Source organism: Ascaphus truei, chromosome 2, assembly GCF_040206685.1.
Source record: "Ascaphus truei isolate aAscTru1 chromosome 2, aAscTru1.hap1, whole genome shotgun sequence".
NCBI lineage: Eukaryota > Metazoa > Chordata > Amphibia > Anura > Ascaphidae > Ascaphus > Ascaphus truei.
The window spans coordinates 400,051,783-400,112,730 of NC_134484.1; the positions used below are offsets into that span (position 1 = coordinate 400,051,783).

The 60,948-nt window shown below is 42.3% G+C and overlaps 1 protein-coding gene across 1 annotated transcript; it reads right to left on the minus strand.

Annotated features, from left to right (window-relative positions):
• Nucleotides 1-19,633: 19,633 nt before the first annotated feature.
• On the minus strand, nt 19,634-58,142 carry ASB4 (ankyrin repeat and SOCS box containing 4). Its single transcript, XM_075589134.1, has 5 exons — nt 57,855-58,142; nt 53,725-54,024; nt 51,990-52,480; nt 33,846-33,959; nt 19,634-20,464 (listed from the first exon to the last, which is right to left on the minus strand). The coding sequence occupies exons 1-5, from the start codon at nt 58,042-58,044 to the stop codon at nt 20,276-20,278; spliced, it is 1,284 nt and encodes a 427-aa protein (XP_075445249.1). The 5' UTR covers nt 58,045-58,142; the 3' UTR covers nt 19,634-20,275.
• Nucleotides 58,143-60,948: the final 2,806 nt, after the last annotated feature.

Genomic DNA, 60,948 nt, shown 5'->3' on the forward strand with positions numbered 1-60,948 from the left:
CCCACTCAAACAGTCACTGTCACCCACTCACTGTCTCCCACCCACTTATTGTCTCCTACCCACCCAGTCACTGTCTCCCACCAACCCAGTCACTGCCACCCAGTCACTGTCTCCCACCCACCCAGTCACTAACCCAAACCCAGTCACTAACCCACCCACTCAGTCACTAACCCATCCACTCAGTCACTAACCCTCCCAGTCACTAAAAAAGTCACTAAAAATCACTAACCCACCCAGTCAGTCACTAAAAGTCAGTCACTCACTCACCCACCCACCGACCCACCCAGTCAGTCACCCACCCACCGACCCAGTCAGTCACTCACCCACCCAATCGGTCACTAACCTACCCAAACACAGTCAGTCACTAACCCAAGTCACTCACCCACCCAGTCACCCACCCAGTCACTAAACCCCACCCACCCAGCCACCCAGTCACTAAAAGTCACTAAAAATCACTAACCCACCCAGTCAGTCACTAAAAGTCAGTCACTCACCCACCCACCCACCGACCTACCCAGTCAGTTACCCACCCACCGACCCAGTCAGTCACTAACCCACCCAATCGGTTACTAACCTACCCAAACACAGTCAGTCACTAACCCAAGTCACTCACCCACCCAGTCACCCACCCAGTCACTAAACCCTACCCACCCAGTTAGTCACTCACCCACCCACCCAGTCAGTCACTAAAACCCAGTCAGTCACTAACCCACCCACTCAGTCACCCAGCAACCCAGTCACTGTCATTCACCCACCCAGTCACTGTCATTCACCAACCCACTCACCCACCCAGGCAGGCAGGCACCTGTCTTTTGTTGAAAATATAAAAATAAAAAGGTTGCATTGTAATGTTTTTTTCTGTATCACAATAAGAAAACAGTTAAGTAAAAATTGCGCGCTAAAAAATATTTTTTCATGTTAGGTGTGCTATAGGTTCGGGGGGGGGGGCCTGCTCCTTTCATTTGTCCTGGGCTCCATGATTTCTGTTGACGGCCCTGTCTACAGTATGTGAGCCAGTGTCAAATGCCTTACTAAGATCTAGGTAGTCTACAGTACATCTACTGATCCACCATGATCTATTACCTTTGTCACCCAGTCAAAAAAAATAAATCGATTTGTTTGACATGATCTTCCCCCAGTAAATTCATGTTGCCGGGGATCTTGTAGGTTATTGAACTTTAGATAATAATTCATTCTATCAGATATATTTCCATTAATGTACCCTTTACTGATGTCAGGCTCACAGCCTATACTGTAGTTATCTGCCCCTTCCCCACTTTCACTTTGTGAAGTGGGACTACGCTGGCTCATCTGGAAATGCAAAGTTTAGGGGAGCAGTGGATGATGTCCAATATGTGGAAGAAAAGAAAACAGGAAAAACCAATGGCGCAATATCGTCACACTACTATAGGATATTGTTCAGTGGAAACCTTAAACGGGCAATCCTGCCCATGACAAAAGTGAACTAACATTTACTTTAAGAGTGATTGAATCTTTCTGAGGAAGCCGATTACATTTAAAAAGAAAAGTTAAATTTTGACCTGCTGAGTTTAGTATGTTGACATGTACATTGTCATCATCACCTTGAAGCAGACAAATGGTTCCAGGGCCGCCAACAGAAATCATGGGGCCAGGACAAATGAAAGGAGCAGCCCCCCACCCCCAACCAATAGCGCACCTACCACGGGAATTTTTTTTAGCGTGCAACTTTTACTTAACTGTTTTCCTGTTATGGTAATACGGAAAAAACATTACAGGCAGTCCTCGGTTATCCGACACAATGCGTTACTCAAAATGGCGTTGTAAAGCGAAACGTTGTAAAGCGAAACACGTTTTCCCATAGGAACACTGTTTAAATGAAAGGTTCTGTTCCTGAAGGCATTTTTAACACTAAAATACACCAAATATTTTATGCAGGCAATAAGATATGCAGCACACACATAAATGATATATTGTATATACTGTATTATATATATATATATAATAGAACATAATAAATAATATATTATATAGTACAATATAATATTATGTAACCATGATGTAAAATGGCTGCAGTCATCTCTCCTGCTGACAGTAAGGCCTGGTAAGTTATGGGCATGCCAGCAGTAATTATGGAGGTTTGCCCTCACACCCTGGTGAGGTGCCCTATGTATGGATGGGAGTGGTCACAGGCTCTGACTCCATGGTTAGTGATGTCAGAGGTGTGCCAGCCCCCAGAGGATACATAAGGCACAGCACTGATCAAAAGTTAGGGACAAAAGTGTGTGGTTGCAGGATTAGTAGGAGTTGCTGGTTATGAGACTGTGACCAGGGACCTGGCACAGAATAGATATCCCTGCGGCGAGAGGGAATCCCTAATTAAGGAGGATAGTACCTTTCAAAATGAGGTGCGGTGAACAATGGAGGGCTAAATACACCCCATTGTGGAGGGCAGCTGGCCCACCGTACAATAAAGATGCATCTGATAAAAGATACCCTCGTGTGTGAGTCTGGGATTACTCTGCCGAGGAAGGCACCACAGAGGAGTTCCTCACCAGGACCATCCCCATGCGGATGCAGGGATCCTGATGAGGTGGAGGCGCTGCACTGGATATAGGTAGGACTCAGCACACTACCTCAGCTGCCTGTCTGGGTTGGCAAATCCCCACACACCATCATGCGGGAGACTCAGGAGTCCTGTTGCCAACAGGTGCACCACCAGACATCACACTGTAATGGGGACTGGTTAGACCACAGGGGCCAATATGAGATTGGGTGGGTCAGGTTAAGCCAGAAAACCCGTTACATTATATAGTATAATATTATATATATACGCTCTTACGACGTTTTGCAACGTTGTTTATGTGAATGTGTGTGTATATATATATACACACATTCACAACGTTGCAAAGCATCGTAAGAGTGTTGGATAAGCCATTTTGGCATTGTAAAACGGAATATAGGTATGCATTGCATAGCGTTGGATAAGCCATTCGTTGTAAAGCGAAGCGTTGTAAAACGAGGACTGCCTGTACAATGCAATCTGTTTATTTTTATATTTTCAACAAAAGACAAAGATACCCAATGCTACATCCAATGTGACAAAAGGCCTGGGGGGACTAAATATGGGCTTGGAAGGGGGGGTGTGGGGGGGGGGAGTTGGATGAACAACTTTGTTAGGGCCCGGGCGGGAGGATTTGGAGGGGGAGGGAAGGCACGTGGGGACTTGCAGCTTGCTGTACCGGGCGGCTGCAGAGGAGGAATCTGGCAGGTAGGGCCGGGGACTGATATTGCACATGGGGGCGGGGCCACGCAGCCTGTACCCGTGTTCGCCGGTATCAGGACCCAGAGGGGGGTGAGTTGGATGATCTACTTCGTTAGGCACATGGGGGGCCTGAAGCCTGCTATACCGGGCGGCAGTAGTGTGTATTGGTCAAGAACTGTACGACGGTTTAGGGTGCGATAGTCACACATAGCCGCACAGAACCATTCGTCTTCTGCACCATCACAATGGGTGAGGCGTAGGGGCTGCAGTTCTCAGTTACGATGTCAGAAGTCTCCATCTCTTTCAGGATATCCCTAACATCATCCACATCTCTTGGAGCTATACATCTGGATCTTTGTCTGAACCGGGTGGAAACACTCAGTCTGATGGTGAGCTGCGTGTTTTTGCTGCAACCTACATCCATTTCACTGGTGGAGAATATTTCCTAGCGTTCAGTCAACTTGTCCTCAAGCCGCTTCTTCCATTCTGGGGGCAAGGGTGATTCTCCAAAGTCCAGGGTAATTCAGATGAGGCTTCTCGCACGGATGCAGCATTTACGTCAACCAAAGGGTCCATATGAGTGACCAGGTATTTTTGGCCCAGTATTTGACCGGTATCCAATTGCAGATGATGAGGTGACATATTTTGGATGGATACCACGAAGCACCGTGGAAGCATAGATTTCCACGCCTTCACTTCGGGTACCAACCTCCATCCTCTTATCTGGTTATCTGCGGCCGTAGTTCCCAGGGAGAATTACCAGTCACTCTCATCATAAGCAGGGTAGTTGAGCTTAGCTCTCACATGCTTTACTCCCCCTGGTGGAATCTTTGTCACTCCCGTCTTGAGGTTGTAAATCTGTCCAAACCGTTCTGCGCAGAGATTCGGTAACACTCTTCCTTGAGGGTGGGATGGATTCTCAGGGATGACAATGGTAGTTCTCCGGCTTATTTAAGGAATGCCCTGATCAAGGATCGCACCACATCAGCATTGGTTCCTAATATGATGGGGGAATTCGGATGATCCCTTTGTTCAGGACACACCAGCGCTTCTACTTCCATGGGGTGGGTCGTATTTGTATTGAGGTGTGGTATGTCCATACTCACTCAGATCACTTCGTCTATGGGATAGTCTTGACTGCTGAGGCCCGACAACACCATCTTCTCCGCCGACTGCAGAACCAGATGTTGGAGGTGAGGATAATAGAAGGACCGGTAGACTATCGTTACTTGTGAACCAGTGTCTTGCAGGGCAGAGACATAGATTCCCTCAATCAGTACCTGTACTATAGACATAGGGCCCACTCTACTACAGGCCTCTGGAGGGTGCACCCATTCAGGACTCGCTGTAGGGATTTTTTCTGTAGAGATGGCAGGCTGTTCTTCCAAGAGTGTGATGAATGAATGGGCCATAGGGGTGGGATTTTCCCACTGCTTGCATCCCTTGCTATGTGGCCTTCCTTATCGCAGGTATAGCAGCTCATACCTCTGGCCACGCTCGAGCTAGATGTAGGGACTGGTTTCTGTGGCTATTGGGGGTGGAGAGAGGGTCTCCTGAAGAAGGCTATCTTCGGAACCCTCTGTCTTGTTAGACTTCTGTGACGGGGTCCCTTTAGGTTCACCTTTACGAGACTCCCTAGGCTTCTTGGGGGTGTGCAGCCGTGCATAAGCCTCGTGCACTTTCACCTGGTTCAATAGCCCCTCAAATGTAGGAGGATCCCCTTGCATGAGAGCACACCGGATCATGGTGACTATATGATGGGTAGGGTGCTGTTTGCAGTGAAATTCATCCACACAAGAAGCTGAAATAAATTTGTGGGAACGTAGAGGCCATAGTGCTAACTGAATATGGTGAATGAATGCTGACAGCTCTTCACATTCTTTCTGTAGAAGGCTGTAGAAGTTAGACCAGAGTTCACTTTCGTCTTCCTCCAGGCCATAGGCCTTAGTTAAGAAATCGACTAACATCTGCGCGATGATGTCCGCTGCCTGCTCTCTGTGCATTCTTACCATCGTTGAGGCTGGGAGTTTTAGGCATTTCACTATCTGCTGCTTCTTAACAGCTTCGGAGCAGGCAGCAAGGGTTATTCAAAAATAGAACATCCGGAGCACAGCTAGAAAGAAGGTGTACCTTCGGAGCAGGACCATTCTTCTAGCACTTGTAAGGTATGATCCTTCCATCCTTCGAACGCTTCTTCCCCGGTGGCCATCAGCAATACCCCTGAAAAGGCTTTCAACTTACCATAGTGATGGGCCAGGGATGACTGGCTTAGGTTCCCAGCCAACTGCTGTATTGCTTCCGCAAATCCCTGATCTCCAGCCGAGCTGCGGAAACTGCGGCTGCTCCAAGCGGACTGTCGGCTGCCGCCGGACGCGGCACTGACCTCACTCTGGCTGGGACTTCCTGGGGGAGATAAAGACACAACCACCATGCTGTTCCATGCTTTTCCTCCATACTAGAACCAACACTAGAGTTCTCTGTTTTTATGGTCAGTTCAGGGTATATGAGGGGATAATCGCTGGGCGGAGCTCCAGGGAGTTGTAGAACCTGTGGGCCATCTTCCTCCTGCAAGTCACGTTGCAGGTAATAAGAGCCATACTCCATAGGAGGGTGGACTCCCAGTCTAGATCTAAAAGGCGGGTGTCAGCCAACCCTGGGAACTGACACAAGGTTGAGCAAACATCATATAAGGAAATGGACATTGGGATCTGCCCGATGGCGACAACATGGCGGGGAGGTGCCCGGCATTCCAGAGCCCACTCACGGACCCTCTGTTTGGACAGTAGGAACATGATCTCTTACTTAATTGGGTTTTCTTTATTTTAGATTGGGCATCCCAGCAAATGTAACAGGTATTCCCCTACCCTAAGGGAATCAGCCGCTACTACAGTACTCGTGCTACCTTCTGGATATACAGAAGGCCTGAGCCTACGCTCAGAGGGAGCCTGGAGTGACTTTGTGTTCTGTATATCTCTATATGGTGCAGCTCCTCCACCTATGAGGATCCTGGGGTAATAGGGTATACTCAAATAACAATCAATAAAATATAACTCCTTTACTGTAATCCCACAGAATGCATAATATGACACAATACAACCAAGGCACAGTATTATAATAGAAACAACAATAGTCCAGGGTAGCTAGCCCCACAAAGAATAAGGGTGCTCGGCACCTGTGACCCAGTGTTCTATGAGCAATCCCTCCCAATGTGTGTGAGGGCAGCGCTACTCTCCCCCTTTCATTGGTGCACTTTAACTTCCTTGCTTACAGTACCGCCAGACCACATTTCCCATAGCAGCAAGTGCCGCAACTGTGTCCCACGTTGCGGGGTCTCCAACACAAGCTCGTCATACCTTAGGGTCCAGGGTAATGTCTGTCATGTAGACCACAGTGGGAAGTGTCCCTCTGTGCAATGGTCTGCTCTGAGGGTTCCGCTGCGCTCTCTCTCTAACAGGAGCTCCTTATCTTAAGGCCAGCCCTACACATATATTTGCGGTGAGGGGGATTTATCTGGGGCCTAGGGGTAGGTTCGGGCCTAGTCCGGGAGCTGGGCAGGCTCCCAGGACACTACCTTCCTCTTCCCTCGTTCCGGGTAAATTGGTCCGTCACCCCCTGAACCACGGAGGACATCTGGTGCCAAATAATAGCTGCTCCATCTCCAAAATGGCCACCCCCGCACTACACACATCGCCCATACATAACATGCGGTGCCAACTGCAAGATCGCTGCCGCACCTTTTCGATCCTCCCTACATTACTATAGGTGCCCTCCTGATTGGCTGTAATGGCCCATGTGATACTATCTCTGCCACAGGGCTTCTGGGAGTTGTAGTCCTGCTATTTTACATAGCCAGGACATCTCCTACGGGGTTAAGAGGGACACCCTACTACATAATATTAGCAGAAACAGATGTTCTGACTCTGTAAGCAGTGCATGCTGTGTGACATAGAAACAGGCAGCCTCCACCCCCTCATGCATGATGGAGGTGTAGAGGCTGCCCACATCCAACATGACCAGCAGTGCGTCTTTCGAGACAACCTGTAACTCACCTAATTTGAGTAGAAACTGAGTAGTGTCCGTAATAAATGAACGTCCCTCCTCTACCAATGATCTAAGAACTTTATCCAGGAAGATGGCTACAGGCTCAATTATAGACCCTGTGCCGACCATGATCGGTCTACCAGGGGGATTTTCTAGTCTTTTATGGATCTTGGGGAGGGTATAGAACACAGAGATCAAAGGATCATCTACAGTAAGATATGAACGTAGCTGCTTAAAAATTAGCCCCCGTGTTTCCGCTCCCCCCAAGATATCCTGAATCCTGTTGTGTATTCTAGATGTAGGGTTAAGTGCCAACAATTTATAGTTCTCAGGGTCTGCCAGCTGGCACATGATCTCTATTCTGTAGGCCATTTTATCAAGGACCACTATCGCTCACCCTTATCTGCCGATTTAATCACTATGTCCCTATTGTTCTTCAGAATGTCGAGGGCCATCCTCTCCTTGCATGTGAAGTTGGGGCAATCACATGACCCCTTATTTACTGGTCCCTTAGTATGTAATTTTCCTAGTTCCTGCGTAGTTAGTTGAATATTGGACTCAATCAGATGATTAGAACAGGGGGGGAATACGTGTGCTTTTTTCTTCAAGCCAGTTGTGAGTTAAATGAGTGACCCCACAGACCTAGTTCCGTCATCTGACACCCCAACATCGGTCGCCCCCTGGGCACCTACCACATTTAATGGTGCAACTGTATCTGCATTGGCAAAAAAAGCCATCAAACAAAGGTTTCTAAAAAAAACAAGCTATGTCCAGATCAAGTTCAAACGTATCAACTCTATTCGTAGGAGCAAACGAAAGACCATGTTGTGAAACATCACTTTCTCCTTCAGTTAATTCATACTTAGAGATATTTACCACTAATGAGGACTCTGCTGGTCTGATCTCGTGCCTATCTTGGTCTTTTGTTGCTGACCTTGGCCTCTGCCCCACACGAGCGTGCTTCCCTCCCGTCTGATCCGTCCCGCTCGCTTCTGGGTGGAGGCTGTGGATGGGTGCCTCGGTCTAAAAAAGAAGCAGAATCACTTGAGTGGTCTGAATCAGAGGATTCTTGGTACTCTGGTCTTGTCTGGTAAGGTCTGCGAAACAGACATTGCCTCCGCTGGGTTGCAAACCGCTGGTAAGTCCAACGATAGACTTTGTTGGTTTCATAATCTTTAATGTCTCGTAAAAACTTGCATCTTTTTCTTGCTTCAATTTCCTTTCAGAGTCAGCCATCACTTTATCCAGTTTTTCTTTCAGAACCTCAACTTCCTCTGCGGTCAGTTTATCTTTAATTTTCTTTTCAACATCTGTAACTTCATCTTGAATGATGGTTAGTTCTTTTTGAATGTGCTCTATAGTTAAGATCATGACATCAAAAGACCATTTATTCAATATTTTTTCAAATGTAGCCGTATACTCCTTGTTTCATTAAAAATAGTGTGACGTAAATTAACTCTAAGCTCCTCTTTTGACCCTATAATATTCAGCCAATGTTACCCCATGTACAGTAACTCAAGATTGATACGCTGTTCCAAATCTGTCTCCAGGTCTCTCTGTAAATTATCACTCCCCGATGTGACTAGAAAGTCTCTGCCCCCTAATAAGGGTGGCTATGTGAGCGGCTTCTTCATCGCTATACGAAAACATGTCCTGATTATCAACTGGTGACTGTGGAAAGGTCATGTTTACAGCAATGACCAAAGATATATGTAAATAGCCTACCTATGAATGGCCAGAGAACACCTAATAACAATGATTTATAGCATTAAAGTAATCAATCACAACACTAGTTTGTATGTGAACACATCACTTACAGTAGTCTAGGTGCACCTACAAAGCAAACAACAAATAATACAAACAAAAGAAAGTCCAGGGCACTCAGTGTGAAAACCATATGCAGAGAAAATCAAAAACATACTTAACTTAAGCCGACAGGGACCTTGCAAAGGGACCAGGTCCATTATCCAGCTCCAAAATAGATACAAACAAAAGCAAGACTGCAGCACTCACTGAAGAAATAGTAGAGGTTTTATTGCATCAAAAAACAGGAACACGTAACAAGTAGAGCAACTTTCATACCTCCTGGTCTTTTATCAAGCTCTAATAGCAGTGTATAAGACTCTGCTACTTTTTATAGAGATGCCAAGAAGCCATATTTGGCACCTGAACAGCTTCAAAAACATCTGACTATGGTGGCTTCAATTGTTCACAAAGGGTCAAAACTAAGTAAGAGCATCATGATAGGTTCTTGTTATTTCAGTCCATGTGCTAGCTCTGCGCAATGTGAGCACGTCATAAGATCAGAACTGCGCCTGCGCATCATGGTGGATTCTTGTGGTTTCAGTCCATGTGCCAGTACCATGCCTCTCGATTGTGTCATAGAATCAGATCTGCGCAGTAGCTGTAATCCTCTACAGTTAACCCATGCTGTACCAGTCATGGTACTCTAGCCCCGACAACCAGGATTGTCACAACCCTAAACCCCACACTGATCATCACTCCTGCTTAATGCTCTGCTCAGTCCAAAATGCACCCCTGTGCCAACGGCGTCCATAGCAACCAATATGGTTGTCACCGATGACGTCATGCTGAATTAGCTGCTGTACAAAAGCTGGAACCGTGTGTAGTTAGACACAAAGGCACCTAATCCCTCAATAAAGGTCCCACCATCAACAAACCTTGCTTGAAGGGACCTTTATTGAGGGATTAGGTGCCTTTGTGTCTAACTACACACGGTTCCAGCTTTTGTACAACAGCTAATTCAACATGACGTCATCGGTGACAACCATATCGGTTGCTATGGACGCCATTGGCACGGAGGCGCATTTTGCACTGAGCAGAGCATTAAGCATGATTGATGATCAGTGTGCGGTTTAGGGTTGTGACCATCCTGGTTGTCGAGGGCTAGTGTACCACGACTGGTACAGCGTGGGTAAACTGTAGAGGATTCAAGCTACTGCGCAGTTCTGATTCTATGATGCAATCGGGAGGCATAGTACTGGCACATGGACTAAAACCACAAGAATCCACCATGATGCGCAGGCGCAGTTCTGATCTTATGACGTACTCACATTGCGCAGTGCTAGCACATGGACTGAAATAACAAGAACCTATCATGATGCTCTTGCTTAGTTTTGACCCTTTTTGAACAATTGAAGCCACCATAGTCAGCTGTTTTTGAAGCTGTTCAGGTGCCAAATATGGCTTCTTGGCATCTCTATAAAAAGTAGCAGAGTCTTATACACTGCTATTAGAGCTTGATAAAGGACCAGGAGGTCCGAAAGTTGCTCTACTTGTTATGTGTTCCTGTTTTTTGATGCAATAAAACCTCTACTATTTCTTCAGTGAGTGCTGCAGTCCTGTTTTTGTTTGTATCTATTTTGGAGCTGGATAGTGGACCTGGTCCCTTTGCAAGGTCCCTGTCTGCTTAAGTTAAGTATGTTTTTGATTTTCTCTGCATATGGTTTTCACACTGAGTGCCCTGGACTTTCTTTTGTTTGTATTATTTGTTGTTTACTAGTCTAGATGCACCTACACAGTAATGTGTTCACATACACACTAGTATTGTGATTGATGACTTTAATGCTATAAATCATTGTTATTAGATTTCTCTGGCCATTCATAGTTAGGCTAGAGTCTATTCACATATATCTTTGGTCATTGCTGTAAGCATGACCTTTCCACAGTCACAAGCATCAGTTGATAATCAGGACATGTTTTCCTATAGTGATGTAGAAGCTACTTGCATAGCCACCGTTATTAGGGGGCAAAGAGACTTTCTAGTCACACTGGTGACTGATAATTTACAGAGAGACCTGGAGACAGATTTGAAACAGCATATCAATCTTGAGTTACTGTACATGGGTTAACATTGGCTGAATATTATATGATCAAAAGAATTCCACGGGCGCTTAGAGTTAATTTACGTCCCACTATTTTTAGTGAAAACAAGTATACGGCTAAATTTGAAAAAATATTGAATAAATGGTCTTTTGATGTCATGATCTTAACTATAGAGCACATTCAAAAAGAACTAACCATCATTCAAGATGAAGTTACAGATGTTGAAAAGAAAATTAAAGATAAACTGACCGCAGAGGAAGTTGAGGCCCTGAAAGCAAAACAGGATAAAGTGACGGATGACTTCTGGAAGGATATTGAAGCAAGAAAAAGACGCAAGTTTTTGCGAGACATTCAAGATTATGAACCCAACAAAGTCTATCGTTGGACTTAACAGCGGTTTGCCACCAAGCGGAGGCAATGTCTTTTTCGCAGACCTTACCAGACAAGACCAGAGTATCAACAATCCTCTGTCTCGACCACTGCTTCTTTTTTAGACGAGGCACCCATCCACAGCCTCCACACAGACGTGAGCGGGACTGATCAGATGGGAGGGAAGCGCGCTCGTGTGGGGCAGAGGCCAAGGTCAGCAACAGAAGACCAAGATGAGCACCAGATCAGACCAGCAGAGACCCCATTAGTGGTAAATATCTCTAGCTATGAATTAACTGAAGGAGAAAGTGATGTTTTACAACATGGTCTTTCGTTTGCTCCTACGAATAGAGTTGATACGTTTGAACTTGATCTGGATATACAGTAGCATGTTTTTTTTTTTTAGAAACCTTCGTTGGTAGGCTTTTTTTGCCCATACAGATGCAGTTGCACCATTAAATGTGGTAGGTGCTCAGGGGGCGACCAATGTTGGGGTGCCAGATGATGGAACTAGGTCTGGGGAGACACTCATTTAACTCACAACTGGTTTGAAGAAAAAGAGCACACGTAGTCCCCCCTGTTCTAATCATCTGATTGAGTCCTTTATCCAATTAACTACGCAGGAACTAGGAAAATTACATACGAAGAGCCCAGTAAATAAGGGGTCACTTGATTGCCCCAACTTCATACACAAGGAGCGGATGGCCCTCGAGAGTCTGAAGAACAATAGGGACATAGTGATTAAATCAGCAGATAAGGGGGAGCGATAGTGGTCTTTGATAAAATGGCCTACTGGACATAGATCATGGGCCAGCTGGCAGACCCTGAGAACTATAAATTGTTGGCACTTGACCCTACACCTAGGATACACAACAGGATTCAGGATATCTTGGGGGGAAGCGGAGATACGGGGGCTAAACAGCTACGTTCATATCTTACTGTAGACGATCCTTTGATCTTTGTTTTCTATACCCTCCCTAAGATCCATAAAAGACTAGAGAATCCCCCTGGTAGACTGAACATGGTCAGCATAGGGTCTATATTTGAGCCTATAGCCATCTTCCTGGATAAAGTTCTTAGACCATTGGTAGAGGAGGGAGGTTCATTTATTAGGGACAGTACTCAGTTCCTACTCAAATTAGGCAAGTTACAGGTTGCTTCGAAAGACGCACTGCTGGTCACGTTGGATGTGGGCAGCCTCTACACCCCAATCATGCATGAGGGGGTGGAGACTGCCTGTTTCTATGTGACACAGTAGGCACTGCTTACAGAGGCAGAACATCTGTTTCTGCTAACATTATGTAGCGGGGTGTCCCTCTTACCCCCATAGGAGACGTCCTGGCTATGTAAAATAGCGGGACTACAACTCCCAGAAGCCTTGCGGCGGAGATAGTATCACATGGGCTATTAAAGCCAATCAGGGGGGCACCCGTAGTAATGTAGGGAGGATCGAAAAGGTGCGGTGGTGATCTTGCAGTTGGCATCGCATGTTAGGTATGGGCAATGTGTGTAGCACGGGGCGGCCATTTTGGAGATGGAGCGGCTATTATGTGGGACCAGATGTCCTCCGTGGTTCAGGGGGTGACAGATCAATTGATGAGGGAAGAGGAAGGCAGTGTCCGAGGAGCGACCGAACTAGGCCCGCACCTACCTCTAGGCCCCAGATAGATCCCACTCCTTGCAGATACGTGTGTAGGGCTGGCCTTAGATAGGGAGCTCCTGTTAGAGAGAGCGCAGCGGAACCCTCGGAGCAGACCAGAGCACAGAGTGATGCTTCTCACTGTGGCCTGCCTGACAGACATCACCCTGGACCCTAAGGTGTGAGGGGCTTGTGTTGGAGACCCAGCAACGTGGGACACCATTGCGGCCCTTGCTCTTATGGGAAGTGTGGCCTGGCAGTATCCTAAGCCAGGAAGGTAAAGTGCACCAATGAAAGAGGGAGAGTAGCGCTGCCCTCAGACACATTGGGAGGGATTGCTGACAGAACACTGGGCCACAGGTGCCTGAGCACACTTGGTTCTATTTGGGGCTAGCTACCCCTGGACTATTGTTGTTTCTATTATAATACTGTGCCTTGGTTGTATTGTGTCATATAATGCATTCTGTGGGATTACAGTAAAGGAGTTATATTTTATTGATTGTGAGTCTGTTATTTGAGTATACCCAATTACCCCAGGATCCTCATACTGTAGGTGGAGGCGCTGCACGATATAGAGATATACAGAACACACAGTCACTCCAGGCTCCCTCTGAGCAAAGGCTCAGGCCTTCTGTACATCCAACAGGTAGCACCAGTACTGTAGTAGCGGCTGATTTCCTTAGGGTAGGGGTATACCTGTTACATTTGGAGGTGCTGCTGTGGTTCAGAACTGGGGTGCCCGATCTAAAATTAAGAAAACCCAATTAAGTAAGGATCATGTTCCTACCGTTCAAAAGGAGGGTCTGTGAGTGGGCTCTGGAATGCCGGGCACTCCCCACTACGTGGCCATCATCGGACAAATCTCGATGTTCATCTCCTTATATGATGTGTGCTCAACCTTGAGTCAGTTGCCGGGGTTTGCTGACGCCCGCCTTTTAGATCTAGACTGGAACTCCACCCTCCTATGGAGTATGGCTCTCATTACCTGCAATGTGACTTGCAGGAGGAAGATGGCCCACAGGTTCTACAACTCCCTGGAGCTCCGCCCGTAGGATATCCCCTAAAAACAGAGAACTCTGTGTGGCTCTAGGGTGGAGAACCTGCCAGTGTTTGTGTCTTTATCTCCCCCAGGAAGTCCCAGCCGGGGTGAGGCCAGCGCCACGTCCGGCGGCTGCCAACAGTCCGGTCGGACCAGCCGCAGTTCCCGCAGCTCGGCTGGAGATCAGGGACTTGCGGAATCAATACAGCAGTTGGCTGGGAACCTAAGCCAGTCATCCCTGGCCCATCACTATCATAAGTTGAAAGCCTTTTCAGGGTATTGCCGATGCCCACCGGGGAAGAAGTGTTCGAAGAATGGTCCTGCTCTAAAGCTGTTAAAAAGCAGCGGATAGTGGAATGCCTAAAGCCCCCAGCCTCAACGATGGTAAGAATGCACAGAGAGCAGAATGCGGACATCACCGCGCAGATGTTAGTCAACTTCTTAACTAAGGCATATGGCCTGGAGCAAGACAAAAGTGGTCTATGTTCTACAGAAAGAAGGGGAAGAGCTGTCAGCATTCATCCCCCGTATTCAGTTAGCACTATGGCCTCTATGCTCCCACAAATTTATTTCAGCTTCTGATGTGGATGAATTTCGCCGCAAACAGTTCCTGAGAGGATCGCTCCCTATCCATCATATAGTCATCATGATCCGGTGTGCTCTCATGCAAGGGGATCCTCCTACATTTGAGGGGGTATTGAGCCAGGTGAAAGTGCACAAGGCTTATGCACGGCTGCACACCCCCAAGAAACCTAAGGAGTCTTGGAAAGGAGAACCTAAGAAGTCTGAGAAGTCTAACGAGACAGAGGGTTCTGAAGATAGCCTTCTTCAGGTGTCCCCTCTCTCCACCTCCAAGGTGCCCTGGAAACAAGTCACTACATCCTGATCAGGCACAGCCAGAGGTATGAGCTGCTATAACTGCTATAAGGAAGGCCACATAGCAAGGGACTGCAAGCAGTCCTACATAGTCTCTCTCCTCTCTTCCCCTCCCCTCCCCTCCCCTTTGGTTAATATTATATATATTGGCCACGTTATGAAAAAGCCTGCATTCCCTTGTAGATGTGGTCTAGAGTTTATTGGTACTGTATGCTCAGCTAATAAATATATACATTTTTCATTTCTACAGGAGTTTTATTTGAATGTGACTTTAAATTCACAATACAAAAAATGAAATGCCTATCATTATCATCAACGCTGCCTAAAAAAGCTGGTATCACCTACTAACCTTTCAAAGATTGCATAACCTGGTTCTAGAAAGTTCCTGAACTATTACAAGATGAATATGCTATGCTGCATCTCTGTACTGTAAAATACTTTATACCTGTTTGTGACTTAGAATAATAATAGTGTTATTCGAATGGTATGTAGCCTGCAAGTCTCATGCCGTCACTTTTAGATATTTTGTATTTATTACATTGGAATAAAATAACAAAACACAGATCTATGAAATAAATAACCTTTAATTGTTAACACAAAATATCTACGTACAGAAACATTATAAAAACCTCAGCAACTTCAGAAAAATGGTGCAATTTACTACAAAAAAGGAGTGATGGTATTAGTCGCCCTTTGGCCCATATTTACTAAGCAGTGCTATTCCTGTATCTCCGTCTGGGTAGACACCTTATGACACAAACACCTAAATATGAGCATGTATCTGAATGTAGAAAATTAATTGGGTTAAATATCTATGGTCATCCATAAGGCCATGGCCAAATAACTTTGGCCCGTATTTACCTTAAGACACTGCCTAGTGCAGAAGAACACCATATTGTCCATTCACTTGAAGGTGACTCCTGATGCTGAAAGGCATATTATGGAGTAACATCACTTTGTAAATATGAGTCAATATCCTGTTGTGCCTCACACTGTACGTCAATTCTCCTCCTCACTTTTAAAGCTTTACACTCTTCTGCCTCTCCTTACATCTCAGCCCTAATTTCTCGCTATGCACCATCCCGATTCTTGCGTTCTGCTCAAGAATGTCTTCCCTCTACCCCCTTTGTATCTATAGCCCTCTCCTGCCTTAAACCCTCCTCACTGACTGCCCCACACCTTTGGAATGCCCTTTGCCTCAATATCCGACTAACACCTACTGTACTCTCTCCACCTTTCAGACCCACCTTAAAACACACCTGCTTATGGAAGCATATAAGTAGCTCAGTGGCTGATACTATACACCTCATACATCGACTTTGGACCCTTGCAGACACACTTACCAGAACGCCCTCCCAGAAGTTCGTCCTACTTACAAATTAGATTGTAAGCTCCTCAGGGCAGGGACTCATTTTCCGAAATGTTACTTTTATGTCTGAAGCACTTATTCCCATTATGTGTTATTTATATTAGTTATTTATATGATTGTCACGTGTATTACTGCTGTGAAGCACTATGTACGTGAATGGCGCTACATAAATAAAGATATACATGCATACATATTATTAAGTTCATTGTGTATTATGATAATGCACCAACTTTTATACAATTTTTATACTTTTATACCACTATTTATGTGACCTTTTCAGCAGAGACATGCAGAGATGTCATGGTTGGCCTTGTAATGTTCATGCAAATGTAGATGCTCACACAGTGGCAAATGTTCACTGAATTCTTTTTAGGGGTATGCAGAGGGGTGCATGCTGGCTTTACACTTTTTTCATTTTGTGGGTAAGAGAATTTACAGCATTTTGTGTCTTTGTTAAAAGTGCTGCAAAGGCTGCCAGACATCACAAAAGTGAGTGTTAAAAAACAAACATTTGTGTGACTTTATGGGTAAGTTTTAATCACAAAGAAAGAAATTGACACTGAGTTTTTCTGGATTTGACTATTTTTTTAAAAACTTTTTTTGTCTTGTTGTAACTGTCCAAAATGCACTTATTTTTCCAATGTTCACAAATATTTAATTCTTCTTTTAAGCTCAAAATGTCTGTGGCACAGAGACATTGTGTCTGCAAGGTTATGTGATTGCATGCCCCTGGGTAACTCCCTTCTCCCTTCAACCGAAATGGAAGTGCTTCAGTACTTTAGTACAGTACAGATCACTTCTGGAATCTGCAGTTAAAATTGCATGGCTGTTTTGAGAACGTAACAAGGGGTACAATGCGTGCCGACTCTTGTTCCATTCTCTTAGTAGCATGAGGGCACTGGAAAGATTAAATAATGAATGCTAAACCCTTGTAAATGGTCACGCATTCACCAAAAAGGATTCATGGCTAATCTGTGCCAATCTGTTAATGGGGAGGGATCTGTATGAGGCTCGTTTGATAAGAATTTTCACATCAGGCAACAAACCCGAATGGTTCAGCTATGCCATCATTTTATATCATAACTTAACCATCTTGATGGATTAGAGACTGAGATTTTACTAAAAGTAATAATGTTTTATATAGGGCTGTAAGTGTACAGAGTACTGTGTATTATGCAGAATACAATACAAGTACAATGAATGTCTGCTCTGAAAAAACAACATGGAGGTACAGGTATATAAAGTCACATTTAAGTGACACTTGATATTGTTCCAAATACAGTGTTTTAATTATGCTTCCAAAAAGGGAATGAACATAGTCAGGTATGCCAAGTAAATTAGATATTAACAAAGGGAATATTTATTGGATATAGTATGTATCCATGTCTGGTTTTGGCTACTAATCTACCCTGCCTAACATGTAAATTCTGGTATCAGTGCAGGCAGTGTTAGGCCCAATCTGGGTTTTCCCCTGCAGTGAGCAGCTCCCTTGAGTGACAGGAGGGGGGGGGGGGGCAGGGTACAAGGCCTGTGTGTTCTGCCCAATCCTGGGCTCAGACCTAAGCCCCATCCCCCAGGGTACTTAAGGGGCTGCACTTCCCAAATTTAGTCAGTTGTCTCTCCCCTGAAAGAGACTGATCCCACGGAAGAGTATGCGCAGCGCTCTGGCCATCTTCCATCCCCTCCCTTAGGGGAGTGGGATTGAGGAGTATACCTCCTTCTCCATCAGAGAGTGGGGAAAAGCAAGAATCGACCTTTGGGGCCGATACTGGGGGTTGAGTCCAAGTACCATCACAAGGCTGGAACCAAGTGTATGCAGTGTACTGTATGCTAATTGTTGCTGTTGGACAATAAAGCTGTTCCTGTGTTATAAAATATACTCCTGTCTGAGTCTGCAATCTATCAGGGGGAGTATCCGAGGGTTCTACTGCAGGGATTGCCTCCAGCCCTCCTGGAGCCTGCAAGAGATGGAGGCGCTGAACCAAGAGTGAGAAATAACCAGCTATCAACCCTAAAGCCTGTCCTACCTTCCCCACCAACAACGGTGGAACCTCAGAGCTTCTGTGAAAGAACAGGTACTCAGCACTACACCACATCTAGTTGCATCGTGATCTCCCAGAGGGTGGGGGAAACAGCGTTACAAGTAGATGATTTCCTAAATATCACACTGTGCATTAAAGTGTAATGTAAACATGTTGCTGCTTCTCACCATGCAACATCACATATACTATGCAGATATTGGCCCATATCCACAAAAGGGTACTAAGCTGTAGGGCACCTCAGCTCCAATCCATATCAATGGGAGTAAAAGCATGCTAAAGCTTAGCACCCTTTTGTGTATCTGGCTGCACTGTTCAGTAATCTGTCCCTAAATATACTCAAATATGCCAGATATCACAGCTTAGATTTTTGAACCAAGCAGCAAAGCTATAGCACTGGCCCTTGATCTGACTAACTCTGTCATGACACATAATATCACATAGTGTAGCATTACCATTTTTGCATATAGAATGTGTATACAATGAAGCAGAAACGAGGAACTCCTGACAAAGCTGAAAATGCAGCAGTCATAACAAGTACTAGTGAAGTGAAGAGGCATACTGCTGACATCAGACTTGCACAGAAAAGTATTGAAGCATCGCTAGGTTTTTATAAATTCCTTTCCTCTTTGTTCTTTGCACAAAGAAAGTTTGTACTGGAAATGTTATACTGGGACGTGCGAGTACATATTACTGTTGATAACATCTAATGTTCTTGGTGTGTCTCTCTGTTTTTATTGCCAATCATATTTTGTGTGACACAGGCCATGGCCAAAGAATAAAGAGAAAAACTCTCACCTTTAGTTGTTATACCTGTATTTGTAAATTGGACAAAAATACCAATATTTGTGGATCAGTTTATGAGAGTCTCCCGGCTACAGACTGAGAGAAAACCCGTGCGAATAAGAACACCACATTCATCAAAGAAAAGGAATATCATTAAAAGCAATGACATTTTTCCCACTGATAAATCTGGTGCAATCCTACCGTTTTGGAGCCAGGAGACCTCAGTAAATAACCGCTTTGGTATTACATCATTTATCTATATAAGGGCATAAATGTATGTAATATTAAAGCGGTTATTTACTAAAGTCTCCTGGATCCCAAACGGAAGGATTGAACCAGATTTATCAGTGGGAAAAATGTCATTGCTTTTAATGATATTCCTTTTCTTTGATGAATGTTGTGTTGTTATTCGCACGGGTTTTGGAGTTTATAGGTATGTATATAATAGGATATTTTTGTAATGTTTTACATGGTACTGTAATTATTCTGTATTTATAATATGAGTGTTACTGTATCTTGTTATATACAGTATTTGTGAAATTTAATATTATACAGTAATATAATATAAATGTACAGTATTCAGCTACAAGAACCACAGACAAGATTTTCTTTACTGTTCTTGTTGTTTTGCTATCAAAGTAACTTTCAGGACTGGAGATGAAGGTACAGTATATGCATGTTAATATACTATCTAGGATTTTTGTCTTTCCTCAAAGTAATGTTTTTTTCTTTAACTATATGTTGAATATTGTTGCATATTTTGCATTAAATAAAAGTCTAGAATCTGTAGACTAAAAGCCCATATTTCTAGCGAGCTGTTGGTTAAAATACGTGGAACTGCTAGAGAAGAGGACTGAGTGGTAATCTCAAATAAACAAACAGTGGTTAGATATAATGACCTTGCTGTCATAATGTCACAAAAATTGGTTTACCACTGCATCTACTCTGCAAAAACAATGTTGATAAAGTTTTAGGTTGATTTGTTGCTGTTTGCCTCTGGCCAGTGGAAGAGCCATTGACAACACACTCAGTAGAGTCTTCCCTCAGGCTCTAGAAGAAGATACTTCTTTAACGTTGCTGGTAGTGGAAGTTGTGGAATCACTTGGTGGCATTTCTTCCACAGTTCTGCACGGATTTTACATCTGGCCAAGTGCATGAGTGACCTAGGCGAGTTGCAACAAACTTCAAAAAGAGATTCATAGAATTCCCAATGTCTCTGTAAAAAACAAGATTGCACAAATGAGTGTAAAGTAACATTTGTTAGATGGCGCTATAAGTCTCCCATAGATCCCATGCATCATTTTAGTCTGAATGCTGCTTGTCCTTTTTTGTCAAATATATTGAACTTCCTATTTTAATTACATTAGGTTACTTGATTTACAAGACAATACAAATCAGATAAACAGCAGAATTCACCAATGGAATGGAAATTGTAGATCAAGCTAAATATAAGGCATAAGAATAATTCTCGAGAATAGACAAATAGATGGTTGAAGTAAAGTCACAGGGGTCTATTAATCTACTGACTACCAAACAGGGGGGGGGAGAAAGAGCACCAGATTTCATTAGAATTGATGGGGCATTGACAGCCTAGAGATCCTTAGACCAACCCCCAGATGAAGCGTATATGATACAAAACATGTAGAGTTATTGTGGTCATCATGTTGTGACATCAGAAACTGTGATGACAGATGTCTGATGCTCCCACGAGGATGCTGTGAACATAGAAACCTATGTACTTCTATATATACCCTAGTGTGACATCATACAACATAAAGGGGAGTACCTTGGATTCTGCATGAGATTAGAGTGTGTTACTCTAACCTGCTTTTATACTTTTAGTAGTCACACACAAAAGGGATGGGCGGGACTACATACGTAAACACATCACTCAGCATAACCCGGCAGAGGACAAGGAAGAAGAAACAACCAGTGATGTACCAGGCGTCCATGCAGAAGAAGTGGCAAAAGCTATAAAATCCATGAAGAATGAGAAGGCTCCAGTAGAAGATGGAATTAAAACTGAAATCTTGAAAGAAATAGAAAAAATCATTGCAAAACTCTTTACATGTGTAACGTTGCTGACTACAGGACAGAATATGGACCCGCAGGGCAGAGGTAGGGAGTAATACACCAACCTTGGCCTGGGATCAGAGGCCTGGGATGCAGAAGCTTCAGATAACGTAAAAAAAAGTATGGAAAGATATAGGCTGGGTATTACTTGAGGAAACACAATGAATGGGTTTGAAACCAAACAAAAGTCTGTGACATCATCACAAGGGTGAAGAAATTAAAATGGCAGTGGGCTGGACAAATTGCAAGAAGACATTACCATCATTGGACAAAGATGGTACTCAAGTGGATTTCGAGAGATTAAAAAAATCAAGATGATGAGCAAAAGTAAAACGAAGACGCAGGGAGAAACTCCACGGTGCTGAGGAAGGAGGCTGAGAACAATGACGCATCAAGAAGCAAGAAGATCACAGGACGCCAAGGACTAATTGAAGGCTTTAAAGAACTTACATCTAGTGAATGTAATAATTTAGACATTTTTAGCTTTTTCACATTAATAAATAAAACCGTTGCCATGTGGAGATGTTTTGGTGCTTTTTAACTTATCACAGATATGTATATACCCATGGAGACTGTGGTGGCCGATACAATAAATATCGTTAAAAAAAAAGGTTGACATCTTTTTAGAAAGGAAAGGTATACAGGATATACCAAATAAATAAACATGGAAAGGATGTTGATCTAGGGAGAAATCTGATTGTCATTATTTAGCGTTAGGAAGGAATTTAATTTTCTCCATATGAGACAGTATTGGATGATATTTCACTGTGGTTTTTTAGTTGCCTTCCTCTTGATCAAAATACTGTAAATACAAATATAGGATAAACTATCTGTCGTCTGAATTTAGCATAGGTTGGACATATGCCTTTTTTCAACCTCATCTACTATGTAACCCAAAAATATAAAGTAAACAAAACCTGGAAGTGAATCATGGCCCGTGTTCTGTGGAACCACACCCCCAGCTATGTCTGTAACCTAGCAACCAGTGTAACTAAGACCTCACCGGGAATAAGACACCCCACCTGGGGCAAATTATCTCAGATTACACAGGCCGAAACCAAAGGAAAGTGATTAACAACAAAAACATCTATAAAACAAAAAAGCAGTGCAATAAAATACTACACAAGGATCACTAGCATAAATAATTCACAGCTTTTAAAAAAAGTAAGTAATACAGCAATGTTGCAAAGCACTAGTAATGCTGCAGTTAAGTTACAAAGGGCAACATAATATCCAAAATATCACATAATCCATTCCATGTACAGATCCCAGTTATAATGGATAGGACATTAGCTCAGTTATAATCAAAAGACATTCATAGGCACATATCAGCATACTATCTGAAGGGAATACATACTCCATCGTTAACGAATATATTATTATCCATAATGCCCTTCAAACAAGGTATTCACAACACAGCGGAGTATAAAGAACATAAACAAGGCAGAGAATGAAGGCTGCTCAAAGTGCAACCCAAGGGAATGTGCACTCCCAGGGCTGTCCATAAAGTTACTGTAGTGCTGAATTAGCCGCATGTGCAAAACAGATCCAGTAGACAACAGTAAGATGTGGTGAATAAAGAATAGTGTTTGTTTCCCAAGTAAGTGGTGCAAAATACACCGCCTCTTTCAGTGCTCATCCTGAGAATGGAAGAGTCATTAGCATACTGTCATGTAAATCAAGAGAGTGGGCGGGACCAAGATCATTAGCCCTTTCGGAATAGTAAAGGGGTAATCAGGTCCGGTTGAGCCTGATCTGTTACAGTCCCGAGCAGATCTGTTCCACTGCTGATTTAGCCCTTTCTGATCATATCGCACCCAAGCTCCACACATATCATTTAGCATATAGAGATATTATCTGACACAGGAATAAATATCTGTTAGTGCAGAGAGTCATGGGACATGCCATATAGTTCAACAATTGCAATCATCATCAGAATGTAAAAGTAGGTCCATATACTGTACACAAATATTGAGAGGATTCATCAGTTCTATAAGTTCAGTACAAAGTGGTGCTGTGAACATCTCCTCACAGGTTTACGATCACACTATGATTCTGCCAGATACAGGGGCTTATGCAGAGAGGTACTTACAGGAAAGGATTAAATCCGCCACAGGATTGGCAATTAATTTTTTCCTATGCAGGGTACTCCGGTAGCACAGTGTGCATTAAATTGCTAATTAGGCGAGTTTCACTTTGCGAGAAACTCGGCATTTAGTGGCGCGCTGTATTTGCCCACAATACAGCCAACTTTTGTTGGCGGGCAAAATTTCCCCTGAACGCGCCATTTAGTAGCTCCGATTGGCGCGTACATGCGCATCGGAGCTACTGGAATCTTGCGTGTTTCAGCATTGGCGAAATCACGCTTCTCGCCACACGTCTGGCGAATTTGAATTGCCCGCCATGTTCTCGCCAGGACAAGCTTTTCGCCTGCGTATTTTCACCAAAAGATGGCGCTATTTCCATTCTCTATCCTCTCTGCATAAGCCTGACAATATCATTTGTCAATAGAGAATTGAAGTCAAATTATCACTTTCTACTCACTGTTGTGGGCACCACGTTCAGCAATGAGAAAGGATAAACAGTATTCTTGTTACACCTATTCCATATCCAGGCATGGGACGAAACCATAAAAAAACGACTTAACTTGTCTCAGTCAATCATAGGATCCTGGTGGTCTCGACAGTTCATCCAGTATTTATGGTTCATTATAGTACATATTCCAACACACGGTCAGGCATGGGTTAAACAAATAGAGGAATAAAGACAGAATCAGCAGGGTCTGTCACATATAGACGTTGGAATGATATAATGTAGTACAAATAAAGTTTGCCATTATAGGGAATAAATAATTATAAATTCAACTTGTTCCCAATTGCATGATCAAGGATGTGTGCATTCAAGGTGTATTGCTGATATATTTGTATCTCAACAGAGAATCAGGGGAAGTGCAAATAAGGCAAAGTCTTTAGCAAGAAACTTCAAGGAGTTGAACAAAAACACCATATCAACCAGAGCTCAAGGAGTCAAAGTACGAAAAGTTAATTAACAGACCAGACTGACATCTTGCTTATTGCACTCATTGGAGATCCAGTTTGGGGAGAGTCTTCAACTATAAGGCAGGAATTGCACACCTACTCCCATCCAGATGTAGGATCGGGGTGCTAGAAAAAGCAGGTATCAAACCAGAGTTATTAACAGGATACATATGTTCATAGAAGGCACCCAAGCTTTAGGTCTTTCTTTAGCTCTCTCCGGCTATAGTCCCAAGTTTCAAGATAAGCCGTGCTTCCAGTTGTAAAAGCAATCTATCACGGTCTTCCAACCAGGTTGGGCCTCCTGACATGAGCAATTGGCAAATAGCAGAGTTTCCTTATTGTGTCCATGCCTGTGAAAATGTCAGGCCATGGGTTGGAAGTTCAAGGCATCCGTTGTGGTGGAATCCCTTAGTGCCTTCTGAATGGCTGATCGATGAAGGAATCATTTTCTCCTTGAACATATAGCTATTCTTCCCAATTTAGTACAATCCACAGGGGCATCTAATGAAATACTGTATTCGACAAGTTTTGTCTCATAGTTCATAAATTCCTTGATTGGGTGTCAATAAGCAATGCTAGTGATCAGATTTTAGCAATTAATACATCCATGGCAATAAAATACTCCTGGGGGTCTAGCCAGCCATTGTATAGATGTTTTATACTTGTTAACTGGATGAGTGATGAGAAGGAAGTCCCTGAGATTCCTACCACGTCTGTAACAAAACAATGGCTACTCAGTGAAAATCTTTACTAAATTTGTATCATAGCTCAAAACATACCAGTGGCGCAAAATGGTTTGTTCAATGTCATCAGACATTGTAGTAAATTAATTAGAAATACAGAATCTATCACCTCCCTTCTGTTAGTTTAGTGTGGGGGCAAGAAGTACGTCTCTATTTAATTTGCGCACCCTGCCACGAGCATCCTGTACCTCCGCTCTAGGGTAACCACACTCTATAAACCAGTTACTCATATGGCTAAGGACATCCCCAACTTCATTAGAATCCCTACTCATTCTTAACACAACGTAATTGTGAGTATGGCAAACCTCTTTTGAGTGGTGCGGGGTGGTGACTGAATGCCAACAGTAATTTATACTTATCTGTAATTTTATTTAAAAAAATGCAAGTGCTCAACTGGGAATTAGCTTTGTAAATTGTCATGTCAAGGACGTTGATATGGGTCTCACTGTAAGTAAGCATAAATTGAATAGGGGGTTCAATCGAGTTGAGTTCTACTGGATAAAATCCAGTAGCTGTTTAACATTGCCATGCCAAATTAAAAATATGTTGTCAATATAGTGCCTATCTGACGTGATGTACCAAGGTTATTTTTGGGCAGACAATATATGTAAATGTTCATACTGTAGTTATTCAAAAGGGATTTGCATAGGATCGGGCCATATTCGGTCAATGAACTGAAGATAGAATGTGTGTCCAATTGAAAGTAATTCTTATTAAGGAATAAGTCAATAAGAAGTAGTAGATACCTGCTGAGAGGTCCCAAATAGTCAGGTTCATTAATGACATGTTAAAAAATAGCATTTGTACTCAAATCATGTGGGATATTCATGTAGAGAGACTAGACACATATAGTGTCACTAGAATTGTCCCTGGTATAATCTCTGTAAATGTCCGGATGTTAGTAATAAAATCAGTGGAGCCTTCAGTATAATTTCCCATCTTATTCACCAGAGGTTGCAGATAAAATCCATCAGGTGTTAGATTGGCTGCACAGTGAGCCCCTTGCTGAAATGATGGCCCTCCCTGGTGGGGTCAATGACTTATGTTGCTTCAGGAGAGTGTATATAATAGAGTGTTCTTGAGTAAGATAATGATTGGTATCCTTAGATAACCATCCAATACTGAGACCCATATAATTAATAGCGTAAATTTCCCTTTTAAATTGTCAGGTAGGGTAAGTGGGGTAGGGTAAGATCTTATAACATGAGGGGTCAATCGACTGTCCGAGTAGTTTGTCCCTACACACTGTGTAGTCCATCACTACAATGTCCTCACCTTTGTCTGCTGGTCAAATCTGAATTGTGTTATTCCTAATCAGAGATGTGATGGCCATGCATTCATTTATTGTTATATTGAAAAATGGAATGACTTTGAGGGTGTTTGTTGAAACACTTGGCATGTATCAAGGGTCATTAATTAAATCCATAAAAGTACTGTAATAAGGATTATTGCATAAGGATCAAAAGTGCTCTTTGGCTTGAATCTAGCAGGTAATGTGGTGGGACTAGGTGACGGGTTATTGTTGAAAATGTCTTTCAGTTTAAGTTGTCTATGGAGCCAGAATGTTGTGATCCCCCAGTCAAAGGGGTTCTATCTACTGTATTTGTGGTTACAAAAGATAACCTCTCACGGGTGGCCAGTACTTTTATCACCTTTACCTTCCGGGATCAAGGAAAGGTAGTGGAATAAAATGAGGTTTATTCTGGTAAAACCAGCAGACATACAAGGTAACACAAAAACAGGGAAATACACCACAACTGGGGCTCTGGGGGGAGACACTAGCCTCAACTAGGTGAGGAGGCACCTGCTTCAAGAAGGCTTACCCTGTCCGCTCCACGTCCAGGAACACCTGGACTATCTTCGGTATAGCTACTTGGCTTTCCCTGCTAACCAGGTCTTTGTTCGATAGTAGAACTTGGCTGCTTCTCTAGAACTTGTCCTCAGCCTGGCTAGGCTTCCTCAATGCCGAGTGCTTTGCTATTGCGAGCAAAGCACCTTTGAAAAGTCAGCCTCTGCTTCACCGGGCCATGCCTAGGAATACTCTCGGCCAATCAGAGTACGGATCGTAGTGCAACAGCCAGTCACAAGCTGGAGGCTCGGCTTGTTGCACCTTCACAGGAAGAGGCGTACCGAGGGGCTCAGGTAGCTGGCGAATGGGAAATTTAAACTGGCCAATGGATACCGTGTCTACGAGCAATGGCTTCCCCTTATAGCCTCATACCTCCCGCTGGGTAGGCTCCACAGTGTCTGAGAGAACAAAGAGTCTCCCCTGCGCAGAGCCTTGTCTCTGGACCTGGTTCTCCGCTCTTCCCCGCTCAACCAGATGGCCCGACACCTTGCTACTCCCATCCTCCCCTTTGATCCACCATCTCTATGCAGGCATCCCGGGTAATTGAATTACTGGGGATGCCTCAAAAGAGATGAATACACATTTTAAAACACATTTCTCTTCTCCAACTTGGGCTCGGGAATTTGGGTGGTAATTCTTGTCCTAGCAGCCAAGGTTTAAAACCAAGTTCTGTGAGCTTGCTGACTGGGCAACATTTTAATAGGGAATTGCAAATCAGGTGCAATTTGTGGGTAAAATTATGGGACAACTGCTAACTTTGTCCAGAAACATTTCACATACATTCTAACCCTTTTTGCCCCCCAGTATCCACTATTTGGGTCCCGTTCCGAAGCCCCAGTTTTCTACCCATAATACATAAGAGGTCAAAAAACACACATTGTCCCCAGCATATAGGTGCTGATAAGCGGCCGGGAACCACGGTTTTAGGGGTAGCAAGCTGGGCTTCACCTTTATTATGAAGGCTGGCTACCCCCTACCGTCACATAACCCTTTACATAAAATCACCATCTGATCACTTGTCAAAGTATATGATGGCAGATTGTAGATTTCTGCCTTTGTGTTTTTGTCCGGGTCACTCTCCTGTTTAGGGACGGTTTTGTGTTTGCTCCCCTTCCCCTGCATTTTTCTGCATCTGTTAGGGATTTATGTGGGTGCTCCCGGATGCATTTCTTAAAAAGATGCTTTCCTGCTGGCTGTATCATCCTCTGTGCCTGAAAAATCTGTGTTACTGGTGGTGAATGGACTAGAAGTAAACTGTGGGCATCTGTAGCGTCTTTGGGGTTACCTGTTGCTCTTTTTCTCATTAATGCACTGTAGTCAATGGTATTCCCTAAGCTCCTGATAACTCCCTAATTTGTCTTTATAGGAATCAATTGATTTCTGCAGTTTTGCCAGTCAAGCAGTACCAGTATCTGAAGTTAATGTCTGTTTGTCCTCTGGTTCAATTTGATCAATATCTTAGTTGATGTAATGAAGTTCTTTACTTAATTGCACAATAACTAACAGTACTAGATCCAATGAGCACTTATTGAGCACATTGCACGACCGTTTATAGTTCTGCCTATTGTGGGCTGGCATTGAATCCAGAAGCCTTGAGGAATGAGTTTCTCCTGTGATCATGTGAAAGAGTGGCACTGTGCAGGCAAAAAATCCATCTCTTTCTATTTTAAAGAGTATGCATTCCTAAATAAATATTAGTGGCATAAATGGGTGTGTGCAAGTATCAAATATAATAATACTCAAATACATCACCCAGGATTCCTATCCTGGAAAAAACACCACCGGTATGCACCAAACATAGGAAAACAGCACCACGCAGGAAAGTAATATAGAAATAAGTGTATTAGAGTACGCATAATTCAATGTTTTTGCCCCATCAAGGGAACATCATCAGGGCCCATGATAATAGTGAGAAGATCCCGAAATATAAAGTAAACAAAACCTGTAAGTGAATCATGGCCCGTGTTCTGTACGGCCACACACCCAGCTGTGTCTGTAACCTAGCAACCAGTATAAACAAGACCTCACTGGGAATACAACAAACCGGTTGTACATGCAAAGGATTTCAGGTCACACAGGTAGTCAGACCAAAGAAAAATGGATAATAACATTAAAAACCATCTATAAAACAAAAAAGCAGAGCAATAAAATATTACACAAGGATCACTAGTATAGCTGATTCACAGCTTGAAGTAAAATAAAAACAAAAGTAAATATAACAGCCATTTTGCAAAACGTTAGTAATGCTGCAGTTACGTTACAAAGGGCAACATAATATATTATACTGTATGTATAGATATACAAGCCAAATACATAAATACAGGCAGAAAAAAAAGAAAATGACTTCACATGGGAATAAAACATTCCACCAATGTCATTGGTAATATTGGTTAACAGGTGGTAAATCAACCAATAAGATTGGTCGATCTACCACATAGATGCCTAGTAAATGTTAAGTCATGGTGACAGGCCCTATGTAAAAGCTGTGCCCTCACATAACACTTTAGTCAATAGCAAAGAAAGGATGTGTGAGGAATCAGATATTGGTGGAGTTTTTCTTATTATTTGTGCAGTAAGTGGTTTCAATTTTTCATTACCCCTTTGGTGCCACTGGCCCTTACGTGGTAATAACCACTTTATATAGTTTAATTGTTTTTATGTGTAGCCAGGTCACCTGATGGCTACTATTCTGCCATTGGGCTGTCAGTAAACCCTGGTACAATCAGGGTACCAGTAGTTGGTATGGGGTTTTCCCCCTTCCTTTTGGTTCTGCACTTGAGTGACAGCAGGGGGTGGTACATCCTGCAGTAGCTGGGACAACAGGGTGCCCGCCTCCTGGCTGTACTTAAGGGCAGGACTGCCCTAAAGTTAGTAGTTCCTTTCTCTCACTTGAGGAAGGCAGGTCACACAACTGGGAGCCTGAGATTGGGATAAGTACAGTAGGTAGTACACGCACTCAATCACACTGGTCAAAAGGGGGGTACTTAGCTTCCGGTGCGCTGAATCCAGGGAAATCCTGATGTTCCATAGAGAAGGTCAGTAGTAGGTAGAGAATAAGCAGGCACACGGTCTTAATTATGCAGCGAATTTAATGGTGAGGCCCTCACCTTGAGAAAGGCAGTATTGTACTGCCGGAACGTCGTTTCTTTAGGCGTTAAATTAACTGCATAATTAAGATCGTGTGCCTGCTTCTTCTCTACCCAGCCTGAGATTGGGGCCTTCCCTTATGTTCTTCCCTCTGGGGGAGAGTGAGTGTTGACCATACCTCTGCCTCTGCTAGGATGGTGGGGAAGAGCTAGGACGGCTGCGTGTGAGGACCATCATTCAGTGAGAGCTGAGAGTACTGCATCGGGCAGAAGCCTGCCATGCAATTGTGCTGTACCGAGTGAATAAACCATTCCTGTCATGTACCTCCTGCCTGGTGCGTGACCTTACTGGGGGGAGAGGTAATAAGTTCTACCGTGGGAGATCACCTTCAGCTCCTGTAGCCTACGGCAAATGGAGGCCCTGCATTGCTAAAGAGATATGTGGGGAATGAACCCCAGAAGCCTGTTCCTGTGTCCCCACTACCATCGGCGAAAGACTCAGCCCTCCTGTTGCCAACAGGTATATGCACCATACACCGTAGTAATGGACAAATCTCCCACCGGGTGGGGGAAACACTGTAACATATGTTATGGGTTTTTTTTTTATGTACAATGACCTACAGCCCTATTAGCCATATTTGTGACAGAGCCACAAAGCTCTGTTAGCCTATTTAACCTAATGTTTAACTAAATTATCATTAGGTTAATAGTAACACCTATGCACTAAAGCAAATAATGTAACGTTAACCCATGCTACTCCTTAAATAACATATGGTTATTTTTTTACTGGGCATTAGTGCTAATGGTATGCAAAAGAGGCATTCCCCCTAACATTGCATATGCAATTCAGGTTAACGCAGGGATTTAACATGATGTTATTTGGGTCAAAATGAAGGGGGGAACGGAGAGAGAGAGACCAATTTTAGTAGAGTCCCAAGCACTATTGTATGTACAGTATATCATCTAAAACCTCCCTCCAAATAACATGGAGAAACACGTGTGCTCAAAAAGGAGCACACCTTAAATGCCTGGGAGATATACTAATGATATATACACACCACACACCATAAAAGATTTCCATAAGACCTATGCTGACAAGTCAAAAGCCTATTGTACTAGTGTCATTCCCAATAATATCAGAACCCACAATCTCTGCTATTCAGAACAGCAGCTCTAGCATTGAACTATCTGAGATGCTGGATCGCTCCACTGCCACAGCATACTTTAGAGCTCTACTGGTCACACCTCTATACCGTTAGTAAGAATATTGCACAATTGGAACAGCTTCATGATGGAATTGATGAAAATAGATGCTTGAAAAACTAAAGAGTGTCCTTGATGTATCCTGAATCAATGTAAAGTTGTGAGAGAAAGTTTGCGAACCTCTTAGGATTTTCAAATGTCACATATTTCAAACCAAAAATGTAATTAGATCTTTATCTATGTCCTAATAATAGTTACAGATAATCTGATCAAACAAATGGCACAAAAACATAATACATTTTCAACATTTATTTATCCACAAATGATTTAACATTCAATATCCATGTGTGAAAAAAGTATGTGAACCTTTAGGATTACGTACCTGGTGGCACTGCCTTGAGCAGGAATGACTTCAACTAATTGTTTCCTGTAAATGTTGGTCAGCCTCTCACATCGTTATTGCAGAATTTTGGCCCAACTGCTTCAACTCAGTGACATTTGATGACTTCCTTGCATGGACAGCTCGCTTCAGGTCCTGCCACAACATTTTGATGGGGTTTATGTCTGAACTTTGACTAGGCCATTCTAAACCGTGGAATTTCTTCTTCTGTAGCCATTCCTTTGTAGATCTGCTTGTATGTTTAGGATCATTGTCTTGCTGCATGACCCACTTTTGTTTAGCTTCAGACCATGGACAGATGTCCTGAAATTCTCCTCTAGAATCTTGTTACACAATGCATAATTCATGGTTTTGTCAATGATGGCAGGCCGTCCTGGTCCTGAGGCAGCAATGCATCCCCAAACTATCCCACTCCCACCACCATGCTTGACAGTTGGGATGAGGTTCTTCTATTCAAACGCAGTGTTTGTTTTTTGCCAAATATAAAATTTCGCATTGAGGCCAAAACGTTCTACCTTTGACGCGTCTGTCCAGAGAACATTGTTCCAGAAGTCTTGTGGATCATCTGTTTGCTCTTTGGTGAACTTCAGACGAGGAGCAATGTTCTTTTAGCGAGCAGTGGTTTCCTCCTGGCTATCCTTCCATGAAAACCATTCTTGTTCAGTCTTTTTCTAATAGTTGAGTCATGAACACTCACATTAGCCAATGTGAGAGTGGCCTGCAGATCCATGGATATTACTCTGGGGTCCTTTGTGACTTCCTGGAGGATTTGCCAGATTGTTCTTGGAGAGATTTTGGTAGGACGACCACTCCTCGGTAGAGTGACTGTGGTCTTGAAGTTTCTTCATTTGTTGATTATCTGTCTGGCAGTGGATTGGTGGAGCCCCAAATCCTTAGAAATGGTTTTATAACCCTTTCTAGACTGATGAGCATCAATAATTGCTTTTCTGAAGTCCTCAGAGATTTCTTTTGATGTGGTATGACGTGCTTCCACACACCTGTACGGTGAGGACCAAACCCACAAAGTTTCTGATCTTTATACAGTATATTGTAGGGCCTCCCAAACTCACTCCTGAAGATCTACCTAATTATTTAAACACCTGATTCTAATTATCACCTTTAATTTAGCTGATAAAACCAGGGTTTCACTTACTTTTGCATATACCCTGTCTCTTAATTACTCATTGTTTGTCTAATTCATACATCATTTTGTTTCAAAAGACATGGAACTGGTTAATATAAACCTTATTGGATATTTAAGAAAAGACTACTGTAGTTTTGATTCAAGAAGGTTATCATGGAAAAACTATGGCATTTCCATAATTATTGTAGCCTAGTGTCCCTGGCTATGGTTTTCCCGGCCCTGGCACATAAGTCCTGGTAGGTGCAGGCAGTGTTAGGGTTAAATACTTCCTTGTGAGCCAGCATGAGAGTCCGGCAGCACACTACTAATTGTATTTAAAAGTAGCCATAGCTATGTGCAGGCTAGTGGCAGTTGGAAGCATCATGCCGAGGGGGAGAGAGGGTGGTTATAAGTGTCAGCACCGTGGAGTGATGCCTGTTCCACCCTCAGGCCTGCACAGTTTTGGGGCAGTCAATAACCCCTCCCCGCAGGTATATAAGATGCTTCCTTCCCAAATTATAGTAAGATTCCAGGATGTAGCCTGCTCCATAGTGAGCGAGGTGGTTCACCCTCACCCCATCAGGGGATGAGGGGGTGACGACTAGCCCCAAGGGCTTGAAGCCCTTGGGGGGCCTAGTCAGGGACAAAGTGACTGCAACATGCGAGGGAAGGTGTTCATCAGTAGGGTGTTATGAAGTGCTTCTCTTGTGTGTGGACACTTTGACTAGGATCTGTTTATTAAGTCTATAGTGAGCCAAACTGCCTAATACACAATATGTAAGTATTACAAGGTGAATTATAATGTACAGTAACACTATTTACCCCCAAATTCATCAAGCTCTGTAACGGGTAACGAACATCTGTTCAGGTTCAGGTGCAATAACCAGTAACAGAGCTTGATAAATTACCGCCTACATTATGTATGTCTTCAAGTACTTTAAGGCTTATCATTAAAAACTTTAAAAGTGTAATTTATTTATATACCCAAATATTCATATTTAATTAAAACAATAGTTGACCAAAAATTGATCATAATAACTCTTTCAGCTCATAATTAATTCACTGTTCGCTGCTGATTATACCTTAAGGACATCATCTGGTAATGCTTTTCTCCATTTTGTAGTTGACGTAATGTGTTCATAAGCATTAGCCATAACTTCAACAGCACTTGGATAAGAATTGCATTCTTCTAATACCTGCAAAGATAACACCTGTTAAATGCTTTGTAGCTTTTATTTGATTCTTGTTTTTTTACTTTTTACGTATAACGGATTGATAAAGGTACAGAAAAAAAGAAAAAGGCGTGTGGGGGAAGGACAAACATAAGCCATGAAAATATTGTACAAAAATGAAACACCCAATATATAGGAGTCCCTCTAAACTTCCTGCCCACTGTTAGCCATCAGAATTGGTGATTTTGATGAATCTACAGATGCAGCGGCCATTATTTTAACAAATCACGTGTATACCTTGGAATACCGATGTCATGGCGCGGTATTGCTTCCAACCGTACCGCCTTAAGACGCGAGTGCAGCCGAGTGCATAAAATGGCATTTTAGAGTTCTGGCTTTTAAACACCTGAAATTAACACAGTAGCACAGTAGCACAGTACTGTACACATTGCAATTCATTCATTTCATTGCATTTAATTGCACACAATCCATGAAATTCAAACAAAGCAATCGCGATAAACACGTGTGCCTGGGGCGAATGGCGGCGTTCATGCCGCGTGGAGTACAGCAGCGCACACGAAAACGGCGCCGTGATTTCTTAAAATAATGGCCGCTGCATCTGTATGTTTACAGTAGATGGAAGCAATAATAGAGAACTAAGGGACATTGGTAGAGCCTCAAAAACGTTAATAGGCACTCACAGCTTTGGTAAGTGTGGTTATAAGTGTCAGCGATTAGTTAACTCAACTGGGCAGCCGAGAAGTACTGATGTTTTACCAGAACCACCAGGCCCTCGCTTATGTCTGAGCATGTTAAAACTTTTATACAGTATTAATGATAACCTTTTTACAACCAAAATAAAACAAAATATTTTGCAATGGGAAACAAAAAACCTGAGTGAAACATTTGGCAATTATGTCTCAAAATATCTTGCAATGTTTAGGGGCTATTTTCTGACCAAATCCCCTATGTACCTCTGGGGAATTACTGCTACAAATGGCCCGATTCATTTCGGATGATATAGAATAAGCCCCTTTCTTATGTTTTTGGATTGGTAGTGTTTGACATAAATACAAATTTCAGTGGAGGGTATTCATCTTTACAGTTTGCATTCTGCCTATCCAATAAACAATAAACATAGTCAGAATTCCAGGTATCCAAATCCCTAAGTAGTTCTTTAATCAAATGTGGAAGATCCCACTATATATAGTTACATGGCAGATGACGCTGAAAAAAGACTTCTATTGAGATCAACCTTGGTTAAATGTAATCACCTGAGATTCCCATACTGTATTCATAGCTATATTGATCCAGAGGAAGGGAAACAAAAAAACTCAGTAAAATATTTGGCAATTACTGTCTCATTAGGGGCAAAATAAATTCCTTCCTTAGTCCAGTAACGGAAATTGGAATTTACCCAGGATCAACATTCTTTCTACGTTAAACTTATTTGGCATACAATAGCAATAGCCATGTTTTCTTTTTCTTCAAAATATCAACTGCATGGTACAGTGGCGGCCAGCATAAATGTAATGCGGCTGCCTCCGCGTAATTTAAACGCTTCCCGTTCAGACGCGGGCTTTTTTTTTGTGGCGCCGCAGGTACTTCCATTGTTCAGCTCATTAGCGCTGAATGGAGAAACGGGCCAATTCTGGCACGAAATTTGAAAGAGCAGGGACAAATGCGGTTAAGCTTTAGATTAAGCTTGGCCACAGCAGTATGTACATCACAGTCTTTATAGGTAGTTAGTCCCTTATTGTGACTGCCCTGCTGGTGACATGCCCTTTCTTCTAATGTCAAATGATGACCCTGTGTCATTTTACTGTCCTTGGGATGGAAAGTTCCCTTCAAAGCGGTTTGCATTGATCTTTTATATACTGTACTGTATTGGTAAATAGTAATCATATCCACTCTTAGACACCTCTTTTTTTTTTTAATGTAAACAATGTTAATTTGGATAGTTATGCCATCCAATGTATTAATTCAGTGGTTCTTCTCTGTATGTTTTCAAGAATATACTATATGAAAACCCATTTGACATTTACCTGCCCAAGCTTCCATTTTATCTACTGTAAATTCTTCTGTAGATAAATTAAATATTTTATTGGTTTTACCACCTTACATAATTTAGTGTCATCAACATAGATGGAGACTTTGCTGTCCATTTTTCCATTTACCTTGATTCACAGAACTAACTAAGTCTGAGGAAGCATATATTTATCTGGCTAACAATCAGTATCAAAAGTAGAAACCTTGAGGAACTTTGTGGTATTCAAAACCATTTAGTATGGACAGTGGACCTAACCTAGAAACAGGCATGCAAGAACCAGTGCTTAACTTGTTAAAGGAATTTCTGCTGAACATTTCAGTACACCCTACATAAGAAGGGACAGAACAATAAAGCCTATCTTCAGATACATTTCTGTGACCTATTTACCCTACCCCCATGCAACAGCTGCAGAGCAAGGACAGAGATACATTCAAGGGTGACATACTGTACCAAAGAAGAAAGACGATCAAAGGCGGGTGGGATTGTGAGTGACAGTTTCAATGCTTAGTTAAGGTATAAAAACCATGTTGATACATCAGTAAGTAGCAAGCACAGGACTAAGGCTGCATCCATGGAAGGACAGGCAGCACTGAGCCGTGCCAACGCTCCGCGCTGAGCCCTGGCATCCTCAATGAGGATGTCTTGAGAGGGGGCTCACGCGACTGTCCACAGGCGTGCTGAAGCGTTGGATTTTTCAGCCGACAGGCAAAGCTGTTTATCAGCGCGCTGTCGTCTGAAAACATCCAATCACAGCCGTGACGTTGACGTCAGTGTGTCGCGGACTATTGGCCTCCCCCCGCCTCCCGATCGCGCATGCTGGCTCGCCTGCATGTGCATGAAATCGCTCATGCTTGAATAGACGAGCCTCAGCGTCCGCACGGCTCAGTTTGGCTCCATCCTCTATCGACGCAGCCTAAGAAGCAGGCAGTTGCTTATGCTCAGTACTGCTTGGATCTGATATGTTGGCTCTAATACATCATTTCAATAAAACATCATCTTTTATACACTAGAAGAGAAAAAAAAGAAAAAAATGCACACAATGCACACCAGGGATTAGTAATAGTAAATGTATTTATTAATAAAAAGTAACCAAGGAGATCCAACCCCACCTCAGTACATATGAGTCAGAGAACTAAGTTCAAGTGTGGAAAGCCCAACCCTAAGGTTAATTGTTGCTACCCAATTAAACTAAGTCTTTCAACCGCATAACATACAATAAAATAGTAAAATAATAAAACGACAGTGTACAAGATAAATGAATCTTGAAAAACCTATATTACAGTTAAACAACTGTCTACAAATGGCAGGGGGAGACGGAGACTTACACAGAAGCCCAGAACGGGTGCCGCGGTAAACGTATAGAGATCCGGATCACGCCACCGCAGAGGTCTAAACACCGCCGGAGCTTCCTGCAAACGCCGTCACAGCCTGTCAAAAACACGCGCAGAGTGACCTGTCGTGACCACTTCGCGGTGGCGTGATCCGGATCTCTATACGTTTACAGCGGGACCCGTTCTGGGATTCAGTGTAAGTCTCCGTCTCCCCATGCCATTTGTAGACAGTTGTTTAACTATAATATAGGTTTTTCAAGATTCATTTATCTTGAATATTGAACACTGTTGTTTTATTATTTTACTATTTTATTGTGTGTTATGCGGCTGAAAGATTAGTTTAATTGGGTAGCAACAATTAACCTTAGGGTTGGGCTTTCCACACTTGAACTTAGTTCTCTGACTCATATGTACTGAGGTGGGGTTGGATCCCCTCGGTTACTTTTTATTAATAAATACATTTATTATTACTAATCCCTGGTGCGCATTGTGTGCATTTTTTTATTTTCTTCCAAGGTGCCCCCCTCTGGGGGTCACCCTGCTTCACACACATGCTGCAAGGGGATTTACATTTCCAATCTACTATACATCTGCAGCACGAGCGCTGAATTTTCTACATTATCTGCCATCTTTTATACACTGGAGGAGTCCTCATCTCATATTTTACCAACATATTAGTGACCCAGACATGATCTTTTACTGGACATAGGATTATAGGACATTGAAGAGAGAAAGACAAGAAAGAGTTTTAATACCAACGTTCAACGAGGGATCACCACCCCATGAAGGGAGGATGCAATCCTACCAATTCAACGGAAAGACTGATGTTCTGTACTTTAACGAGTCAGACCAGAGGTGTCCAATGACAGATTTGGTGAGTACAGTATTATACTGTAGTCCAGTATATCAGGGAACGAAGGGATATATATCTGAGGTGTACTAGGAAATATTTCACAGGCATTGTTAGGTTGGGTAGTCAATCTTATCCATTGAGGTGCCCATAATACTTGTAAAAAAAAGTCAACACTGGAGAGCCTGATCAGCTCATGTCAAGGAAACAGATTGGTAGTAAAGACGAAGGAATTGCATTGTTAGGTTGCATACTCAATTTAATCCATTTGGGGTGCCCGATAGTAAGAACTATTACATTTGTTTTCAAGATGCTGGAAAGTGGGACTTTGGCAAACTTTGGGCTGCAGTGTCAGACATTTGATAGAAAGACTAAAAATTAAAAGGAAAAATTAGCCAATGGGCTGGAATTGTTGTTAACGTGCAGGCAGCTGTCCGACAGGTGCAGTTTACAACATGAGAGGGAAACAGAAGACTACAGGGTTTAAGGTTTTACAGTTACAGAGACAAGTTAGAAATAAAGAGTTTAAACAGAAACAAAAATAAATATTCCTAAAACAGTTAATATCAGGTATGGGATTGAAATTGAAATGGCCGGACGGGCAGTCTAAGAGATGCAGAAACAACAATCACTTGTTAACAAAAAATTTGAGAAATTAATATTTTGTGATATACGGTATGCACTAAATTTACGTTTTTGTCTATTTTAGTATTATTTTTCAAGCAAGGAGGGCGGCACAAAGGAGGAGGCAGCGGCCGGAGCGGCAACAAGGTAAGCGCCAGAGAGCGGCGGATTTTTAAATCCACCACTGCAGGTACCCTAACCTTTCCAGTATCACTAACATACGGAGCTAGAGTAAATACGTGCTGTGACTGTAGATACTGTAATGTGTTTTCTGAAACTGTTTCTACACATATCTATTAACATTCCATTCTTATGTCTGCTTGGTCTATAATTTGGAAAGTAATTATTTTTAGTTATAATAATGAATGGGAAATATTTGTTGTATGTTGGAATATCTTGGACACACTAAATCTGGTGAATAAGTAAGAGTATAAAATCAATTTGTATCATGTTATGAGCTCATTAAGATAACAAAATAGTTTGCAAACAATTTAAACAATTAAGTTAAATGTTTTGGTTATCAGAACATGCTCAAAAATGTTATTGGTTTCATGTCTAACCGTTTAATGTATGTTTACTTTTGGTAACTCTTTGTTTTCTTTATATGGAATTTCTTGGACATCAGACAAATTTGATCTAATTTTCAGTTTATTCCCTGTATTAAATAATGTGTTAACCTTAAAATTAATATATCAAGGCGTATGTGCAGCACGAATGAAGGAGGAAGCTTATTTGTACAGCTCAGTCTGCGACCGGATAAAAAAACATTTAAGAAAATTCTCAAATTGGCTTTATTTTTGTAATCGGACCCTCGTAACACATAGGAGTGCTCTTGCCTCATATAAATGCCCTCAAGAGGAAGGGGTAAAAGAAAAGAGACCAAGAACCCAGAAGCAACAAACTTCTTCAGGTTGCGCACGAGGGCTGTAAACATGGAGGAGGCCGGAGCAGAACCACTTGACGATGCCCTGGAGAACTCGCATGACAGCCGGATTGCCACTAAATACAACGGAAATGCAGGTCCCCTATGAAAAGATTAAAACTTTATTCCAGAAAGAATTACAAACAGCACTGAAAGAAATAGACAGGGAGGGGAAATCCCTTGGTCAGCATACAGACACCATTGAAGGCAAAATGGACAAATGTATTAATAGAGTAGCCACCCTTGAGCAGGGCCTGCATGAATCCAAAGAAACAATTGTGGCGTTACAAGAGAGAGCTGAAGATATGGACAACAGATCGCAAAGTAATGCCCACATCAAAGGTATACCGGAGCAGGTAGACAATAATAACTCTTACCTTCGCCGCTTATTTAAGCAACTGCTCCCTGATACAGATCCAGAGATAATCCAACTAGACCAAGCCCACAGGTCACTCAGACACAGACCTAAAGATGGAGAAAAGCCCAGAGATGTAGTTCTCAAGTTTAATTATTTTAAAGCTAAAAAAGTGCTAATGAAGGCAGCGAGGGAAGCAAACAGGAATTGAAGGGGTCCGCCCTGCAGATATGCCCCAACCTGTTTCCCATCACCTTAGCAAAAAGGAGAGATACAAAGCCGATCAGAGAGAGACTAATTGATAAAATTATTAAATACAAGTAGAGCTTCCCCTTTTGGCTGATTGTGTTGTATAAGGTACAGTACAACAAAGTTCAGCAAAAACAGTCCTGGAGGGACAAACCATGTTACAAGACATGGCTTGATCACATCCCCACCAAGAAATCATCCACCTGGACCATCGATTCCCATGGTACACTTGCAGTGATGTGACAGAAAGTCCAAACAACAAGACACATGAAAGTCCAAACAACCTCACATCAGGTTGGCAGCACCAGTCCAGATTGAGAGCCGGAGATCCAGCTGACCAATGACTCCTATTAACAGGTCTGTCTCAAAGAATATGCGTACCCAACAGCGGATTACAGGTCCTGATTTCCCAGCCCTGTCTGAGACGCAACCCGTAAGGTGCCTGATAACCTGCATCAGAACGGCTTAAGTTCTATGCAAAGAAAATGTTAGCCTGCATTGCAATGACTGGCAAATGCGGCGCAACACAAGCCTGAATATCATTGGCCCAGGTTGTATTATGACTGGGGGAACCTTCCCCCAGAAATATATGCAGAACTAATGCCTCTAATGTTAAAATTAAGATAGATAAGTTATCTTGTTAAAGTACATATGATAGTTGGCTCTCATGCTGACATAGTACCAATGCGCTATGCACAAATGAAAGTATAATGTGCTTGGTATGGGACTCAAACCCTTTGTTAATGGCCACAGTGAAGGTATAATTTTCACTTGGAAAAAAATAAAAGGAATTGAGTCCAAATATACATGTTGTGTCCCCTCACCGATGGGTACATAACATAATTGCACCTACATCAAAGAGACTATACGTTTTTCTCTAATTCACACAAAACATATTCGAGAATAGATTACATTTTTATAGATTCTAGCACATTCTCCCAGGTTCACAATATACTCTCCATTACATGGTCAGACCACACACAAGTAGAGATCAATTCCTGGAAAAAAATACCCTGATATTCATTTCTGGAGACAGAATAATTAGCAGCTGGTTGTCCCAGAGATTGTTGGCGAAATCAACCAGGAGCTTGAAACATATTTTACCTTAAACAACTATAGAGACACTACCCCAAACAGATTATGGACAGCACGTAAAGCAGTTATTAGAGGAGCTCTAATACAAACAGCTTCGCACAGGAAAAAAAAGGCTATAAAAAATACAAAGCTAACAAAAAACTAGCGGACCTAGAGACTCGCAATAAGCAAAAGAATAATCCCACAATTAATAATAGAATCCAAAGTATTAGAAGGGAGCTGGGCATACTTCTGGTAGACCAAGCTGAATTTTTTTTATGCTGGACAGGTCAACTTTTCTACCAGAAGTGGAATCAACCAGACACCATGCTTGCATGTAAATTAAGAGACAAACAGTCACCAACATACTGTATATCAGCCATTAAACTCAAAACCGGAAAACTTACATGTAACCCTAAATCCACCATATCAGAGTTCCACAGATTCTATGTTGAACTGTATGATGGTCAAAAAACCTAGAAAAATAAGAAAAAAGTGAGCCACTTTTGGTAAGCAGAACTGCGGGATGAAGCGACGGCACAATAGGCACAATTCATAAATGAAAATAGAAATGTACCAAGAGCAACTCTAAAAAAAATTAGAACGCTTGACTGGCCTTATTACAGACAAAGAGGTCACATCACAATAAAATCTTTAAAGTCTGCAAACTCCTCATTTAACAAAGCTTTTTAACAGCTTTATCGACAGTAAGAGCATCCCAAATGAAATGCTACAGGCTATGTTTACACAGATACATAAAGCAGGGAAAGACCCGAACGATTGCCGCAGCTGTCGGCCAATAACTCTAATTAATACAGAAGCCAAGATCTTGTTCAAAATGTTGGCAAGCAAACTAAATAAACTGCTCCATAGACGTATCAACTCAACCATGTGGGATTAATTCCAAAAAGACAAGCCATAGACAATATCCACAGAGTGACCAATCTTATACATATAGCCATGGCCACTGACAGATTTCCTGGGGAAAAGGACTAGAGTTACGTCCGGGCCCTTTGCCCCAGCCCTCCTCACGGTGTTAGCGGTAGGGGCCCAGGACTAAAGTTAAGTCCGCCCCCCCCCCGTGTTGGCGGTATTGCGAGCCCCCCCATTTCTCACCTCACGAGCCTCTATTTCCCCCCATCATCCCATGTCTTTCTCTTCATCTCCATCTCACTCCCTCTTCCTCACTCACCTCTCCCGCCTCACATGTATTTATCTCTCCGGTGTCTCACTGTTACTCCCTCTTTTCCTCACTCACTCCCTCACCCCCTCTCGCCTCTCACTCGACCCCACCTTCGATCAATTACCCCCTCTCACTCAATCCCCCACCACAAAATACATACCAATCCTCCCCATTCCATTTTCAAAAGAACCCCACCCCCCCATTCCATATGACAAAGACCAATACATATTAAAAAGCCACCCACTCCCCCAATACATATACATAGACCCCCACTCCCACCCAATACATATAAAAAGGCCCCGACCCCCGCTCAATACATATAAAAAGACCCACACACCCCAATACATATAAAAGACCCCCACTCCCCCAAAACATATAAAAGACCCCCACTCCCCCCCAATACATATACACGGACCCCCACTCTCTCCCAATACATATAAAAATACCCCCACTCTCTCCCAATACATATAAAAATACCCCCTCTCCTCCCCAATACATATAATAAGACCCCCACTCCCCCAATACATATAAAAAGCCCCCCCACTCCCCCAATACATAAAAAAAGACCCCCCCCAATCCGTCTAAAACATATAAAAAGACCCCCACTCCCCCAACACATATAAAAAGACCCCCACACCCCAATACATATATTAAAAAACACTCCCCCCCAATACATATAAAAAGACTCCTACTCTCCCCCAATACATATAAAAAGACCCCCACCCCCCAATACATATATACAAAAGTAGACTTACCTTGGGGATAGTCAGGCCAGGCCCGGCTGCTGGTCCCGGCCGGGCCCTGGCTCTCCATCAGCTGCAGGCCTCCTCATTCTGTCCCACGTCGATCTTCCAAAGTCAGCACACACTGGAAGCTGAGGCCCAGCTTACTTAGGGCGCGCTGATGTCAGGGGGGCCCGTCACGCGCCGCCAGAGGTTGGAAGCTCGATGTGGGACACGTAGTGAGGAACAGGCCTGCATCTGATGGAAAAGCCGGGGCCCGGCTGCAAGCAGCACCCAGGCCTGGCCAGACTTTCAGCGCTGGCCGCCAAGCCCCCCTCAGTCACTGGGCCCGGGACACATGTCCCTTCTGTCCCCCCTGTCAGTGGCCCTGCATATAGCATAACCCAGCAAGATACCTTCAATATTACTAACCCTAGACCTATAAAAATCATTTGACAGGGTATAAAAAAAGGGGAGAAAAGCGGAGCACTACCAATGTATGGACTAAATAGTGAAAAGAGAGATGCATATCCCAAAGTTGTAAAAATTTTAAATTTATTGGATCATGGTACGATACAGGCTAGTAGCCCACACCTACACGTTTAACGCTGAGGCACTTTATCAAGGTTTAAAAAGACATACATACGGAGTGTTTTAAACCATCAGGACATGCCGCAGGGTAGACTGGTCATACGTGTTCATAACATTGCAGGCCTTTGGCTTTATAGGATATTTTCTCAGTTGAGTGCGGTGTCTCTATGTATCACCAGAAGCACTAATACACAATGCAGGCTAGTGTACGTCTGGTGTAGTGCCAATAAAAAATGGTACAAGGCAGGGCTGCCCTCTCTCACCCCTCCTATTCACCTTGGCAATTGAGCCCTTGGCCATGGGCATTAGGCTTAACCCAAATATAGCCAGTATGAAGGTGAGAATGAAGGAATACAAATTAGTCTTTTTGCTGATGACATTCTACTCACCATAAATACAGCTATGACATCACTACCAAACCTGTTTAGTCTTCTGTTTTAGTCCAAATAATAGCAAGTTGGAGGCTCTCAATATAAATATGCCAGCGGAACTAACTAAACTACAGTACTGTCTCTCAACTTCGATTTCGAATGAAAAAAAATAGTCTAGCATACGTAGGTGTTGAAATAACAAATACATACCACCAGCTCTATCAGGCAAACTTTCGTCCTTGTACGAGTGTGACGATGGGGAGGATTTGGCCCGGGATTAAAGGGGTTACAACCCCATTTGGCCACCCTCTACTCTCATCAGGGAAGCAAGGGGGCTAACTGGACTGAGGTCCAGTAATGTGTTTTTACCTTGCTTCAATATCCAAATGCTTATTCCCCTGTGTAACTGTATGGTGTTATCCTGGTGTTGGCACGCACACATACACTAGGGTTGATGCGGGAGGGAAGGGGTTAATGTTATTTAGTGATTATAGCCCTTTGTTCCCTTTTCCCGCCTTTTCATGCTCCATTTTTCAGCCATCTAACTGGTTATTCCCCTGTAAAAATGTATTGTTTCTGGGCCATTGTCTGCACCACACACTGGGGATTAAGGGGTTAATGAGCTATAGTTTAGGAAAATACATTAGGATGCGTGGTATCTTTTCAGAAATATCTGGGCTTCAAAGGGCTTGATTGAAGTTGGGTGTGAAAAGTACAGATGGGGGTTTTGGTGCACAGTATGTTAATACCTAATTTGCAGGCCAAGGGAATATTGCTGGGAGACAGCTAGGACAGGAGGTCTGGGGCATTGGGTGTGAAACATAGCACCAGTGACCAAAAGGTAACTGCCCTAATTGTTTATGTTGGAGGCAGGAACCAAGAAACTGAATGTTTTTTAAGTGTGATACTTCACACTTCAATGGAAGCCAAAATCTGCTTCAAAGAGATTTATTGATGGGGGCCAGGGGTGCGGTTACCCAATGAGAGATCAGAATGAGTGACCTTATTAAATATAAGAATATTATGAGATGTCCTCGGCTGAACATGCTAAAAGTTACATATGTGTAACCGGGGGACTGAGATATAATGAATACAGACACATGGCGTTTAGCCAGTACTAAGAGCCAGATATTAATATCTCTCTTAATTTTAGTATTACACGGTAATATTTAGTCTCATTGGGAGCGTCATGCGTGCCGGAATGTATTAACAATCTCGCGTGCCAGTAAGTACTACTGAACTGAAGTTATGAAGTTATTTAGATAGGAAAAACAGTTTTTAAACGTCCTTGGGTGGGAGGAGTTTTACTCTGAGGAAAAATGTCAACCTCACCACTGATTTATGAGAGGGGCTGGGTTTAGGTTGTGTTCAATGGGAAATAATGGTATAAGAACCAGGCTCAGCCTATGGCTATTGTCTTCATGCCAGAGGTCTTCATGTCTTCATGCATGTGTCTTCATGACCTGCCTGTCTTGCTGTGATGTCAACTGAATTATGGAAGAAATGGCCCATCCTGTATCCTGATGGCTTTCTTGTCCTAAACTTTAAGTAAGTGTCTATATTTTGCCTGTTATTTGTATATCTTGTGTGTTCACCTTTATCAAGGAATAAATTATATTTTATCATATCTAAGTCTCGTACCAGTTCAACCCAGTTATATATATTTTGGTATAAATTACAACCTGTCATAAGCTATCGTGACAACGAGAAACTAAAAAAAACCCTCTAATCATGGTCAAAGTACTCAATCTCAAGACTCTTCCGATGCCACATCAAAATAGATATAACTGATCTACAGAGTTGTTTTACCAGATTCATATGGAATAACAAAAAACTGAGTATCAATCTCAATATCCTAATAAGATCAAAGCAAGAGGGAGGCCTAGCAGTACCACATATAAAATCCTACAGCAAGGTGGCCCAGATGGCTCAACTGGTGCTATGGCATGTTGTACCCAATTTTATAAGGTGGTTCAAAATATAAGATTCTTGTTTTAAATGAATGAATGAATGTCTTTATATATATAGCGCCATTAATGTACATAGCGCTTCACACCAGTAATAGTTACAATCATATAACAATAAGATATAAATAATACAAATGGAAGAAGTGCTCAGACATAAAAGTAACATTTAGGAAAGGGAGTCCCTGCTCCAAAGAGCTTACAATCTAATTGTCTAATAAATCAATAAGACTTTCCTCTGGATACCCAAAGCTCATGGAGAGACAGGTTACATAGTTACATAGTAGATGAGGTTGAAAAAAGACGTAGGTCCATCAAGTTCAACCTATGCTAAATTTAGACAACAGATACTTTATCCTATATCTATACTTATTGATCCAGAGGAAGGCAAACAAAAACCCCATTAAGGGGAAAAATTAATTCCTTCCTGACTCCAAGAATTGGCAAACGGATTAATCCCTGGATCAACATCCTTCCCATGTATACTTATTTGGTATATCCCTGTATACCTTTCCCATCTAAAAAGATGTTCAACCTTTTTTTGAACAAATCTATTGTATCTGCCATCACAGTCTCCATGGGTAATGAATTCCACATTTTAACTGCCCTTACTGTAGAGAACACTTTCCTTTGTTGCTGGTGAAATTTCCTTTCCTCCAACCTTAAGGGATGGCACTGAGTCCTTTGTACTGCCCGTGGGATGAATAGTTCTTTTGAAAGCTCCTTGTATTTTCCCTGAATATATTTGTATATAGTTATCATTTCCCCTCTTAGACGCCTCTTTTCTAATGTAAATAAATCTAATTTAGCTAGCCTCTCCTCATAAGATAGAATGTCCATCCCCTTTATTAATTTGGTGTCTCTTCTCTGCACTCTCTCTAGTTCCATAATGTATTTTCTTAGGATTGGTGCCCAAAATTGTACTCCATATTCAAGGTGTGGTCTTACTAATGCTTTGTAAAGGGGCATAATTATGTTTACTTCCCTTCCATCCATTGCCCGTTTGATGCAAGATAAGATCTTGTTTGCCTTTGCAGCTACTGCATGACATTGGGCACTATTGCTAAGCCTGCTGTCTACAAGCACTCCTAAATCCTTCTCCATCAAGGATTCCCCCAAAATATCTCCATTTAATTTGTAAGTCGCTTTTTTATTCTTGCATCCCAAATGCATAACCTTACATTTATCTGTATTAAACCACATCTGCCATTTACCTGCCCACGTTTCCAGTCTCTCCAAGTCCTTCTGAAGAGAAATTACATCCTGCTCTGATTCTATTACCTTACACAATTTAGTATCATCAGCAAAGATGGAGACTTTTCTCTCGATCCCAACCTCAAGGTCATTAATAAACAAGTTAAAAAGCAGGGGTCCCAGTACCAATCCCTGAGGTTCTCCACTCACGACTTTAGCCCAACCTGAAAAAGTTCCAATTATGACAACCCTCTGTTGTCTGTCCTTTAACCAGTTTTCAATCCAGGTGCATATATTATTACTGAGTCCAATTTTCTTTATTTTGTACACCAACCTCTTGTGTGAAACCGTATCAAACGCCTTTGCAAAATCTAAGTAGACCACATCAACTGCATTACCCTGGTCTAAATTCCTACTTACCTCCTCAAAGAAACAAGTACGGTTAGTTTGGCAAGATCTATCCTTCATAAATCCATGCTGACTATTACTAATAATTTTGTTTTCCATTTGGTATTCCTGAATATTATCCCGTATTAAACCTTTAAGTAGTTTCCCTACTATTAAAGTCAGGCTTACAGGTCTGTAATTTCCCGGTTGTGATCTAGCTCCCCTTTTAAATATAGGCACCACATCTGCTTTATGCCAATCTTGTGGTACTGAGCCTGTGGAAATGGAGTCCTTGAATATTAAATATAATGGTTTTGCTAATACTGAGCTTAACTCCTTGAGAACTCTTGGATGTATGCCATCGGGGCCAGGTGCCTTATTTACTTAAATTTTTTCAAGTCGTTTATGAACTTCTTCCTCAGTTAACCAATTGTTCATTAATATGGAGGTTGTGGCTTCCTCCTGCGGCACTACTATTGAACTTGATTCTTCCCTGGTAAACACAGAGGCAAAGAATTTGTTTAATACCTCAGCTTTTTCCTTATCTCCAATAATCTGCCTACCCATCTCACACTGAAAGGGTCCTATATTTTCTTTTCTCATTTTTTTGTTATTAAGGTACTTAAAGAACTTTTTAGGGTTGACCTTACTTTCTATTGCAATCCTTTTTTCATTATCCATTTTTGCTCATTTGATTGCCCTTTTGCAATTTTTGTTACATTCCTTATAATTCTGATACGATGTCTCTGTCCCTTCTGACTTAAAGAATCTAAATGCCTTCCTCTTCTTGTCCATTTCCTCCCCTACCTGTTTATTTAGCCACATTGGTTTTGACTTATTTCTTTTATACTTATTACCCAAGGGTATACACTGATAAGTGTGCTTTTCTAACAATGTTTTAAAAACTGCCCATTTATCTTCTACATTTTTCCCTGCAAAAACATAATCCCAGTGTATTACTACTAGATTAGACTTCAGTTTATTAAAATCTGCCTTTCTAAAGTTTAAAGTCTTTGTTGAACCCAAGTAATCTGTTTTTTGATCATTTATTTCAAATGAGACCATGTTATGATCACTGTTACCCAAATGTTCCAGGACTTGAATATTTGTTATTACTTCTACATTGTTTGATATAACCAAATCCAGAACTGCCCCTCTCCTGGTTGGTTCCTCAATAATTTGGGTCATATAATTGTCTTTAAGCACCCCCAAAAACCTGTTTCCTTTTGTTGTAACGCTAATCTCATTGCCCCAGTCTATGTCTGGATAATTAAAATCCCCCATTATGCAAACAATTAAAATCCCCCATTATGCAGGTGACACCCTACTCCCTTCAACCTGACACTCCCTACAGGTATGGAACACAATTAGTTTAAAATGTGGCCTGAAGTCCCTCAACTCCACCATGCAGTCATTATTTAATAAGCCAATGTTTCAACCAGCTTGAGAATCTTAAAACTGTCAATGTGGATAACGCAGGGTCTAACCAGAGTTAAAGACCTGGTAATCAGGTTAAAACTTACCCTCAAATGCAGGAGATGCATCTGATACCTAATTCGGAGTTCTTCAGATACATGTAACTAAGACATTTTGTCACAACATAAACAACTAAACACCTGACTAATAACAATACTATATTTGAGGTGATGTCTTTCAAATCTACTGGAAAAAGGTCTGATAACCACAATATATCAGACGACTGTCCCACCTATACCAGAGCAGGATTAAACATACATGAGACAATGGGTTGAGGATCTGGGGGAACCTCAGGACCTTTCCACCTGGGAGAATGTATGGGAAGTGACATCCTCTATATTCTAAACAATAATATAAAAGAAAATTCATATAAGGTGCTATATCGTTGGCATTTAACCCCAGGCAGATTGCATAAAATGTACAAGAGTGTCTCCTCAAATTGTTTCTGGAGATGCAGGCAGAGAGGGTCAATGTCATAAATATCGTGGTTGCTTGGTGTCATAAATATCGTGGTTGCTTGATGATAGCAGGACTATGGATTCAAATTGCTAATCTAATATATATAGTCCTAAATATTATATTGAAGCCCATGGTCAGCCATATTAAATGAGCCTCCATTGAACTTGCAATACTATGAGTGCAAGCTCACTCTACATATCTTGGCGGCCACCAGGTGTACCATAGCTGCTTCTTGGAGGGGTCATGTACCAAGTATGGCCAAAATGATCAATAGAATCTGGCTTACATTACGTTACAGGAAAATGACAGCATATTTAACGGACTCCATGCACGTTTAGACATTCTTGGGGATGTTGGCTAAGCAGAATGACAGAACCAGGGTTTGTAGGCGTATTGGCGTATTAGCCTACCGTGCGAGTTCCCTGGCGAATCCGCTGGAGTGAAGCTGATGATGAAGATACTCGTCCAGGAGCGTCAAACACCAACTTGAAGACACGAATGAAGGCAGGGGAATCACTGATCAGGGGTGAATCCCTCCAGAGCAGAGAGGCCTAGGCCAGTGCCTCATCAGTGAGAAGAGAAACAATGTAGGCCACCCGGACTCAGTGCGTGGTGAACAGGCATAGTTGTAATTCAAATTGGATAGAGCATTGATTAAGGAGTCTCCTGCATGCCATAGGGTCCCCACCATACCGTAGAGGAGTCGGGATCCGAGGTTCTCTGATCACTGGAGATAACGGAAGCAGTATTGGAACCACATCTGCAACCTTCAAGTCCAGCTGATGGGTGCCAATGTGGGTAACTAAGTCCTGCACAGCTTCACACATCCATGCCAATTGTTGATCGTGTAGGGCGAGGCGTTGCTCATGTTCCCCCAAGTACTGTCCTTGCAGGGTAACAGCTTGTCCTACCTCAGCGGGGTCCATGTTTGGGCCGAGCAAAATGAAACGATGCTCATCTCAAGCAGGAAACGGAACCGCAGGGCTGAGGTAGGAAGGTGAAATAACCAACCTAAGCTGAGGGACAGAGTCCTGATAGAGTAGTGAGTCCTAAGCCGAAGGTCAGGGCTGGCAGCAGAGTTGTGTAGTTGGTGTGGATGCAGAGGTTGAGGCAGGCTGACATCAAAGTTTAGTTGAGGTACGTGAGCGGGATCTGGTAACGTGAAGACAATAGGAAAGCGAGATGCATGTACTCAGCATGAACTGAAACTTTGCTCGGCAAGTTCCTGCTAACAGGGCTGTCCTTTTAAAGGAAGTTGCCAGGAGCAAAAATAGACGATCCAGCCACAGAGAGCGAGCAAGAGCAAAATCCTGAACCGGAATATGAAAACTCAGAACAGATTTTGCCAAACCTCATAGTATCACTCTGCTGGAGGTGTGGAACTAAAACCAGGGAGCAATGCCTGGGTACTAGCCTTGGCCGGTTTGTTACTTATTGGTCAGTTCATATTTCCCTCTCCCTGAGGCCACACTGCTTGGGCCATCCTACGGCCATGTATCAGCTCTCGGTCCTGAGTAGAGCCTAACTGGAAATACGAACTGTGACCCGAGCAGTGATCCCAAGTTGCTGGGATATCCTGAGATGAACGGATCATGGAGGCATCCTGGGTAAGCACGCTCTAGCAGCACCACGGATATAGTGAACTTGAGGTCCCCCATAACCCCTTGTCTTGGTGAGTTGTGACTGAGTTTCTGTACTGTATTCTTTCTGTTGGCTCAGCCAGAATAAACCCTGTTTATTGAATGGGTCTCTTCAGTGTGGGGTTGGTTATACTGCCTATGCAAAAAACGAAGCAAGGGATAGGGTTTACCATACTTAGTTAAGTTATGGTGGGTAAAAAAAGTGACAAAAACGCTCCACAGCAAAGCATATAGCAAATGGAAATATTACTGTATGCTCGTTTGCATGTCTTAGGCAGGTGTGCAACCTCGCCTTTCACCATTATCACCCAGCACACAGCACTTCCACTGCAGCAGGGGATTCTGGTAAATGACACGCAAATGAGCACACAGTGCCACCTTTTGCTTCAAAACCATTTAACATGGTTCCCTTATAGGCTTAAGCTTGCTGCATTGTCACAGCTTTGAGCACAGCCAGGGTTAAGATGCATAGCCAGTAAACCCACCCACAGAGAGACTGATATACTGTACATAGATAGTGTATTTGTTGTATTGTTTATTCAGCTCCAAGGGTGAACAAACAGTGTCATTTTGCAGCCAATGACAAAGATTCTATGTGTAAATACATCTCACCTTGTGAAACTGTGGAGGATAAATCCTCGCTGCTCCATGATTTAATAGTAACTGGTAGCAGATTGCTGGCTGGGCCGCCGGACGTACAGAAGTAACTTTTAAAACATATTGCTGGGGCGCGCATCCATTAACATCCATGACATTGGCCTCAGCTCCAGCTTCTAGCATCATATGTATTAACACATGATCACAGTTCCATGCTGCCTTATGGAGTGGTGATTTAAGATCTTCATCACGAGAATTCACTTCAGCATTATAATCAAGTAGCATTCTACAAATAAGGTGATGTTTTGTGCTATACACCTGTTCCTTTATATTAAGTGCCCAGTAAGCAGCAGTTGCCAGTGGAGTTTCCATATTGGCATTGACGCTGTCCACTATTGCCCCATGATTAACATAGAAGGCTACAAGCTCAGGTATTCCAACACGGGCAGCAGTGTGCAGGGGCGTTTCTTCCACTTGATTGTTGGTGTTTAAGTTTACATTTGCTCCTGCAAAAGACAAGAAAGAACAATCTAATAATGTGCAATGTGAAATGTAAAGCTTCTTGATTATGAGGAACTATTTGATTAAATCTGTGTCAACATTGCTTCAGGTTCAAAAGAGGCTTTGGGTGATAAACTAGTCCTGCTACTTCAGCTTCTTACATTAGTGCATTTCCACACCTGCTGTATTTCCACACATGCTGTCCCTCTTACATTTTATGTGCAATATAAAAGAAGAAATTACTTCACGAAAAACACCTACTGTATGGATAGACAATATTATTAATATCTGTCTAAGGCAAAGTAGTATATAGAGCAAACTTAAATAGTAAAATACAATACATTCAGTTTGGTAGCAACTAGATGAATGGATGGTTGTACTGTAATAGTGAAAGCAAGTGGGTATCACCAAATTATACTGTACCTTAAGAATACACTGGCGACACACTTTATTCGAGCTCGGCTAGTCCCACGAATTCGGGTATACCCGGGTGTATTGAGGTTTGTGACTGTTTTCTGCCCGAGTGCATTGAGGTATTTTCCAGGCAGGGATTGAAGCATTTTATTCCCGCTGGCTGCAATACTGCACAGTATATATATATATACTGCATTACAATTCATGAATTTATGCCATCTGGTAGACACGTGAAGCATTGCAGCCTATTAAATCCTAATCATTATCATTTAACAGATCAGCCGCCCGTCAGCCAGGCATGAACCCAGGCTGGGAAGGCAAACGCAACGGGGCTTGTCAGAGGTGAGGAGCGGCGCATTCCAGGTATCTGCCAGGTACATACTGGGTATTTGCTCGAATAAAGTGTGTCGGTGCAGTATATACTGTAGTATAACATTGTTGAATAGAGATTTCCAAAATAATTATGTTTAGGGTTATGTACAGTACTGTACAGTGAGAGGTACATCAGTGAAGCAGGACAAACTGAGACAAAGTAGACTTTTTGTGGCCGTGCTTACATACTTCAAAATGACATGCTACTAGAAATGTTGGAGTTGGGTGATTGGTGTGTAGTGGGGAAGGAAGGGCCATCTATTGTGACTGGTGTGGGAAGGCAGTAGAGAATAGTTAGGACTGTGTGGAGCAAATGGTGCAGGCAAAGGTAGGACATTAAACCTTTAAACATATACTTATTTATGGCTATGTTACAGTATGTTGTGATTTTCTGAGTGTTGAAGCTCTAACCCATCATGAATTCATTACATTTTATATAATTGTATGATAATGGATAACTTACCATTCCATATCAACTCTTTGGCACACTTCATAGCTTCTTTAGTTGTACAGTAGTGCAAGGGTGCAAGCCCACTTACGGAAAAGCAATTCAGTTTTGCACCATGATTTATAAGGATCTTGGCACAATCCACATTGGCCACTTCACAAGCAACATGTAAAGAAGTCTTTCCGTTGGGTCTACTGTTGATAGAAGCATGGTGCTCCAGCAACACCGAGAGACTTTCCAGATATCCCATCATAACTGTAATGTGCAATCCTGTCGCCCATGATGATGTTAATTTATAAGTAGGTAACCAATAACCTGAAGGAATCAAATGTATTTTAGTAAAAACAAAATCAAAACCCTTTCTCCTGCAGAAATAGCAGCTGTCCTTGCACCCGATAACGCATTAGAGAAGGAAATGGATAATACAATTTTTTGGTGCGACTCCAAGAGCCATACCGTATTTCTCGCCAAAAGCCATGCAAGAAACACGTTATCCATAATCTCCTGGCGTGTTAATGGGGGAAACAACTCTTGCTACATCTGTATATGTTTTATATTTAATTTCTTCTAGTGAGGAATGTGTGCTTGTAAAGTAAAGATTCCAGAGCACAGTACTATCCTACTGTAGGTACTGTATATACAAAAGGAGAGTAGTCTAAATGTAACACCACTGCTTTTGAAGAAGTTCAACTTGCCTTCAATTCCAGTGTGAGGTCGTGGTGGCCTTTGGCAAGTCTCTTTATCTTCATATCCTTCTGACACTAACAATTAGACTGTGAGATGCAGGGCATTGTGTTGTGTCTGAAAAAAAACTTCTATGTACAAGGCTCTTTATTTTTTTAGCTTTGCATTGTCATTTTGTCATAAGTTTAAGGAGATTCATTTTAAAGTGGAAACGAAGCAAAATGTGACACAGCGTGAGTGCTCATTTGCATGTCATTACCCAGAATCCCTGGCTGCAATTGAAGTACTGTGTGATTATGGGGTAAGGCAGGTTCGGGGATCTGTCTGAGAGATATGATCATTGCGGTACGTTGTACGTGAAGGGTTTTTGTCATTTTTTTTTTTTAAACTCGTGATAAATGGTTTGTGTATCTGTTTTGTAGCCACCACCAGCTTCACAATGCAAGAGCAGTGACCATGCTCACAGTGATGAGATCCAATCATTGAATTACTGTAGCTGTCTGTGAGTAGGTTTTTTTGGCTGTGCACTTCTTTCACCCAGGCTTTGCTGTTAAAGCTGTGTAAGACAAGAGGCATAAGCTTAAAGGGATCCATAATAAAGGCAAAAAGTGACACATGGTGGGGGCAATGTATTATGGCCAATTTGGAGCAAAATGTATGCAAATTTTGTAATTTTGCATCAATTATCAAGATATTTGCTCCAACTATTGCGCTGAGTGTGCCAGTTTGGAATTTGGGGAGTGTCAATAGGAAGAGCTAGTGTTGCGTTACATGATGCCCATATATAACGTGCACATTCTCTTACCATCTCAGCCTCTCCTGTGTGTACACCTGTTAGTTACAGTACATGTCATATGAGCAGGTTAAAGCCGATAAAGCTGCAGGTTAAAGCCTTGGTCATTCACTGCAGCAAGATCTTCCACTCTCTGGTACTCTAATCCGCCGGCCTTCCAGCCCCCTTCAAAGGGGCCATTCAGAGCTACAGCCCAGCAGGCCTTCCTTTTCCTCCTTCCTTCTCTTTCTTAAAAACACCCTATATCCCTCTTTTCCCCTATCCTTCTGCCCTACTCTCTCTCAGTTTTTTCTCTATTTCTACCCTTTTCCCACTTCCCTATTTCCCCCTCTTCTGTGCCTTTGTCCTGTCTGTGTCCTTCTCTGCTAAGTCCCCCCCTTCATGTCTTTCTAATGCTATCCCCCCATCTCCCAGAATATTGTTCTTACTATTTTCACCTCCCATTCTTCTGCTATCCTCTCCCATCTCCATTCACCCCCCCCCCACACTTTATTTATCTATTTATTTATTTCTCTCTTTCTTTCCCTTTTTACTTTCTTCCTTTCTCTCTTCCTTTTTCCCTTTCTCTCTTTCTTTTTTCTATTCTTCTTCCTTCCTTTCTTTCACTTTCACTTCTTTATTGGTTATAGAATTACCTTAAGGCAGGGGTTCACAACTCCAGTCTTCAAGACCCCCAACAGGTCAGCTGTTCAGGATATCCCTGCTTCAGCACAGGTGGCTCAATCAGTGGCTCCCTGCTGCAGCACAGGGGCTCAATCAATGGATCAGCCAGAGACTGGTCCACTGATTGAGCCCCCTGTGCTGAAGCTGGGATATCCCTAAAACCTGAACTGTTGTGGTGTCCTGAGGACTGGGGTTGAGAACTTCTGCTTTAAAGCTGCAGTTCAGTCTTTTTTTTTTTTTTTTTTTTTTTTACTTCAATAGTTTTATGTGTGCAATCTCTAATTACATAAAAAACTGTATAGCTGCAGGTCAATTTGTTCTCCATGTATTGATAGGTCGAAATTTGGTGACATAATTAGTGAAGGGATCTGTTTATATTCTGCTTGTCTGTCAGTGGAAGCTCATGAATATTCATGAGCAATCCTGCACTGACATGTGCTAGAGGGAGGGCAGGGCTGACAAAGGGGTGTGCCAGGGCTTGTGACAGGACATGGAGGGGCAATGCCTTAGCAAATGGCTGTTAAAATAGAATACAAGAAAATTGGTCTTTCAAAGTTGTTTTTTTTAAAACAGAAAATGCTAAAAGTATTTTTTCTTACTACAGAACTGATTTATTAAAAAACACACATGCAGCATATTGACTGAACTGCAGCTTTAACATATCATACACATATAGCATTGTCAGTTTTCATGAGTTGTGCTGACAGACAATCTTGTTCCATAATCATTACCACATCAGATACTTGTAGGAGTTGTTATAACTAGGAGCAGCCAACTTACAACTAATGACCCACTACAGTACATTAGGAGTTGTTGAAGGATGGGTTCTAAGGCTAGGTCCCAAGTGGCTGCTGCGGTGCACGCTACAGCGTGCGCACCACACACAAGGCACAGCCCTCTATGGGACAGGTCCCAGTCAGCATGTGTGTGTGTGTGCGCACAAGCCGCGATGCGAGACTGCCTTGGCCAAAAGACAAAAATGCGTGGCGGCCGAGCATTGGCCACGTCACGGCGGCGGTTCAGCCAATGAGGGTGAACAGCTGCATGACGTCATGGCCGCACCCCCCCGCCACACCCCTCAGTCAGAAGTGATCTGAAGTTCATCAAGTACTTAGGCCGCGATTTTAGTGGCCACGCGTACCATGAACAAAATGCCGTACATCTATGAGGCAGGCCATAGAGCGCGCGACCAAGTGAGACCGCGCTCGCGATTTTTGAAAATACAATTGAATTTCTTTTTTTCGCACGATGGCCGCATCACGTGAGCGGTTCAGCCAATGAAGGTGAACCGCTCACGTGATGTCACGGCCACCCCTCCGCCACGCCTCCCTGTCACCTCCAGCCTAGTGCATGTTTCGTGCGCGATGTCACGTGCGGCGACTATAATCTTAGCCTAACGCTGCACAAGCTGGTGGAAAATGTCAGCAACTACTATATCCCAATTGTCCAATCTTAATCTATTGTTTTGAGAACATCTGACTCAAGCGTATTATAGATTTTCTAATCTGATTATCGTAGCCTTGAATTATTAAAAAACAAACAAAAATCAGCACGTTTTTTATATATATTTTTCTGCTTGTGGTTGTATCAAATGTATAAAGTGATATTTATGCCTGTGCAGATCTGGCAAAAGTTTAATTGTTTAGAATAGGGGGGTAAAACGAGAGCATGTAATGCACAATTTAATACATTTAATTTATCCATTATGGTTTATTAACACTTCCCTAACTCATTGACTATACCCACAAGGTGACACAGCATGTCATCAAAGGTGAAAGTACTGAGACACATTGATTTAGTATCAAACTTCCCTTGATACATACTGTACATACAGTACATACATACAGTACATACACACGTACAGTACATACATTACATACATGCACTACATACATACATACATAAATGCCTTATAGACATAGACTTAAAGTGCCCAGATGGGGCTCCAGATTCATGATTTAGGGACGTTCCCAACATTTTAGCTGAAATGCCACGCTGATCGTACCTGGCTTGTAGGACGCCAGAATTAAGTTTTCGTCTTCCACTTCAAACACAGTATCCACCTGTATTTGCTCCTCAATTAGCATTTTTTCCAATGTTACAAAGTCATTTGATTTCAGAGCATGAAGAAAGCTTTCTTTGAGCAACTGGTTGGACACTGAGCGAGTACACCTCCTTCCCTCGTCCTTGTCCATGTTTGCTGTCTTTCAGTGTCGACTTAAGGCAGCAATTTACATTCACAAGTTTCCTGACCTGCTATCCCTGCAGAGCCAAAGAATAAGATACATGTAGCACCGAGCTCGGGTAATTTTATCACTACGTACGTCATGCTCATCACTTCTATTTATACATGTGCACTTTCAAACTTGGAAGCGCTAATTTTAGATGTAAATGCATTGTCAGGTATATTAATCTGCAAAAACAAGATCGTAAACGCAATGGTATTTTTCGGGGGGTAAAAAAAAAACATTCCACGATTTCTTATGAATTTTCTGTGGGGTTGGATTTCAAACTGCATACAGAATACTAGTAAAAAAGCAGTTGTGATACCCATGTTCCTCAAATATACAATATTTCAAGAACTAGGTTATACGGTACAAGCAAAAAATAAATAAAAGGAGTTTGGTCATATTATTTTAAGTATTATTTTGTACAATGTGACAAAAAAAATTCCTTCCTGAGAACCTATATATTTTTTTAACTTTGCAACCCTATATTGAATAAAAGAACTAAGCACACTAACATTTTTAACGTCATATAGACATATTGTGAAACCGGTGTTTACTTAACAAAGCATAATTGGAGCGCAAAGGTACAGTATTTTGTTACTTCTTCATGAAACTGCACACCAAATATTTGAATAATAAAATCTCCTTAATTATAGGTGTAAGCTTTCATCGTGCAAACTAATTTGGACAATGACTGATCCCTTGCAAACTTGAGGTATAGCTCTTTTATAAACACAAAAACATTCAAAGGAGGTGGGGATCAAAATATCTATTGAAAGAAAATAATGGAATAAGAGGCAGCCATTATTAGGTGATCAAATGCAAATACACAGAAGTTTACAATCGACTCTTCCAGACTACGACAGCATATCATTGAATAGAAATAATCTCTGTACAAGGCATGAAAATAATAATATATTTAAAAAAAAAGACGATTCCATGTACCAAATAACCCCCCCTCCCCCACCTCAATCGGCAGTACTACTGTACTAAGGGGTACATTCTACATATTCTGAGTGGCCAGACTTTCCCATTGAAGTTTATTGGGATTTTCATCTGAAAACGGCCTATATGGCCTCTTAGAACTATATAGAATTTACCCCTATATAATGGATGTGCCGATAGGGGTAGATTTGGCTGCTTTGAATAAAGGTTAAGCCCGCCATTACCCCTACCTTTCAGTAATACATCGTATTGTGTATGTATGTGTATATATATATATATATATATATATATATATATATATATATGTTTTAATAATAAGTGGCTTGCGGTTAGATCTGAAGTGGTTTTTCGACAGAATGTATCCGTACCTTGTTAGCTTGCGTAACTTGAAAGAGGGAAAGTCTATTGACGTGGAAAGTCGGTCAATTGATGTGAGAACTAGGTGAACTTAGAATCCCACAAGAGAGCCTTTAATTAAGCGGGTTAACTTGCGAACGGAAACAGCTATCACTCCAATTTTTGGAGTGCAAGTCCAAGTAAAGAAGCCAACCACACACACATATTTTACAAATTTACAGTAGTGACACCCCCAGAACATACTGTTTTAATAAAGTGTAAAATACTGTGAGTTTTAAAAATGTACAGGCAGGAACAGTTTTTTCGGTAAGCCTGGGAAAATCCTTTAGTATGTAAATATGCTACGGGTGAATGAGCTGAGGGTATTTTCCTCCCTACACTTCAAAGAGACCCTCCTAAGTGGGAGACTCTGAGTCTAGTGAAGTGCATGGTTGAAAAGCCTCAGAGATTCCAAGTGTAAAAATGGCCGGGAAGTTGCTGAGTGCTAGACCACGGTACTCAGCAGGAGCCATTGGCACCTTGGGACCAAGCCCTAGAATGGGGATCACCAAGTTGAGGGTAGACCCCCGGTATATTAAACCGCATAGGTGTCAGGCTGACACATGCGCTTTGCAAACCGGAAAGCTCTTTTTATTGCCCGTTCTGAACATTTCGGGCAAATCGGAGATTGGTGGGTTAAATATTCCCACGGAGGGGATTGGGCATGCATGTTAGAGATAGGTCTGTGAAACCTATAAAACTGCCTGCCGAGCTAACCCCTGTGTGATTCATGACATATCCAAGCTTTGCACGGGATTCCGTTCGAGAACAGCGGTAGCGGTTCCAGGAAGCAAGGGGTTAACAACATTCTAACTAATGATTCATCCCTAATTCAGGAATTCGTTAGCCCTGGTGAATTCTAACGAACAAGAACAAACTTTCTTCATATGGCCGAGTTATTAGGTTGGTAACTTGCCACCTAGCCACAAGAACTTTAAGCCAGAGATTTTATTTCTGCAGCTTTCGTGCAAAGGACAATTTATTTTGTTTCCCCATCCCAGTAAGTGTTGTATTAAGTGTATTCTGAGGTTTGCATGTGTTTGTCTATTAAGGAAATAAATGACAATTTATTTTGCCCTCCTTATTGTGTTCAATCGAGAATCCCAAAAATATAAAAGTATTAATAAGTACTGGTCCACCATGACAATATATATGGTGTAAAAATCTATAAGATAAAGGAGACTTTTGTTTACATCCTTTGATCAAATAATGCCAAGCCTGCTAACTACGTCAAGGTAAGTCTCTATAGCAGGTCCCTACGCTAAATGCAAACTAATGTTATGTGAAATTACCCCAGAAGGGGTTAATATATCCAAGCATTTGCTTATATAACCTAGTGCAGTTAAAACTGGTAAATACCAGTGAGGATAGTTACATGTCTGCAAGTAAAGTGAATAGTGAAAATACAGGACCATACTGGGAGATTATATACCTTGAAAAACGAGGCACTGGCCTCCCACACGCTGCTCAATAAGCAGTTGTAGGTGATTTGGCTAAATACAATAATAACACCCTAATAGTGGTGCCCTC

What these genes read in the sequence shown, in the direction of transcription:
- ASB4 (XM_075589134.1), bottom strand. Translation starts at nt 58,044, where the DNA reads ATGGACAAGGACGAGGGAAGGAGGTGTACTCGCTCAGTGTCCAACCAG. An exon ending in CAAAGAGTTGATATGGAATG is followed by an intron (nt 52,481 to 53,724) that starts GTAAGTTATCCA and finishes TGTCTTTTGCAG; the next exon opens with GAGCAAATGTAAACTTAAAC. An exon ending in ATCCTCCACAGTTTCACAAG is followed by an intron (nt 33,960 to 51,989) that starts GTGAGATGTATT and finishes TTATCTTTGCAG; the next exon opens with GTATTAGAAGAATGCAATTC.